The following is a 68,728-nucleotide window of genomic DNA, read 5'->3' as shown; positions in this document are numbered from 1 at the left end:
AGTTTACAATGAAGGGTTTGAGTTAATTTTGTAACTGATATCAGATTGAATTTGAGGCTTAGCAGAAATAAAACATCAGTCAAAACAAAACTGGATGAAAGATGAATTGTGCCAGAAATGGTGTCTGACACTAAGATTCCATTGGGCAGGGATACTTTGATAGGTGGTATGTTCTTGTATGCAGTAAAGTAACTGAGGGAATTTGAGATGTGGTCCGTGGCACCAGTGTCCAGGATCCATCTAGAGATTAGTACATTACCATTTCTTGTTGGATTTGAATTAGTAAAAGCATTCACATGAGCAGTATGCTGTGTGGAGTCCCTCTGATCTTGTTGTGGCAGTAAAGCTAATAAATTCTGATATTGGTTTGCAGTAAAACCAAACCGCACACTTTCTTGTGTGTCTTTTCCTGATGAATCTTCTGGACAGTTGGTCTCATTTTCTTCGGTCATCAACATATTTGCAGATCTTGGAACAATATTTTTGGAATTTTTGAACTTAAAACCAGCAGGGAAACCGTGTTTCCTGTAACAAACGTCAATTGTGTGACCCATTTTTCCGCACCATGAACATTTCTTGGAAGTGTATCTGTTATTCCAACCATTACCATTCCCTTGATTTCTCTTCGAGTGTGACGCATCATCACTGGCCACAATAAGAGCCTTTGGCACATAAGCATTCTCAGTGGCAAATTGTCGTTCTTGTTGAGCAACCAGCGCAAAAACTCGGTTCACATTGGGAAGATTATCTAAGAGCATCAATTGTGATCTAACACCTGAATATTGGTCATTCAGTCCTCGCAGGAATCTAACCACTTGATTTTTATTTCGCTCCTCTTCAATTTTCTTGATTGCACCACATGAACATTTAGGGTTGCATGTACAAACAGGAAGGGGGTTCAGAACATCTAATTCATCCCAAAGAGTTTTTAGTGCAGTGTAAAATTTTGAGACAGAGTCATCACCTTGCCTCTGGCTGAAGATTTCCTCTTGAATTTCTGAGATTCTGAACAGATCAGCATGGGAAAAGCGTTCACGGAGTTCCTTCCACACATCTGAAGCCTTCTCACGCCAAAGAATGGATTGCGCAATTTCCACGCTCATCGACTTTATTAGCCAGCTAAGAACAAGCATGTTGCCTCGTTCCCAGAAAGGAAAAACTGCATTTTCCTTTGGTGGTTCTGCAATCGTGCCGTCAACAAATCCCAACTTGTTCTTTGTCAACAAGCTCATCTTCATCGCACGAGACCAACTGTGATAATTCCCGTCTGTGAGCGGTGGTGAAACAAGGACGGTGGAGGGACTCTCGTTTGGATGTATATATAGCGAATTTGATGCATTCTGTGCATCTTGCACATAATAGGGGTATGTGGCTGTATCAGCCATTGATGCGCGCAGCAGAGCTCTCTCTAAGAGAGCTCTGATACCATAATAAATTGACAATTGAAATCTGAATGAATAGAAAATTAATCTTATTAATTGAGGAACCAGCCAAGGGTTACATATATACTTGAAACTTAAAAACAGAAAGGAAGCAACAGAGCTAAAAATAAGGAAACAAAATAAACAACAGCTAAAGATAAGTAAGTAGCTAGCACCGTAATAAATGTTAATTAGTTGGAAATTAATTTGACTAATTTGACCATGTGTATTACCAAAAAAATTTGGAAGGAAAATAAATTTTACGACTAACTATATATCAATATATGTATATGTATACATAACCACAAAAATCTTATTGATTTATATATTATAAAATGTATTTCAGTCTCGACGGATATATATTTTCGGAAACTGTTTCAAAGTTACAAGATTATCAGAAAATAAAAAAAATATTTAAAATAACTGTTTATATAAAAATAATATTAAAAAAATCAATACATTGTGTCGAAATTCAAAGCAATTAATTGACTTTTCTGAAAAAGAAGCAACAATTTATAAGAATAAATTGGATGAAAAACTGTTTCTATTTTCTAAATATGACATGTAATATACAGTTTCTATTTATTTATTATTTTTATTTTTCAAAAAATAAAAAATGAGTTATATGATAATTATATTAGAATTTTCTTTAACTAAAAAAATTATTGAACAAAACCTAAACCACGAAATAAAAAGAAAATTTAAAAATGTATTTCTTTATTTTAAGAGTTTAATTGACAATTTTATAGTTCATTACAAAACTACTTGTAACTCGGGTCCCTCTGGCTCCATATATATATTCTGTGTGTACCCTATTCCGTACGGGCTGGGTATAATGGTGTCAATAAAATTGGTTTCGTAAACCGTACAGGTGTAGTCCATGGCCCATAAATTTGTTTGAAGTGGGCTCGCAAATCGTTTGAACAATAATCACTCGTTCGTATATTGATCAAGTCGTTACCAACTTATGAGCTTGTCATCGTCATTGAATTTAGGAATATGGATAATTCTATTTGCATTTTCCTTTTTTCTCTTTTCTCTTTTTCTCTTTTTCTTTGGTATCTTAGAAAAAAATATCAGTTTTTATAATGCACAAAATAACTTCAGAAATTATCTTCTGAAAGAAAGAAAAGGGAATACGAAGAGAATAAAGGAGTAAAACTTCAGCAGTACTGCACCGGAGGGTCCATTTTGGGCTGTACAGGACATAACTTTTTAATTTTTTATTAATCAGTTTTTACTACAGAGTTTTTATTTATTTATTTATTTATTAGTAGGTGATAACTGGTTTAGTTCCTTCAACTCATTTCTCTGAAGAAAAATCAAGAGAAAAAGGAAGAATAAATTGATAACCCATAAAAAAATTAAGAAAAGAGAAAAAATATAATAAATTTACAACTTTCGATATCAAGAAAAATGATTTTATACTCTTGCTAAGCATCAATCAACTTAGGAGCACATTTAATTGTATTTTTTTGAGAGCACATTTCTTTTTGAATAAATAATAAATATAACGGTGTAACTGTCTTTTATACTTTTTTTCGATCACAAACTATTGTATAACTACCTTAATAAAATTCACACATAAATTTTTTTTATAATTGGTTGATCTAATAAAATATTTTCTATTGACAATTAAATTCCTTTAAACTTTTTTTTAATATAGAAATTCTAGATCACCTATATAGTGGAATAAAAGTTTTGTTTTTTTATATATAGTATATGTTTGACAAACACCTTTAGCTAGTTTCTAGCCTTTTTTTTTCTAGCTAAAAAACTTATTTGACCTTATTAATCGTGTTTGGCAAATAAACTTTTGTTCAAGTAGCTTGTAGTGCTATTTGAGTCTCTACTTTAAATAGCAATTTTTAAAATGTCATCTTCTAGCTTCTTATATCTAATTTCCTTGTTAACCTTAAAATGATTTTCAAAATTTCCTTTTTTATATCATTTGTTAAGGTAACATAGGGTTTTATTAATTTTTTTTGTTTAAATACTTATTTAATCCCTATAACTTTTTTGATTTTACTTTTTAATCTCTATAATTAAAATTATTTTATTTTAATCCTATACATATCATTCTTATTTTTGTTTAATACCTATAATGTCATAAACATTACTTTTATTCCCTATATATAACAAATATATGTTAGGGATTAAAATAAATTTTTTTGGCATGTATAGAAACTAAATTAAAATGCTTTTAACCATTAGAATTAAAAATAAAATTTATAAAACTATATGTACTAAATGAATATTTAAACTTTATTTTTTGTTTTATTGGATTTCATATTTGATACATACTATTAGTACATGATATGAATCTGTACTCAAAGGGATCTGACCTGGTGTAAACATACTAGGTATGCCAGATATGAAAATGTGTACCAAAATACTCCACAAAGAAATCCTTAATTAATAGATTCTTACATAAAACATTTCTTTGCGAGGGAATTTATTAATGTCATCCTAAACCATGATGTGTGGGAAGTTTTCTCTCCACAAGTTTTATGATAACCAAGATTATACAAATATGGAGAAATGTGATTTAAGAGAAAAAGAAGGTAATTCATCCAAAGGATTAGTGAGTTATTCCAATTTTTAGGAGCTTAATTACATGATCATAAATAAAGTCACGATAAAACTTTTGTTTGCATTTCATCTGCCCTTCCTCCCCTCCCACTAAATCAATTATATTAATTTCCTAAAATTAAATAGGTATGTTATGATAATCTAATTAACTATCATCATGATCGCATGTGCAATTATATATTATATGAATTGCGACCTTGAAACCACAAAGTCTGCCACATACATGGACGCCAGTCCCTTTCCTTTCCGATCTTTGCTTTGCTTTTTTATTTTAACCAAGATTTTCTCCACACCCATATGAGAAGTTATATTCTTTTAACATACAGATATTATTGAGGTGAGTTTTTTCTTTTTTAACATTTTTATTTTATTTTATTTCATTATTATTATTATTATTATTATTATTATTATTATTATTATTTTTTACATATACAATTCAAAAATCAAACTTGTGTCTTGAGAACTCAACTATCGATCTGCCTACTATGTTGGACTTTGTTTATGGTTTGCCTTTTGACGCCCCACTTGAGTCCTTAGGAGTGTGATGGATTTAGTCATGCAATGGAGCTAACCAGATCCCACTCTAATCTTCTTTTGTGATCTGTATTACTCATGCACGTGCATGGCTCCCTTTGTAGTTTCTATCACAATTTCTCTCTCCTTTATGCGTGGCCTCAACAAACTCACACACATCAGACAGAGAGAGAAGCTTTTTGACATGAAAATGAGCAAAAAAGCAGGAACCTGTCAAAACAGATAGGGAATTAGATTCCAACACCACCAAACTTTAACCTTTAAAAAGTTAGAATCATCCGCGTTTAAGATAGACATTATATATTTATGTACCAGTTTTTTTTTTTTTTTTTTTCATCTTAAGTGCATGTGTACAATATTAACACTGAGATCTAAACTTATAAAGCACAACGTATCAACATCGTTACGGCGTTACCTTTCATATATTTTTGTATGACATAAATCAAAATTATATGAATGAGTAAAATTTAATTATTACTACAAATACAAACTAATTATATTATTTACAAAAATTACTGTTGCATCAAAGCTATACCATGTTTGTGATGTCTATGTCTATCCCTTTGATCTGATGAAATTGCTACACTTAGATAAAGTTAAATTTTGGTTTTGGATTGGTCTTATTATTGTCTTGTTAGATGCATTAGGACTATTTATTAATTGTAGTTGCTATCTGTTCTCTTTACTGACATACCGCTTTGATTTAGTTGTTCGGTCCTTGGTTTAAAGTTATTTAGAGGACTGTATTTGATTTGTATATGTTGAATCTGTGTAATATTTTCACTACAAGAAATTTGTCATATAGTGTGATATACACTCTATAGTGATATTATATATGTTACTAAAAATTATTTTTACCTATATAATAATTATAATATATGTTAGTATATTATTAAAAAATGTGGGTATAGGCTATAGTGACACATAAAATATGTTATTAAATCTCATTCAAAATCAACACTAAAATCATATGTAACTATATGCAAAATATTTGTACCTACAGTGACATTTTTTGTATGTCACTATATGTAACATTTCTTGTAGTATTTTTTTATAGTATCTGTTAAGTCTCAATTTTACCTCTTTTTGGATGAGACTTATTGAACAAATTCCAATCATCCTTTGAACCATTGCAATATAATTGTTCTCTTTTTGGTTCATTTTGTGTGCAGATATAACTAACCCAAATTCATCTAACAATACCTTAATCCACCTCATTTTTTGTGCAGGTATTGAGGAAGAGTGGAAAGTTGAAGACTCTTAGGATTGGAAATCTAAGAAGCTAAGGAGCAGAGAAGAGGTTCTGCGCCGGGCGCAAGGTGATCCGCGCCAGGCGAGCAAAACAGAGTATCTCACCTCTGGGAGCCATTGCGCCGGGCGTAATGTGAATTGCGCCGGGCTTGTCCTAAGGCAGAGAGTATCTGGAAGGCCCCGCGCCGGGCGCGAAGACTTATGCGCCGGGCGCGAAACCCTAATCTGACTCCCCAAGCTCGTATTTGAAGCCATTTTCGGGGGAGAAACCCCCATTCTCACATTGGGCGCCTCCAGGAGCTGCGGAAGGGATTCCCAGGGCTTGGGATCGTCCGTGTGCGGATCTTTCCTTCGGTTCTTCACTTCCTCTTCCATCTCTATTTTGTATTTGCCCTCTTTGTTGAGTGGTTTCACCCATTTTGTGGGGTTAGATGTAACCAACGAATTCTATTGTAATCCTTACGGTTTTTATGATATATATACATGTTGTTTCATTCATTGTTGTTTATGTTTCTATTCTTAATGCTTGCTTTGGATTGATCACCCTTTGCATGATTTAAGGTTCCATTGAGTATTGGGAAATACCTTTGAAATTAGTTCTGGAACATATGCCTAGTGGAGATTGTATCTAGGGATAGAGCTTGACCCATTAGTAGTCTTAAACCCTAGCCCGTAATGCGGGTGTAGGTATTGGGTACTCAAGGGATTGATATTCAATATCCGCACCTAGGCTCTTGCTCTAAGGGATTAGGTTTGAGTAAACTATTGGGTTGACTAAGCAATGAATTTAACAAGAGATTAATGATACATTAGTGTTACGTTTGGTGAAATCTGACCCCCACAACCTCACAATACCACAATACCATTCCTTACCTTTTCCACTCACAAAACAATATTTATTTACAGCTTTCATTCCAATAGTCACAACTTTGAATTCACTGCACAAACTATGAAATTGGAATTATTCTTTAGTCACGAATAGTCAATAAATGCTTATATTACCTTCTAATCCCTGTGGATACGATATTTTTACTACTTGAACGGCCGGTATACTTGCCGTGTTTGAGACCGTTGATAGAATTAAACGAATTTACAAATATTAACAAAAGCACTTCAACGGAAATCTCAACAAGTTTTTGGCGCCGTTGCCGGGGATTAGAATGGCGATTTAGTATTTATAGTTATTTGTGACTTATTCTTTTACTTTTATTTTCATTTTATGGTAGCAGTGAATTGTTGAAGCTGACCTGGGCGCTCTAGTCCTCTACTTTCTCTTGTATGCTAGGTACTATGAATAAGATTGACCAATCCCTCTGAGCAATTGTTGAGCAATCATGAGATTGAGCACAAAGCAAGGAGGAACAAGAGCAACAGGAGGAGAAGGAGAGTAGAGCACTTCAAGTTGGTCATCGTCAGGCTCGGGACAGTAAACAAGCGCTTCCTGGGAGGCAACCTAGAGATCTGAACTGTGTTTTAGATTTTTGTTGCATGTTGTCCTGTGTTATAAGTGTTGTTTTGTATTATGTGTTGTGTTTTGTTTTATATTTTTTGTGTTATATGTTGTTTGTGTTAATTGTTAAGTGTTTGAATCATGTTTGAATGAGTAAATATAGGGTATATTTTGCTTAGAGTGTGAGAGATGAGGTAACTCTGTTTTCGGGTGGTTATAAGGCCTCCTTTCAAAGCAAATTTAGGCAAAAAAAAACTGACCATATCAGGGTTACGCGCCCGGCGCGCTTCACCTCGCGCCCAGCGCAAGACTCGAATTGTGGTCTCTGGAACCCACCACGCCGGGCGCGTTTAACGCACGCCCGGCGCGATATCAGATTTTGAAACCTCATTGATTTTTACTGATATTAAGCCCGGCGCATCTGTGTTAAGCCCGGCGCACCACATTCCTGACAGCCCATATTTATCTGTTTTCAATCATGTTTCTTTATGTTCTGTTGTATGTTGTATGTTTGTGTGCTTTATGTTGCATTGTTATAGTTCATTTCCGTGTGCATGCATGTTGTGCTTAATTTTGGTCTAAGGATATTCTCCATTTTTGCTATATTTGCTTGGTCATCACTGTGTATAAATTTTGTGCTCACCATGTTCTTTCATGAGTACACTCTGCAATCACTTCTGGTTACCAGGACTTTCAGGCGTATACTGGTTGGCCTGGGGACCAGGCTCCTAAGTTTGGGGGAGTGGAGCTGCTGAGGTTGATGGAGTTGATGATGGTGGAGCAGCTCTTGGAGATGATGATGACCAGACCCCATAAATGGAAGCAGATGGAGCCTACCTTAGTTTACCTTTGTCTATTGCAATTTATTCTTCTGTCTTTTATTTTCAGTATTTAACTATTTTTATATATAGTCTTTTTGATGATTACTTTGTTGGTTCTTTTGTGAATAGTCTGCCTTAGCATGGTTTTTAATCTTGTTGATACTTGTTTTGCTTGTGGTCGATTCTGGATTATAGTTTGCTTGATGTTTATGGTGTGTGTACCTTAGACATTTTCAAGTCACATTAGATCTTTAGTTCATGACTAGTTGCATACGGGTTTCAATGTTGATCATAGAACTGAGCTGAGTTTGATAGTTTGTGGATGCATAGCCGGGTGAGGTTTGAGCCTAAACACCAATGAGTAAACTACACTTAAGTTGCATGATAGACTTTGCTTGAGTTTCCCTGGTGGTTTGCTTATGTTGTGCATTTATATGATCAAGGCATTTATATTTCCATATTTTGTTAACCTTCTAAGCCAAAAAGCCATCCCCACTTTTCACTTGACCCATACCTTCATAAGCCTAAACACCACACCTTCCACTTATCCCAAACCATAGAAAAATTAACCATAACCCTTGCTTTGGTTAAGAGAGCAAACTGATGACATCAAATAAGTTTGGGGGAGTTGAAGAATGGGAAATTTTGGGAAGAAGAAAGTATGTGGTCAGCCATTACAAAACAAAATAAATAAAAAAAAAAAAGAGAAAAACAAAGCAAAACAAAAACAAAAATATTAAGATGCAAAAATGTAAATATGCATCTCATAAAGGCTAATGGCTTGGATCAGGTAAAGGGCATGTGCCAAATTGTTGTAATGGGGTATGGAGAGGGACATCATTGTAAAATCTTATTTGCTCTCTTAAGCTATAGCACCTTCAATCCTTGAAAAACCATAAAACTGCTACCGCTTGACCCTGCTTGACCCAGATTGCCCTAATAAAGACCTTGTGATAAGTGTCTGCATTTGTTTTACCACTGGTTTCATTTGGAAACGAAGAGCAAAGTTGAATTATGTGGCGTGAGTAGTAGACTAGAGAGAAACACTCACCCTGATACACTAGTGTGCATAGAGAGAAACATTTTCCTAGTGAGGATGCATACACAGATAGTCATTACTCTTCTCAGCTCTTTGATCTCTTTTGAAACCTTTGTTTGCACCTTGTCATGTTTTATTGCAATAATTGTGATTGGAAATTCATCTGAGGTTCATGCTTGCGAAAAAAAGATACAAGTAAACTAGGATGTAGAAATTGACTCACTTGCATTGCTTGTTATCTGCTAGATTAATTACCTTTTGCTTGAGGACAAGCAAGGTTCTAAGTTTGGGGGAGTTGTTAAGTCTCAATTTTACCTCTTTTTGGATGAGACTTATTGAACAAATTCCACTCATCCTTTGAACCATTGCAATATAATTGTTCTCTTTTTGGTTCATTTTGTGTGCAGATATAACTAACCCAAATTCATCTAACAATACCTTAATCCACCTCATTTTTTGTGCAGGTATTGAGGAAGAGTGGAAAGTTGAAGACTCTTAGGATTGGAAATCTAAGAAGCTAAGGAGCAGAGAAGAGGTTCTGCGCCGGGCGCAAGGTGATCCGCGCCAGGCGAGCAAAACAGAGTATCTCACCTCTGGGAGCCATTGCGCCGGGCGTAATGTGAATTGCGCCGGGCTTGTCCTAAGGCAGAGAGTATCTGGAAGGCCCCGCGCCGGGCGCGAAGACTTATGCGCCGGGCGCGAAACCCTAATCTGACTCCCCAAGCTCGTATTTGAAGCCATTTTCGGGGGAGAAACCCCCATTCTCACATTGGGCGCCTCCAGGAGCTGCGGAAGGGATTCCCAGGGCTTGGGATCGTCCGTGTGCGGATCTTTCCTTCGGTTCTTCACTTCCTCTTCCATCTCTATTTTGTATTTGCCCTCTTTGTTGAGTGGTTTCACCCATTTTGTGGGGTTAGATGTAACCAACGAATTCTATTGTAATCCTTACGGTTTTTATGATATATATACATGTTGTTTCATTCATTGTTGTTTATGTTTCTATTCTTAATGCTTGCTTTGGATTGATCACCCTTTGCATGATTTAAGGTTCCATTGAGTATTGGGAAATACCTTTGAAATTAGTTCTGGAACATATGCCTAGTGGAGATTGTATCTAGGGATAGAGCTTGACCCATTAGTAGTCTTAAACCCTAGCCCGTAATGCGGGTGTAGGTATTGGGTACTCAAGGGATTGATATTCAATATCCGCACCTAGGCTCTTGCTCTAAGGGATTAGGTTTGAGTAAACTATTGGGTTGACTAAGCAATGAATTTAACAAGAGATTAAGGATACATTAGTGTTACGTTTGGTGAAATCTGACCCCCACAACCTCACAATACCACAATACCATTCCTTACCTTTTCCACTCACAAAACAATATTTATTTACAGCTTTCATTCCAATAGTCACAACTTTGAATTCACTGCACAAACTATGAAATTGGAATTATTCTTTAGTCACGAATAGTCAATAAATGCTTATATTACCTTCTAATCCCTGTGGATACGATATTTTTACTACTTGAACGGCCGGTATACTTGCCGTGTTTGAGACCGTTGATAGAATTAAACGAATTTACAAATATTAACAAAAGCACTTCAACGGAAATCTCAACAGTATCTCTTGTACTCAACTTTTAATATATATATTCACTTTAATTTATCAAAAGAAAATGTAATATTTATAGTTTTTTTTAACAAAATCACAAGTGTCTTTTTATTTTATCTAAGTTGATTCACGCAATTCGGTGACCAATGTTCGTAAAATTTTGTAATTGCCTAAGATAATATGCTTTGCTATTTTTCTTTTTGAAAAACCAATATTATATATTTATTTTAAAAGAAAATACCAATCATTTAAATTTGTTTTTAATCAAGGAATTGAAGATTAGTATACTTACTTGGTTTGCCGTATAAATTTCCTTTTTTTTTTTTTTTCCGTGCATCTAACTTTAAAGAAATGCTTGCAAACTTAGCATGACATTTGACACTTAATTTTGTTTTTTCAAGCTCCTTTCCTAAACCCTATATAAGAGTGGATCCGTAAAGCACAACTCTAATGATCGTGTTTCCCTTATATCCACAACAAAATCCTGTTCAAAATAAATTTTTAATGTATTTGTGGCATAGATGGAGTTGAATCTTAAATTATATAAATAGATAGATATCAATGGTCAACATATATCGTTTTCATTCATTTTTTTTTTTATATATATAATGAGCTAAGTGATTGTTTTCACTCTAAAGTGATAATAAGTTCACCTTTACAAATTAAAGAAGGACAATTATTTAAATGCTTTACGTCTACTGGACATTTAAGAAGAAAATATTTAGTGGACGAAATTTTTAATCAATGAGCTGCGTCTAAGGAGTGTGTTTACTGTTTAGAACCAGCTAGTTGAAAATATATTTCACCAGTTCAAAAGTTCATTTAATAAAATAACTTTGTTTAATAAAATGTATTTTTGACTAGTTGACACACATACGCATATGTACAGTATAATCATATACTAATTTTCTTTTTAAAATTTGTCTTCCATGCATGGGAGCCACTACCCATTTTTGATGAACAAATTTATAGACCAACCCATTACAAAAAGAAGCTTATAGGCTAAGAAACTTCGTCCACTCAAAACCCTAAAATTAAATAAAACAAAAAGAGATGAGAATGAGGGAATAAGTGCAAAGTAAAGAAATTAAAGCTTCTTCATGCTTGCTTTCCTCCACCCTCCTCCTCTTTAATGCTTTTTTCCCCCTTTCTTTCCTCTCTGGTATTCCCTTGGTGTGATTCTCCACCATCTCCCTAAAGAGCCATCAAACTTTATAAAAGAAAAACATAAAAGCATTCGAACACCATGGTTTTCTCCTCTATTCCAGTCTTTGTAGATCCCCCCAATTGGCAGCAGGTAAGGTTTTCCTCAAATTTCAGCCACAGCTTCTGAACCCTAAAAAGAAAGTGAAAAAAATAATTGCAAAAGATAATTATTCCTATTCCCTGTAATATCTCCCTGAATATACCAGATTTTGTTTTCATCATATAATTAAGTTTTTTTTTTTCACCCTTGATCTGTTCTGCAGCAACCAAACCATCCTCAAGCAAATGGCAGTGATAACACTCAGCTTCTTCCACCTTTACCTCCACAACAGCATCATGTGGGAGGTTCTGTGGGTTCAATCAGGCCGGGGTCTATGGCAGATCGAGCTAGGTTAGCTAAGATACCACCTCCAGAAGCAGCTCTCAAGTGTCCACGTTGTGAATCCACCAACACCAAATTTTGCTATTTCAATAACTATAGCCTCTCTCAACCACGCCACTTCTGCAAGACTTGTAGGCGTTATTGGACAAGAGGGGGTGCTCTTAGAAACGTTCCTGTGGGTGGAGGGTGTCGTAGGAACAAGAAGAACAAAAGGAGTCGCTCTAAATCTCCTGCATCATCGGAGAAACAAACACTTTCTGGTTCCTCAAGTTCAATCCCTTCTGCTGGAACCACCACTCACGACCTAAGTGGCCAGTTGCCACAACCTCCTAACCTTCCCTTCATGTCTTCCCTTCACAACCTGAACCGTTATGCTGTTGGAAACATGGGTCTAGGGTTGCGTGATATTCACGAACAGAACAATCACATAGGGTTTCAAATCGGTGGTAATTCTGCAGCTGCTGGGGGAGGAATGGACCAGTGGCGCTTGCAGGAGGTTCCTTTCTTGAACGGTTTTGAATCAGCTTCGGGTGGCTCGTACCCTTTTCAAAATGAAAGTATTGAAGCAGCTTCTGCTTTGGTTGGAAATATCGCTACGAATTCTAGGGTTTCTCAGATGCCATCAGTTAAAATGGAAGAAAGTGGAGCTATGAATTTGTCAAGAGCACCACTGAGTGTCTCAGAAAATAACCAATACTATTCATGGATTGATATGTCAGGTCTTGCCTCTTCTTCTGCTAATCATCTCTTGTAACTTTGACCATATAACATGCATATGGTCAAATTCATAAACCCATCACTTCAATTGAACTTCTTTGCTTGAATTGTTACTTACTTCCAATCTCACCACCGTGCTTGATGGATCAGAGAAATTCTATCTCAAACGATTTGGATGTTCCACTGAACACCTAGCCTTGACTTCCAAGTTCCACTATCATCATCAGCTGACAGAAATTAACGCAGACATGGTAGAATTGATATCTTCTTGTAATTTCAATTCCGGTCATTGATTTGTGTTTATGTTTTGTTTTCATCCAGTTGAGTATTTTGTGTACTATACATATGGGCTTGCTTTAATTGTATAACTGTGTGTGCATGTAATTCCTCCTCTCCCTCTGAATCATAATTATATCTATTTCCTAAAATTAAATTGGTATGGTATGAGAATATAATTAAAGATCATGATCGCTTGTGCAATTATATAATTACACATTATGTGCATGATAATTGTATTGTATGCGATGGATTATGAAATTTCTGCATGGTTGAGGATGATGACTGGTGAGTGCAAATCAAGTCAAATGAATAATAAGCTAATGATGGTGCCGACTATTTCAGCATTACATAATTTAAATGATTGTGGCCCATGAGCCCACAAAATGTGGCACATACTTGGAAGTGGTACATAGTACCCTATCCTTTCCGGTTTTTGTGTGGGAAAACCACCTATGCTTGGCTTTTATATATATACCAAGAATAATTCATAATGGATAGTAAAAACAAATTTCTTTAGAAGTGTAAAAATCATTAAAATAAGTTTGTCTTTTTTAATAAAGTTTTTTCTATAAGCATGTTGGAAAATCAGTAATATATTAATTATGTTAGACTTGCTTAGCTTTTTGACGCCCACTTGACTCCTTATGACTGTGATGCATTTAGTCATGCAATGGGGCTAACCATGTCCTAATCTCGTCTTCTTTTGTGATATGTATTTCTCATGCACGTGCATGGCTACCTTTGTAGTTTCTACCATTATTTCTCTCTCCTTTATGGGTGGCCTCACACATTAGACAGAGAGACAGAGAGAAGAGTACACGCAGATTAAGGCTGCAAATAGTGCCTTTACAACTAAAATTTCGAAAAATTAAGTTGTAAGCTTTTGGCATGAAAATGAGCGCAAAAAAAGCAGGAACCTGTCAAAACAGATAGGGAATTAGATTCCAACATCACCAACCCATCTTGTACCTTTAACCGTTAAAAAGTTAGAATCATCCGCGTTAAGATAGACATTATTTACCAGTTTCTTTCTTCTTCTTCTTCTTCTTCATCTTTTTTTTTTTTTTTTTCCATCTTAAACGTATCATACATCATTAGCTTTCATATTTATTTATGACATAATCAAAATTATATGTACGATTAACACATTAATATAAATACGAACTAATTTTATTATTTACAAAATTTACTATTGTATGAAAGTTATAACATGTATATATGTAATGTTGAAACAGTAAGAATTAAGTAAGGTACCTAAAGTTAATATTATTTTTAAAACTTTCCTAAGGCCAAATTCATGTAGAAATATACAATGGTGTCTCCAGATAAAATTTGATACATTAAGAATTATTATTTTTTTGGATAAAAAAGAATACTTCATACTCATCAAGTTAAATCTTACAGAGATAAAGTATTATCTCTAATTGCGATTTCATGTTCCGGATGAGAATTGAGTCTCAATACATCCTTAATTAAAAAGCACACAAGTGATAAACTACTTGATACTTTAATTTAGTATAAAATTAAGACTAACCTACCTTGTTTCTGCAATAAATAAATAAATAAATAAATAAATAAATAAAAAAAAATATATATATATATATATATATATATATATATATATGTATATATATATATAAGATAAATGTAACTACCTTGTGTTTAAAATAAATTAAACTATAAAAACTAGAAAGTTCTAAAATAATTTTGATTGATTTCCTTACATGATCTCTTTTCTCTCATTTGTTTTCAACTGTGTTATGTTTTGACAACAATTTCTACAGAATAAAAAAAAAATGTGTAATGTACACTATCTTATAATTTAAGAAGATTAATTTATTGTTTTAATTTGGGGTTTTAAAGATAAATTACACTACACATAATTTTATCACATTAAAAAATCAAATATTTAATATAACATTTGATATTTGAACTTTCCAAAAATCTTTAATTAGGTCATTCATCTTTTTTATATTTTGTAATTTAATCTTTATAATTAAAAATTCATTTACAATATGTTATATTTCAAAAAAAAAAAATATTCTCGTACCTATACAATCACATGATATTATCATTTCATGTTATCATCCATGTGTATCGGGTTTAATTCTTACTTGTTAAAATTTCTTTAATCTTCCTAATCATAAATATTCTAGAATAGTAGGAAATTTTTACAAGTATAGATTAAAAGATGATATATATGGATGATGATATAAAATAAAAAATTGATATGTTTGTCTAGATATAATTATATAAAAAAAATGTTTTTTGTGAAATGTCACGAATTTTTGACTCAAGAGACTAAATTACAAAATATAAAAAAGATAAAAAAGTTAATTAAAAAAGTGGATTTTGAGACCTAACTAAATTCTTAAAAAATTTAGGAAAGAAATGATGCATTGAACCTAATTAAATTATTCCTTACTCGTGACTATCACAAACTCATAATATTGTAATGTTAATATCAAAACGTTTTTATAACTTAATCCTTGATAGAGAAAAAATAATAACAATAATAATGAAACGTAAGTTAACTACCTTACTGATATATTATATGAAAAAAAAAGGATATACCATTTACTTTAACAAATCATAGTTATGAGTAAACTATCAAGTTTTTCACGTATTACATGAGTATTTTTAAATTAATTAAAATTTGTGAATAAAAAAATTAAAGAGAATGATAGATATTTTCAATTTTCATTATTAATAGTAAATATTATATTTTATTAAATAATAATGAAACCATGAAGAAAAAAAAACTTGGAAATATATTGAGGAGAAATTAGAAAGTAAATTATTTGAATTAATAATTCACCATTGATAAGGCTCATATTTACTTATTTTTGGTTACATTTTCTTGAGTAATATCAACTCTTTCATTCAACTCTGCACATTCTTTATCCTTTTTTGATCTAATTTTTGTGCATACATAGCTAACTTGAAAATTATCTAACAATATCTTGATACATCTCCTTTTTGTATAGGTATATATTGATTATAGAAGTGGTTGGTATTGAGGATCCTTGGGATTAGAGCTGTCAAAGTGAGCTCATCCCGGTGAGACAACTCGGCCCACCACGGGTTCGAGCCAGGTTGGGCAAAAAAAAAAATTAAAAATTTCAGTACGAGCTAATTTTGAACCCGTGGTGAGCCGGACTGACCCACCAACCCGTAATAAAAAAATGAATAGTTATTGGGCCAATACAGCCCATTAGGGTTTCATTTGAACTTCAGAAATCACTTTAGAGTTTAGATCCTCTCACTCTCACACCCTCAAACAGACCTTCTCACTCTTACATCGCACCGCTCCGCACCAGCCACCATAGTTGCCACCACACCACACCATAAGCCACCGCACCACACCGCATAACTACCACCACATCGCACCGCGCGTATCACGAGTCGTCGCATGCACCGCGAGCCACCGCACGCATTGTGAGGCACCGCAAGCCACCGCGCCGCATTGTGAGTCGCTAGCCACTACGCGCACCGTGAGCCATCGCAAGCCACCATGAGCAAATCAGGTATATTCTGCATCATTTTTTAATTATAAATTAGGTGAGCCAACCCGTTTAACCCACCAACCCGTGGTGGGTCGGGCCGAGTTCAACTTTTTTGAGCTCACTAATAAATAAGCCGGGTTGGGTTGGCCCACCAAATGATCAACCTGTGGTGGGCCGGGTTACCCGTTTTGACAGCTCTACTTGGGATAGAGACTTGCCAAAGCTAGAATCAAAAGAATTAAGGAGTTGGAAATGCCATTTGTGCCAGGCTTGAAAACTCGTGTTGGACTTAATTGGTTCAAGGCAAAGAGCATTAGTTTCTAAAACACGTTAGCGTCCGATGTGAAACTAAATGACATCGGGCGCGAGTCCTCTAACTTGGCTGCCTAACTCGTTTTAGGGCAAAACTTTGAGATTTTCTCCTCATTCACACATAGGATGAAGCCTTGGAGCTGTAGAAGGGATCCCTAGTGCTTGGGATCGTGTTGTGTGTGGATCTTTCCTTTGATTCTTTCATCTTCTCTTCCATCTCTATTTTATTTTTGACTTCATAGATTTGAGCAACTAGACCCGATTTTTGTGAGATTAGATGTAACCAACTAAACTCTTGTGTAATCTTTATCTTATTAATGATAAATGCATTTCATTCATTATTGTATTATGTTTTTATTCTTAAGGCTTGTTTTGGATTGATCTCTCATTGCTTGATATAAGGTCCATTGGGTATTGAGAAATAACCCTTGAAACTAGCTCCAAAACAAAATACCTAGTGGAAAATGTATCTAAGAATGGAGCTTAGCCCATTAGTAATCTTAAACCTCAGTCATTAATGTATGTTCATATGTTGGATACTCTAGGAATTGATGTTCAACATATGTTCCTCGACTCTTTCTCTAAGAGATTAAGTTTGAATATACTTGTGGATTGACTAAATAATGTATATATGCAACAAGAGAATAATTAATTACATGACTGTAAGGTTCGGTGAAGTATAACCCTCACAAATCCACAACATCATTCCTTATCTTTTCCATACACAAAATTGTTCGATAAAATTTCCCTTAAAGTAGTTTATGTTATTTGCTTTCATACTTAACACATATTACAATATGAAATTATTCTTTAATCAATAATAGTCATTAAATATTTATTTTACTTTATATAGTCCCTATGAATACTATCTTTGATATATTACTTATACGATCGATATATACTTGTCGTATTTTGGACCATGATTAGAAACATATTTATATTTAACGAGGAGACAAAATAACCCGAAGCAAAAATATATTATTAATAGTAAATATTATATTTTATTAAATAATAATAAATCCATGAAGAAATAAAACTTGGAAAATCGAAGAGAAATTAGGAAGTGAATTATTTGAATTAATAATACACCATCTTTTAATTAAATTATCTAAAAGTATATATTTAATTTGATATAGTGTATTAAAATTTAAAAGTAATTTAATTAAAATTAAATAATTTAAATTGAAATTATATTTAAAAGATCATGTTTGAAAGGAGTAAAAGCTTATAAATAAATAAAAAATTAGACAGTTAATACAAGAGAAAACGAATGACTTAAATGAAATATATATATATATACTCCGATGTGAAAACTGAAATTTATAATTTAATTACCTGATAGATTTTTATCATTTTTAAAAAGAATTTACCTAATCACAGTTCTCTTAGCTTATAATTTCAGACCGTGTAAAATGCATATATCGCGAAATTAATCATATATAGATCGAGTTCATCATGTTCATGGTCAGCTAATTAAATTGACTCGAGCAATAATTTGCTTATTCTCAGAGTATCCTATGCTAATTAAACTTTCTTTCTGTCGCTATCCCTTAAAAACACTTTATGACGTTGGTTTAAAAGTTGAGTAATGATATTATTGGTCCACCTCCAAAATGAGATATATTGGGTGGAAAAAAAACTGGTAGAAAGAAAACTGAGTGAAGGTGAAACAGAAGAGAAAATGGATGGATGATAAGTATTTTTCCATAAAAGTGACTCGAAATTTAAGTGAAATTTCATGTAAGAAAAATCAACTAAAATATTATCTACAATTCCAAACCAAGCAAACTCTACGAATTGAATACCATGAACCTATACCCAAAACATAGTCTTCACTAACTAAAAGAGGAAAAGAACGGATTATTATTATTTTCTTGTTTGTAAATTGATTTACGAAACATGAAAATAGAAGTACGTACGTAAACGTAGCCATCTTTGTTTCTTATTTTTATTTTTTTCATCTTGATCACGTTCTTCCCCCTTTCCTTATTCCGAATGAAACCACAACATCCTTTACCTAATAATCAACATCAGAAAAGCTAAAAGAATTATATTTTGGGAGTAGAAAACGATAGAACAATGTTGTTGTATGGTTGTTGGGAATGGAATACTAAAAAAAAAATTATAAAAAAAAAAGAGGAAGAAGATTGAAGAGTATAACTATGTCCATATCGGGGAGGATGCATGGAAACTGGAAAGAAATAAGTAATGGGTTGGTTTGGGGTTTGGCGTTTTCCAATTTCCATTGTGCAGTGTCGACATCATATCCATTGCAATTTGAGGACGTAGAGTATATATTCCGATTCCGTAATAGAGAAATGTAAGGAAAGTAGTGTTATAATGGGATGGGACCCTCCAATGGAAGGATTCTGGTGCCGACCGTAAGCATCTCATGACAAAAATGATTGACGTTGATTCCATGCAATAGTGCATTGTGGTACATAACTTTGACCCCACACTCCACTCCCATGCATACCACAAACTATCTTTCTGGTTTTGCCCTTTGCCACTGTTTTCACTTTTTTTTTTTCTTCTTTCTTTTTAAGTCGCATGTATTTTTATAGTCGATTATCGTGTATATTAATTAAAATAGTATTTGGTCATTGGAAGTTATACCCGGTAATACATATCAGTCATTAGTAATGAATTTTGTAATATTATAGACGCATTTGATTAGGGGTTTTCACAGTGTAGTTTAATTTGATATTTGTTTTAAAATATTCATTTAAACCAAATAAAAAATTAAATGTAGTTTGATTTAATTTGGTTTGAATGAATTGTCAAATTAAACTAATCTTTTGTGGTTTGATTTAATTTAATTTTTGTAATTCTAAAAATGAATTAAAAATATATAATATTGCTGGGCACTGAGGGAGTTACCACACATATACACATGTCTCCATATTGATAAAATATTTTCTGTTTTGGGCTCAAGCCCTGACGGTTTTTGCTTTTGGACATCACCCAAAAGGTCTCTCAACCAATAGAGATAATTGTGTGTATATAAACTCATGTTCATCATCTTGTTTGAACGATGTGAGATTTTGCTTGCATCCCAACAATCCTCCCCTACAGCGGAAACTACGAGTATTATCCGATGGTGGCCCCACAGAGCTCACTCACGCTCAGAGTGCTTGCACCACCGCTCCATCATGACCTCCCTCATGACAGTAGGATACGCCTCCTAACCCCCGTGTTACCAGGAAGCCTCTCTTCCACAAATATTATATTATTTATCTAAAATTGTATATAAAAAATAAAGTTAAAAGTATACAAATATTAAAATATATCAATCATTTAATATATTTAACATCAATTTTATTTTATTATTATAGTAAAAATATTCCTTTAATAAAATTTTAGTTATCATATTAATTTTTTTCTCATATATATAGTTTGTCCCTTTAAGAAATTACTATTTTTGAACGTTATAAATAAATCATAATTTTTCTTTCTAAAATTTAATGTAGCGACTTATATAATTTTATAAAATACCTTTTAAATATTACAACGTATATTTGGGGAGAAAAATAACTTTTAATAGCTTACAATTTTATAAATTACTTTTATACTATGTGTCAATTTTGTGATTTTTTGATTGAGTTAGTTCAATTTTAAATACTATGTTTGATACATATAAAAAAGTTACTAGAGATAACTTTTTGTTTGATTTGTACATTGTTTAGTGAATAATAAACAACACAAATGAAATAATGTTAAATTTATTAAAATATCTTTTTAATATTAACTATTATTATTATTATTATTATTATTAGTATTAGTATTATTATTAATGGGACGATAATGATAATTAAGAATCATTGTAACGATGATCGTAACATTGGTGATAATGTTAGTGTGGTGACATCAACAATAATATTACATACTCTAATAGGGATAGGGTGGTGGTAGTGGCATGGGTGATGACAACGGTAGTAATGGTAGTTAGTGATAATGGTGGTTCTATTAGGTGATAATAATGATAAAGATTAAGGTAATATTAGTATAATATTATGGTAGTGAATATTTTGATACTTAAGATAAAAAATTGTTCCATGACTTATTAAATAACAAGAAAACAAACTTTTGTCATATTCTTCTTCATTTTTTATCCTATCTCATTACATTCTTGTAAATCAAACATAAAATAATTGTATTTATTTTGACTACATAAAATAATTGTATTTATTTTGACTAGTATCATAATTTTTAATCGATTAAATAAATCTTATGTAGATTATGTTCATAGACAAAAAAAATCATTTGAATGAGTTGATGTATAAATTTTTTTTCTTTCAAAATATTTAACACAATTACATATTTAAAATTCATTCTCATGAAAAATGCATAAAGGAAAACAGACAAATCCTAATTGAAAGTATAGGATGCGGGTCCAAAACAAAATTGTGAATGAGATCGAAAAAGTAGATTGTAAGATAAATGTTTATACTTTCAAAAAATGATTGTCGTGAATTGAATAGAGCCGTGTATATATGTGAGGAAAAGAGTTGCTCTTTAACAAAGATTTTTTTTTTTGAAGGATTAGTATTATGGTTTTCGGTTGTAGAGATAGCTTTCAACATTATTGGGGCATTATTTCATATGATAAAGTTTGATGGATTTATGAAGTGTTCATAGACCTATTATATACTCTAAAGAAACGGGAAAATTAACGAAATTGTACCTAAATATATACCAAAACTGAAACTTGCACAAAAAAGGTACAAATTCAAACGTCAATTGCTCTATCTCACCCATTTTAAATTTTACTCAATTTGATAATTAATGGAATAAAATTTTCATGCACTAAAAGGGAGAGAAATTCCATGTTTGTCTGAAAGGGAAATTGGATGTGAAGGGCTCAGGCGAATCATCGCAAGTCAACGTTTTTGTATTTATATAATTTAGATTCTCTCATATTTACAAGAATTTTGTTATAACAATGATTGGAAATTTCTCTCCAATTTCTCTTTGGTGTAACACATGCTATGGCTGACGACTTACTATTTCTAATACTTGATTATAATTAACCTTACACAGTAAAGTCAAGTCTCAACGTAGGAACAACACAGCATTTCTCGTCTCAAAAAGTAGGTCAAGTAAAGTAAAGTCAAGTCGCATATTTAATAACTTGGAATCTCAAACCTTGTTTTTAAGAAATGAGATATGTTTTTATTTTTTTTGTCTTTTATGGTGTCCTCCCACTAACAAAATTTTGTATTTTCAGTGATTCTTTTAAATAAATATCCCCCGTCATTACTTTAAAATTTTCATAAATATAATTATTTTATGTGAATTTAAATCAACAAAAAATTGCAATTTTTTTAAAAGATTTTCCTGTGAATTATCTTATAAATACATATCTGTAGGAAAATCTTGATGTTTCCCACAATTTTACCATGGAATTGTTTGCATGAAATTTTCAGCAGAAAATTCACATGAAAATTAAGTTAAATAAAGAGTTACAGTAAAATCTGTATAGGAATTTCGTGTAGATTTTTCTACATTTTCACTTGGAGAGGATTTATTTGGAATCTGCATGAAAATCTTCAGGATTATTTTTCTTCTATTTAATTATATTAAATATAAACCTTTATCCTTTTTTAAAAAATTTCTTTTATGAAAGAGTTTATAGAGATTTTTTAACTTATCTAATTCGATTTTTATTTATTATAATTATTTATTAATTAAATATTAATATTTTAAAATAAATTATCAATAAATGTAAATAATATTTTTTATTATAATAAAAATTATTTATCAAAAATATAAAATATGCTTTATATGTTTAAAAATACATATGTATACTAATTTTAAATATAATTTATATATTTAAATATAATATTTATTTATATATAATTTATTATAAATTTAATTATATATAATAAATTAATAAACATGCTAAAATACTAGTTAGATATAATTTTAATTTTAAATGTATTTTTTAAAAAATATTTTAAAACAAAATCTTATAAATTTTAATCTCATGTTTTCGCTACAAAATAATAATTTTGAAATAAATTTAAAAATAGCTATCAAAATAAAAATATTGAAATATAATTTAATTTAAAAGTGAGTTTTTACGTTTTTAACTATACAATTTAAACCAAATATAATTCGTTATTTAAATTCATTGTTTATTTTATTTTATTAAATATATAAAATAATTCAAAATAGTTAGTTTTAATTATTTTATATAGAATAAATTAAATTTGATATTTTGTTGCATTAAATTTTTTTTTGTTAATCACATTCAAAAAAATAAAAATTACAATTAAATTGTAAAATAAAATAATATTTTAATTAAATTAAATAATTAAAAAAATTTATGATATTTGAAAAAGGTTTAACATTCATTCACATTTTATTAAAGTTGTCAATTTGAGACTTCCAATGAATTGACCCAATCACCTTGCAAATAAAGTTAGATTGGATCTTAAAAAAGAATTACTTAAACAGAATCATAATATTTTGTCCTAGTCCACTAAGTTTGACAGATCAAATAAGCTCAGGTCAAGTTCATAAGCTTAAGAGTTGATGACCTGTTAAACTAATAATTTAAATTAACACCAAACTATAAATAGTAATAATTATAAAATAATAGAATAAAATATAATAATATTATAATAATAATAGCCTTTCACTTTTTTGTATTTGTTAACAGTTATAATTATACGCTTAGAGTTATAATTAGTTGCTGGCAAAGTTTCTTCACTCCCATATCTCATTACCCCTATGATGGTTTGATCCTATAACTCATCATCTTTGTTTTGTTTGTCAAAGAAAGTATAGTCACTTTCGTACTTGCATGAGATAACAACTCACCGTGCTTGTACATGAGATAACATCTCACCGACACTTCATTTGCTTTGTTGCCTTTGATTTATTTATCAATTTGTTATTTGAGCATTAAATTATGAACAATATAACATGATTTAAAAAATAATCAAGTTTGACTTTCAACTTTAAGAAAAGGAATAACAAACATAATCAATATAATTTATATACAAATATTGCTAGAATAACTTTTGTAATTAATTTCTAGTAACATGATGTTTTATGACTGCACAAAAATAACTAGATGTTTCATAACAATATATAATATTAATTAATTGTATTATAATTTTTTTTATTGTAAAAAAAATTGATTTAATTTTTTAAATGTATTATTTTTCTAATTTAGCTTGATGGTCGAACTTGGACCAAATTCAGCTAAAAAAATAGCATCCTAAAAAAATATAAATTACGTCAACCTAACTTAAAATAATATTTAACTTGTATTGTTTAGACTGATTAGGTCATTCTTACCCTTTTAACACCTTAAATTTAAACTCTATCAAAAGATCTAACTTAATTAGTTTAACATAGTGTTTAAGTATTATAAACCTCTGATACATATATTTAAACATATATTTAAACCACATGGGTTAATTAAAAAAGAAATTCACCCTCTTTTTACCCTTAACATTCAATCATCCATTTATTCCCTTATGTGGAATTGGATACCAAGAAGTCATTTAAACTTAAAAGTTTGTTCAAGTTTATTCAAAATTGAGCTCTTATCACAATAGTTGTTCATTTCATTTGACAGCATACAAATCAATAAGGTCTAATGCATAGTCTGGTTTGCCACTGTTTAGTCACTTTAATTAGCTGCATAGAAATAATGTCATTATATTATTTTTAAAAGTGAGAAACTTAGTCTTGAAATTAATAGTATTTGAATTGATCAAATTTAGATCATGGAGTTGGTTGCGTATTAGAATTAAAGACTTCTTCTTTTCACTTTATGAGTCGTCCATGAACCACATGATACGTTTGAAAGAAGTGTGTTGGTCTTAAGGTACATATGGTTGTAGACGTTTACTTTTGTTAGCATGTATGAATGATATGAAGTAAAATGTAGGGATATTTGGTAGGTTTGATCTGGTTGTAAGTTTGTAGGTTCTATTATTGATATATGTTGGTTTGATCAGCTTTGTTTCTAATTTATAAGTTTTTGTTTGTTTTTTAAAATGTTGGATACCCCTTGTAAAGCCCATGCCCATGCCCACCTCCTCCTCTCCCACCCTTCCACCAACACAGCCAAAACAAACAACCCCCTACTCCATAACTCCTAGTAGATTTTAAACAAGAAAAATCTAGGTGTCAAAATGATAGTCATGGTTTTCTATTTCATGTTTTTGAATTTTAAAATACATTCTACTTTGTTTCAAATATAAAACTATTTTTTCATTGGTTCTAATTTTAATCGATATAGAATGATGTTTTTAACTCAATTATTTAGAATGGATGTAAAATGGTTGTTTCAAATTAAAAGGGTAAAATAAGAAAATTAAAATTAAAAAAATATTGATATAAGAAAATATGTTTGTTTTAATATAATAAAGTGAACCACAAGATAGCTGGTAGACTCATTTTAATCTATCAATTCGTCTTCAACTCGATTTTTTATGGGTCAAAATAGAACGGGTCAAAACTAATTAATAAGAAAAAAATTTAACCCAGAATTTTAAAGCTTATTGATATATTGAAAATCTTCAATCCATCTGAATCACCCTGGGACAAAGAACCTTATAAGTACTGTGATAATTATAATCACAACTTAATAAAAATAATAATAATAATGACATTAATGATGTGACTCATTTGAGATGACATTTAAAATATGTATTATACTAATTAATAATAATGTGTGGCTTTTAATATTTTTTTTATTTTTTTTAATCTATTGCAAACTGTGGTATGGAAATCTAAAAAAAATAAAATAAAAAATTGTGGTTTTCTTTAAATTTTCAGTATTCTTAATTTTTATAATTTTTTCAAAAAAAAATAATAGGAATTTTACTTATACAGTACTTTTTCTACATCTTGTGAATTTAAAATTACCAACTAACAATATTGAAAAACAAAAGACTTGCAAAAGTTTGTATGAAATTATTTGAACTACATCCAAACAAAATCCTAGAACATTTACTTTAAAAAGTTGTTTTTGCGAATTCGTCAGCAAATAAACTTTTAGGGATTTAATTGCAGTCTTTCTCACGGCAATTTTTTTTAACTAATAGTAATATTTTAGAAAATTCAATACTTTACTATAAAAAGATATTAAGCTAAATAACATTTAATTTTCAATTCACGATTTTCGTTCTCGTTTTTATAATTATGCAATATATAATTTCGTTCTCTAATTTCGATTCAACTGTGAAATCTTCATGCATCGATTTATATCACATGCATGCAATAGCATGACGATAATACTGCTGAGTTAATTTCTAATATCTGCACGAACAATTTTTTAAAATTTAATTAACGGTCAGCATATATAAATTTGATGATTGAACTAAAGTTATCAATCTTTTTAAAATTGGAGAAGCAAAATTGCATATATTTTAAAATTGTAGACCGAAATTCCATATTTAAAGATAGGGAAATCACAATTACATTTTAAAAATTATATATGGAAATCAAAATTATAATTTAGCAAAAAAAAATACAAGAAAGTTTATTACGAGTTCTGAAATTCGTAACAAAAAAAATTATCTATGAAAGTTTTTCTTGAAAATCCACTGGGAAGTATGAACGTTTTTGTTAAAAATTTTCCATACTAATCCATTGAAAATTCCACAAGAAATGGGAAAATTTATTGTCATTGATAGACTCCCCCTTTTCTTAAATAATCATGAAAAACATAACAGTAGTCCTTTAACAGTGGATGCTAAAGTTATCCTCAAAGGGCATGAAGGCAAGATGATGCTTAACAACATATCAAAATTTCTTATCGACGAAGAAACGACATTGATCTCATCATCATCATCATCATCATGGTTGCATTTCATTCCCCATTCCCGACCCCATCTGAGTGCGACTCCGACCCACTTACAAAAAGAATATGTTGTTTTTCAGTCTACCACATTTTGGGGTCTTTGCACCGGAAAAAAAGCCCTCATCAAAGATAAAGCAAGGCAAAAATAGACAAAAGAAACACCTTAATTAATCAAGAGCCCTTAATTTTGAACTATTAATTATTGAAGCATTAAAGTTAAGAGGCAACTAGAAGATTTTGTCTAGCGACTTAAATCGATATTCATGATAAAGTTGGATAAACATAGCATTTCATGTATTCAAGTCGTAAGTGTTGGTGTTGTGCCCAAAAAGGATCTGACCACAACTTTAAACCTTGAATTGAATTTACTGGTTCTCACTATATAAAAAGGTAAAGCAATTAACGACTATCCCCAGTTATTTATTTATAATACAACACATTATATATGACAAATTTGCAAACTTTCTTTCCCCTTTCATGCTTTCTTTCTCAATTTACTTGTCTCATCTTTTCTTTAATTACTCCACTTGCCGCATCCTTTGCAAAATCGTGTTTTCAAAAAAAAAAAAAAAATCTGTCATATTAATTAGTGGGTGACTCGATGGGTGTGTTTCATTAGCAGACGCAAAACGATAAGAGTGATTATTCATATATATCTGAACGCAGTGCATATTTTTATTAATTTAACTATTATTTTTAAAATGAATCTTCAATTTTAAAAATTAACATTTAATAAAATATCAATAACTGATATCATAAAATTATTAAAAGTGACGAGTTTGCTTCAAAAAGATTATTTTATCCTTTAGTTTTATATTTTCTCTTATTTAATTCATTTTTTTATCTTGCAAACAATTGGATACAAAAAATGCAAAAGGATAAAAGAAATCATTTTCAGGAAATTAAACTTCAAAGTCTTTGGCCAACATTATTCAATGATTGAAAGATCTCCATTTTGTGGCATGCATTTGAAACTATAAATGCATTTTCATTTTGCCTGCCAGCCTATTAAATGAGTGAATGAATTATTTTACGTTCTTTCCATTTTTTTCTCATCTAGTACTCCCCAGTCATCCATAATTGTAGGGAATAGATGCACTTTTTCTCTTTGGTGTTAGCTAGTCTCCTTTACGGTGCACGGTTCGTTTTAGTTAACTTTATTACTTATTTCTGAATACTTTTGTTTTTCTAAACCTTGTATATGAATTAATAAATTGGAGTAGTACTCTTTATATTTTTTAAGCATAAAAAATCACATATGGTGGGATTAGAATAATATATCTGAATATCAGTATGACCATTTTACACCAGATAAAAATATTACATATACAGATGAATTGAAATCGTAGGGCTCTTGAAATAATTAGGTTTCAATTATAAGATCTACTCGAACGTGTGAAGTCCATAATTTTATTTTATTACATTTTGGTTGTTTTAGTATTTATTAAATAATGCTTTGGAGTATGTCAATCTGTCAGGTCGATGTTTATGCTTAAAATCTTTTGTTTGATTATGTAAGCTGATTCCACCATCAACCCATGAATAGACAGCGATTAGCAATGTTGCCACACACGCATATGTATAGTATAATCATAACTTTCTTTTTAAAATTTCCCTTCCATGCATGGTAGCCACTATCAACTTTTGATGCACAAATTTATAGACCAAACCAATAAAAAAAAGAAGCTTATAGGTTAAGAAACTTCGTCCACTCAAAACCCTAAAAATAAATAAAACAAAAAGATATGAGAATGAGGGAATAAGCGCAAAGTAAAGAAATTAAAGACTCTTCATGCTTGCTTTCCTCCACCCTCCTCCTCTTTAATGCTTTTTTCCCCTTTCTTTCTCCTCTCTGGTATTCCCTTGGCGTGATTCTCCACCATCTCCCTAAAGAGCCATCAAACTTTATAAAAGAAAAACATAAAAGCATTCGAACACCATGGTTTTCTCCTCTATTCCAGTCTTTGTAGATCCTCCCAATTGGCAGCAGGTAAGGTTTTCCTCCAATTTCAGCCACAACTTTTGAACCCTAAAAAGAAAGTGAAAAAAATTATTGCAAAAGATAATTATTCCTATTCCTTGTAATATCTCTCTGAATATACCAGATTATGTTTTCATCATATAATTATTTTTTGTTTTTCACCCTTGATCTGTTCTGCAGCAACCAAACAATCCTCAAGCAAATGGCAGTGATAACTCTCAGCTTCTTCCACCTTTGCCTCCACAGCAACCTCATGTGGGAGGTTTTGTGGGTTCAATTAGGCCAGGATCTATGACTATGGCAGATCGAGCTAGGTTAGCTAAGATACCACCTCCTGAAGCAGCTCTTAAGTGTCCACGTTGTGAATCCACCAACACCAAATTTTGCTATTTCAATAACTATAGCCTCTCTCAACCACGCCACTTCTGCAAGACTTGTAGGCGCTATTGGACAAGAGAGGGTGCTCTAAGAAACGTTCCTGTGGGTGGAGGGTGCCGCAAGAACAAGAAGAACAAAAGGAGTCACTCTAATAAATCTCCTGCATCATCAGAGAAACAAACACTTTCCGGTTCCAGTCACGAGCTAATAGGCCAGTTGCCTCAATCTCCTAGCCTTCCCTTCATGGCTTCCCTTCACAACCTGAACCGTTATGCTGTTGGAAACATGGGTCTAGGGATGCCTGACATTCATGGACAGAACGATCACACGGGGTTTCAAATTGGTGATGGTGCTGGTAATTCTTCAACTGCTGGTGGAGGAATCAATCAGTGGCGCTTGCAGCAGGTTCCTTTCTTCAACGGTTTTGAATCAACTTCGGTTGCTTCATACCCATTTCAAAATGAAAGTATTGAAGCAGTTTCTGGTTTGGTTGGAGATATGGCTACGAATTCTAGGGTTTCTCAGATGCCATCAGTTAAAATGGAAGAAACTGGAGCTATGAATTTGTCAAGAACACCACTGACTGCCTCAGAAAATAACCAATACTATTCATGGACTGATATTTCAGGTCTTGCCTCTTCTTCCGCTCGTCATGTCTTGTAACTTTGACCATGTAACATGCATATGGTCAACATTAGTAACCCCGTTACCTCAATTGAACTTCTTTGCTTGAATTGTTACTTCCTTTCAGTCTCACCACCGTCCTAGATGGATCAGAGAAATTCGATCTCAAACGATTTGGTTGTTCCACTGAATACCTTATCTTGACTTCCAAGTTCCACTATCATCATCGTTTGACAGAAATTAACGTAGATACAAAGAGTCTGTTTGGATTCAAGTTAAAAGTGTGTTTGAGAGTTTTTTTATTACAAAAAAAAAAAAAAACTATTTATTTTTAATAAAAAAAATTCTCAAAAATACTTATAAGCTTCTATCCAAACTTGCTCATAGTAGAATTGATATCTTCTTATTGTAATTTCAATTCCAGTCATTGATTTGTGTTTACGTTTTTTTTGTTTTTTTTTTGTTTTATTCAGTGAGTATTTTATGTACTATATATGGGCTTGCTTTAATTGTATAACTGTGTGTGCATGTAATGTTTTGTGTGTCTGCTATCTGACGTTGTGATCTCATTTCGGTACAAAACTTTAGTTTACTTAACACCTACTATCAGCTACATCACCCTAGTTAGCTACTATCGCACTAGATTTTGCCCATATTCAATTATCAGATTATGCTTATACCATCTAACACAAATACCTTGGAATACAAATAAAAGTTTCACATAATTGAATTATGAGAAGAAAAAAAATTTATAAAACATAATTTTTATTGATAAAAAAACTTTTGTAAGATAATCAAAAATAAAATTATAAAAATTTAAACTAATATAGACATATGTATAAATTGCGGTGTCTAACAAGATATCATAAAAGAAGAAAAGTGATGTTATTGTTTACGTACTTAAGAATGTGCTACTCCACGTTAGCTTTAGCCGAGGTTGTATTTCTCGGAACAAGTTTGTTTAAATTTCATGCTCGAGCTAGCACTTTATTTTCTTGGCAAACTTTATACAATTTTTTTTTCTCAATTTGTGAAACATTCTTGATGCAAAGCATAGTAGCATGCATATATATCCCATGCTGCATTCTATTGCTTTTTGTGATACGAATGTTTGTCATGCATCTTGGAATGGACATAATAGCAATAGCATACACAAGTTGTATAATTCAAGGTAAAGACCTAAGCGTCTGACACCATATGCAGACGATTTATTGTAAGTAAGTCTTTCCACTTTACTCATAGTTTTTTTATTTTCCTTTTCTTTTCTCTTTAGTCACTTTGAGTACTTTAGCCAGCCTTTGCCGGTGCCCAGAAGCTGGAGTTAAGTACTACTCACCTTCACTCTTAATAATGAGAAGTTCTTGGAAACTTGAGTGCGACAGTTATTTAATGTCCTAGAGCTACTCTTTACTTTTCCTCAATCGTGGTAAATTTTGTTTCCGACAAAGCTCTAGCTTCATATCGTACTTTTAGCATAATAGAATTGGGTAGTTTTTGTTCATTAAGATACTTGCTGTGCTAATAATTAACATGATCATACATGCCATGTGAGAGAAAGATACAAAATAATTACAATATAACTTTTCATGCTTTATTTATGTAGGTTTCATTAATTTAATTTTGTCTTTCTTTCTTTAATTATCATGATATTGTTATGTTAATTACTGACGTGAAAGTATTTAAAAAAATCACATACAATTTCTATAACAAGGATAGAAATCATATCTATTTCTGTCTTCAGATTAAAACGTGACACTCTTAATTTTCTTTCTCTCATGTCAATTTTAAATTACCAGACAAGAAAAGTACATAAGAAATGAACTCAGTAGTAATTTGGTTACATATAATTAACAAAGAAGAACGTGTGTGAAGTGTAGGGGAAAGGCGGAGAGGGAGAGATTGTGAAGAATTTTTATATACATTAGATTAGACATATCAGTCAAGGGTCAAACATAAGATATTGTAATTATCATATAAGATTCATAAGACGAGACGTGCGTGTTTGTCGATTTGAAGTTGAAAGTGGAAGACAAATGCCCAAATGTAACCATTGTAAGAAGACGCCAAAATCTCACTCAAAATCATGCAATTCTATATTCGTCCAAACTGAGCTTGGTGACTGTTCTAGAACTTCTTCAGCAGAATGATGCAAGATACAAACATTGATTGTTAATTATGAAATTCCTTTTGTGGCATGTTAATTACGCACTTGAATACGAAAGGAAAAGAAAAGAGATTCTACGGTCAAAATAAGTGTGACCTTTTTCTGCATGTTGGGGTCATTTCTCATCATATTATCCCTCTCTCAATATATATGCCTCTAATTTGGAGTGATCGATGGTGCCATTCGAAGATGAACAAACACAGTCAACAAAGATCTTCCACGCTAATAATTACAAACTTTATTATTCTAAAAAATCCCACCAGGAATTAATGAATTATCTAATAAAAAGAGGTACTATCATTGAGGTGATGATAACTTTTGTAAGAACCAATGCTACCTTTCAAGAACAAAAAAAAAAAAGCAACAAAAGACTAACACAGACAAAAGCTCTCTCCGTGTCTTTGGACGTAGGCAGTAAAAGGTCACCCCAGATTCCAAAAATGTCGGTGTGTGTTGGTCTCAAAGAAGAAGCATTGCGAGAGTTAAAGGAAAAGAAGTAAGGAGCAGTGTGGGTTAAATTGCGGAGTTTCTCTGCTATGGTGCGAATGATGGCTCAGAAATTCATGCATGCTTCATGGAATGGTCTTTGAACAATGTTTACAAACTTTCAATATTCATCCTTTCTAAACATGTGTTATATATATATATATATGGGCGGTATTGCATTATGTTAAAAAGTCTTTGCATTATTTAGATATCAAAATAAAGATAATTTATAAACACTTTTTTTTTCTTAATTCAAAGAAATATAGCTTAGATCATAAGGATATCAGTTAACTTAAATCGGAATATGTGACAAACCTCAAATTAAAAAGTTCCTAATACATGCTTCCTTTGTCTTACTTTATTTTCCCATCTTCATTATTACCTTCTATCATTTGCATCTTATTATTCTTTTTCTCCTTCACCTTCTTCTCTTTCCATGTTTCTTTCCCTTCTTTTTTCTTTTTACAGATGCGTGGGGACCTCTCCACCCTTCAATGCCAGAGACCGTTACCAACTTTTGTTAGAAAAGAAAAAGAAGAAAAAAAATCACCTTCTTAGTGAGAGTGAATTTAAAACTGAAACGAAAGTATACACTATGTCACGATCAATCTTGCAAACTTACCTAAATACCATTTATAGTACGTATGTATGTCATACTTAAAAATATCTTGATGCATGCATTATTGAAATGTCGGCGTGAGAGGGAGCAATGGAAGTAAATGTTAGAATAAATTATTTGTAATAGCTTTCGGGTAGAATATATATATGCTAGAAACACTATTGTTGATTCGAAAATTACTTTTGTAGGGGTGAAATTTGTTTGTGAACATTGTTAACCAAAACTGTTTTTGAGCATGGAATTACTAAAATAACATCGAAAATAATGACATGTGATATGAATGAAATATCGGAGAGCATCAAATTTAAATCTTGAAGACGAATCCCTCAAAAACCGAAAGGTGCACCAAATTAATCTCAGAGAAAAACGACACGAATTGGCAAAGTAGGAAAAAATCTAACTAGATTTTTTGCTAGAAATCGCCAAAATAAAGCGTGACATCTTTTAGATCAATTAGAGAAATTGTATGCGAGTGAAATATCTATTAAAGCACTAAGTAAATCTAATTAAGGGCGTAAATTGTGGAACCAGCCAGAACTAAGTATACATATTTTTTTTCATTAACATAATTCACGTCGCGTTCTAAAATTAACAATTAAGAATTAAAGTATATATGATACCGTAAAAACACTCACATTTGATTATATAGGAACGTTTAATTTTAATACAACTGAATGTTTCTATACAAACTAGAGATCTTTACAAAAAATAATAATAATAATAATAATAATAATAATAATAATAATACAAACTAGAGATCGTTAAAAATGTTAGGATTATATGGAAAATATGGTTTGATTTGGCCTTGAAAAAGATTCTTAGAAAATTAATTAAAGGTTTTTTATTTAAATAACTGTTGTGACATTATGTGTCAGTTTCTTGTTATGAGAGGTCATTCATTTAACGTTTTTATTTTCTTAAAATAAAATGATGAAGCAATTATGTTTGATAGGTAAATGACATTTTAGCTAGCTAATATGTAAACGCGCGCAGATCCTAATCTTGTGTCAAGTATGCCAAAGTAATTAATGTATAGAAATATTTTTTTTCTTCTATATTTTATATTTCTTCCAACAAAGTAATGAATCGAAACTGATTATAAATAATGATTTGTTTTATCTTTTGTTGACATTTAAGCCTTAAATTTTGAAGAAGACGTATGAAAGATAAGAAGCAAATTAAGAAAGCTTATGAAAGAAAAACAAAATTAATTAAAGTCATCATTGAAAAGAATAACATTAAGAAGAAAAAAAGTTTTACACCATGACATTAAGATTAGCCCATGGTTGTTGGTATACTGCGACTATATATATATATATAATAAAAAATGAAATAAAAATAAAACATTTTCAAAGGTTATGTTATGAAGTAATTAAGTTAACTATGGAGAGATCTATATTACCAAATTATAGAGATAAAAGGTAACAGTTGTTAGAAAAGATTAAGCATTAATACGGAGTTAACTATGAACAATTGTCCTGGTTGGTCATATTGAGACAACTTTTCAACTTATTTTTTTAGTGACAACAAATGTGAAAGATGTTCACTTGAAGAATCAATTAGAGAAGATATCGTACAACTTAAAAGCAAATACCAGTAATAGGGTACAGTCATTTTCGCATGCATCCAAGATTAATATTTGATAGCAGTCATATTTATCATATTTATCCTTATATATATGAATAATCATATATCTAATAATATGATAATCCAAATTTATTCGATTAAGACTTTCAAGAAGGTCATATCTTATAAAATTGATATGATTAACATAAGGTATGTCCTATTATATAATTGGGATTAAAGCAAATGAATGACAATATTTTTATTTCACAAAAAGAATGTTTAAAGAAAGTGATAAAGAATTCAAATTGTAATCTTTTGAACACACATATGGAAAGATTGGATGTATTTGTCAAAACAAGACGATGGAGAAAAGAAAGATGTTACACTTTTCAAGAGTCATGCATGTGGAAGCCTGACTGATATTTTGTATGCAAGCGAGTTGTTTTATGGATTCATATTTCCACTCACATCAAAACTACCATAAGGATTATTCATCAACTAAAAGGTATAATTAACTTAATTTGTGTTATTATGTTCTTCTAGTCAATTCAAAATATATTATTGTAGAATTTTGTGATATTTATTTTGCAAGAAATATTTATGATAGAAAAAAAAAATAGTGATTATGTATTTTACGGGTGTGTATACTTTTATACGGGATTTTAAGAAATGAACTATTGGTATGTTTTGATACAAGTAAAATATTGAGGATACCTTCAATATACATTAAGCTACAACATAGGATAAATGTTTAAGTTACAACATAGTTTTTCATTATGTGCATTATTTGATAGACAATGAATAACACAATTAAAATAATATAAAATTTATTACATTATTGTTCTTAATTATAATTTAAATGTGAGACCTATACAACAATTTGTACATTTTTTTTTTTTTGTTTATTTCTTTTTAATCACATCATTTCAAATTTATATATCCCATTCCTAGTTGCATAAATTGTTATATAAGTATCATTTCTCATATTAATTTTCTTAATATATTTTATATTATTTATTTTAATGTGACAATAATGACAAAGGTTACCATAATGATAATCATGATAATGTTTGCAATTGTGATATGTAGTGATAATATTACTAATGACAATAATGATGATTGAGGTGGTGACATCAACAATAATAATAATAATAATAATAATAATAATAATAATAATAATAATAATAGTGTCAATATATAATCAATAGTAATTGTAACAATAATAACAATAGGAACAACAATATAGCACGATAGTATTAGTGGTAGCAATGATGGAAAAAAAAAACAAAAAATATATATATAATTATTAGATAAAAAATAATTATAGATATTTTTATCCTTTAGAATATATTACACTTTAAATAAAACGTTGTCCAGTGATTTATCAAGTAACAAAAATTGAGTTTTTATGATGTTCATATTCTCTTGTTTTTTTTGTTGCCCCTTGGTTTTTTCTTAAATTAAACATTAAGCAATTATATTCTATGTTGTTTAATACCATTTTTTTTTAAGCAAATCAAACGAATTTGAATCTGATGGTAACCTCTTACAAATGCATGCCATTGACTTGGAAAATTATTGAGGGAACTTCACATGAAGATTTTCATTGATCATAAATCCACACAGCTCGCCAAAAATCCAGTGTTTCACGAATGAAGCCCGTGTATAGTAAAAGGTAGAAAGCCTATAACTAGAGCAAAAATTCAAGGTACTTGACTATTTGAGTGACTAATTTTTCCCAAACAAAAGAAAACTAATTTACTAGTTCTTCTAACCTTTGGGGCATGCTTCATGGTCTCAAATTAGCTCAGACACCACTAGTTTTGCTCAAAATAAAAAACATAAAAAATACACTTCTTGTGTCCTTCAGGCTTCACCTTATGGACGAGACATGTGCACGGTGTCTCCCCCTCAAGCACAGACTGCAAGAGCTGTTATTGCTGGGTTGGCTCACGTTCAAGTTAGACTCAGCCCTGTCACCCTCCCTAAATATATGGAAACTGGAAGGGGAACTTGCCACTGCCTGTTCATTAGAATCAAAGCACTCCTCTCTGAACCCTTTCCAGAGGGGCCTCGACAGAATTCTGATGCTCAACCTCTCAATCCCAGTAAGTGAAAAAATAAAATAAATTAAAAAAAAAATCAGTATTTAGGTTTTTTCTTAGCCGTTAAGTTGCATTTATTATGGCAATAATTCAATTTCAAATCACCTGATTATAATAACTCTAATATAACGCCATGAATTAACATTTTCGAAAGCTTACATTTCTAGATAAAGATACATTTCTAGATAAAGACACATGAATGGCTTTATATATACTTTCATACACCATGTGCTGCGGTACGAAACAAAACATCTCTTCATTAAAATCTGAGGATGATTATAATATAGTACATGTTACAATTATACATTTTCCACGGCAGGCACACCTTGCTCATTTGCTTCGATTTCTTCTTGCCCATTTTCATAAGCTTTTTGCATTACATCTCTATATCACACAAACAAATAACTTACGGAGTAGGAAGGTGATCTTCCACCCTTTTCCTCCAAACAGATGCTTCTTTCAACACTTTAAAAAGAACATAAAGACAAAATGAACGACGTATAACAAGACATCTTAGGAATCATCAGGGTTAGTAATCAACGGTGGTCGGGTATCCTCGTTGTGAGCTTGAGTTTCAGTTTGTGTTGGAACTTCCTGCTGTTGCTCATGGAGCCTGCTCATACGTTCTAGCAATTGGGCAGCCTTTCTTTTGCCTCTGTCTGTACCATTTTGAGCCATTTCCAATAGTGGACCCATCACGCCCAGCTCTTGGGCCTGGGCTAGATATTGTTGATCTCCAGAACAGAGGTGAACTAAAACAGCAGCTGCATTCTCTTTGTTTCTTGGGGAACCATTCCCAATAAACTCTACTAAAACTGGCACCGCCTCTGCTGCTCTAATGGTAGCCTTCCCTTCAGGATGGCTAGCCAATATTGCCAAAATAGCTAATGCTTCATCCACCATTCCCCCACTAGGTTCAGTCAGCAGTCGCATCAGTGTGGGAATAACACCGGCCCTCACTGCCTTTCCCTTGTTGCCTTGGTAAATGCACAAATTGAAGAGTGCTGTTGCAGCATCTTTCTTACCCCTTTGGGTACCCTCACTCAGCAGTGTCACTAGTGGTGGTATGGCTCCTGAAGATCCAATTGTAACCTTATTTTCATCTATAACTGAAAGGCTGAAGAGTGTTGCTGCAGCATTTTCCCGAGCTTCCATGCTTCCCTTCTTCAGCACATGAACTATACCTGGAACTGCCCCCGAAGAAACGATGCTTCCTTTGTTATTTTCATATATGGAAAGATTCAGAAGTGCTGTCACGGCATGTTCTTGAGTGCGGGAGTCAGGCACGGACAGGAGGCCGACAAGGAGAGGTATTGCACCAGCTTCAGCAATGGCTACGCGGTTATCTGCATTGCGCTTTGCAAGAAGACGGATCTCACCAGCAGCTGATCTCTGGTCTTCAGGACTGCCAGATGTGAGCTTTTGGAGAAGACCTTCAATCTTACTTCGCTCTGCAGGTGAGTAGGCTGATGATGATTTACTAGGTTGTGAACTGCTGGGTCGTTTTGGTGGCTCTACGCCATTGGCTTCACACCATTGTGCTATGAGGCTTCGTAAAACGTAGTTGGGTGTGAGAACAGTACTAGTGAGAGTCTGCTGTGTTTTGGGGCATGTCCCGTGCCCTGCTTGCAACCACTTCTCAATACAAGCACGCTCGTAAGTCTGCAAAATGAGAACGGCATATGTTTGAGTTGGTAATGTGACATTATAAGCAAACAACTCAAAAGCAGAGGTAAAATGTCAATAGTGTGAACAGGAATCAGCATGTGGAAAATATATTATATAGGTCAATTAAAAAGGTGTAATTTAGAAAAGTCTTCAGTTTCTGTACCAAGTTTCTAAATTCAACCAAGATTTATGTTTCACAAAAATCCATGAATATACAAAGCAATTGTACATGTTGCAATCCATCCAAGTAATGTGAAGCTTAAAAGCCTCAGAATTTTAAAATAATGTAGGGACCATTTATTTTGCTTTCACATCATTCGTTCCCATACGATGATGTTAATGCATAAAATTAGGCAATCCCCATCCAAAATTAAATTAGATATCTTAACAAAATTGGGCAAGAACGCTGGTTCCTTTTGCAGCATTTTTACATTCAAGCACACATAAGGGATCATCAGATATTTCAGTGTGCCATGTCGAGAAGGATAATGGCCAACTGCACGTTATTTGCAACTTAGCTGTCAAGGAGCATCATATAATGCACGTACCTGTCCTGTTGAAACAATGACAGGATCCCTCATTAATTCCAGGGAAATTGGACATCGAAAATCATCAGGGATAACAGGAGCCTGATGACTCTTTTCATTTGTCCCGAGTCCATAGACATTCGAAAAAATGCCTTTTCCTACTAAATTATCATCCTTGGCTAGATTTTCTGTTTGCACATAATCCTTTATCTTCTTCAATAGCATTGAAATTTTCTCAATGCGTGCCCCTGGATCCCCACCACTTGCTGCCACCATCTCATGCAAAGCAATTGATTCTTGTGTAAGATCAGCTATTCCTATCAGTTGCAATTTTTCAGCTAATCGACTTAGAACAGATGGATCTGCTTTAGCTGCATCACTGCTGTTGTTGTAAAGGGACAACATATCCTCATACAACCTGACATCTGGTTCATCAACCCTCCCTTTAGCTCTTCTAAACTGGGCAAGAACCAGCTCAACCTGAAATTATTGGGAGAATTAAACAAGATTATGAAAATAGCAACAAAACAAAAATTAGAAATAAAGAAGCTCCACAGTGGTGCAGTATCCATTCTAATCTCAGCAGTTAACTAGAAGAAGGAAGGTTCAACAGATCGAATTTTGCCACTTGAAAAATATGTTAGCTAAGTAAGATCACTTTGTTGCATTCATACAATAGTTTATATATATAGTTGAATTATTTATACCTGCTCTTTAACTTCATCTGATATGTCAAGTTTATCATAGGAAATACCACCCAACGACTGTTCCAACCGAGCTGTCACCTCATAGAATTTATTCATAATTCTGTCCCGCTCAAGGACCTGAAAACAGGAGAAAACCAACTGAATCAACATTTAGGACAGCAGAAGTCATTTTATTAGAAGCATGTTTCAATAATGTTTCCTCCAAACATATTATTCAACCCATAATTCTAAAAGGTCTATTTACAACAAGCATACAAGAATGCCTCCCAAGAAACTGCAAGTAAATTAAGGTACTTGTGTAGAAATAAAATTAATACAAAACTAACAAATATGAACATTATTATATAGATTTTTAAATATCACTAATATCGTAAAACTGCATTAAATTTAGTATTGTTGCACATACCCAGATTAGTTTGACTGTTTCAAAGACCCACAATAGATAATAAATTTAGTTAGTGGCACGGACAGTGTTGTTATGATAATTGATGTAAGAAGCTTACTAAAGAAGTATAAAAATACCCTTGGCCTACCTCTGCGTTTCACTACCTTTTAACTTTTTCTGCAAAGCTCTCCCAACAGATATAGGTTATACAAATCACAATGGTCCAAATCATTTGGACCATGTGGCAGAATTACCAAAATGCAAGAAATATTCCAAAGTAAAACAAATCCATCTTTGAAACTCCATGGTAACTTCAATAAAGAGGTTTCAATCAAAGTAAAAGTTCTGTTCATAATCCATAGTATATATAAGCTTCTTGTCAACCATAGTAATCAAACGTCACAGGTAAAATGTTTGACACACTAGATCAACGAGTGCCACTGGCTCAAAAACGGAATGTCCAAAGTTAGCTTTTAACTGTAACAAATACACTGCATTTAGACATCTCCCTTCCTCTCATATATTTGAGTGTATGCAAGCCTACATTTATCTTCAAATTTCCCTTGTTAAATTGAGCAAAAACATAAAAAATCTTTTATTCAAGTTTCTATCAAAAAAAAATTTTATCATACAAACGAAATGGAGAGGACTTTTTTGTTGACGTCCTTCCACATCCAGTGCAGCTAAGCACACATCATGAAACCAGAGCTACAAATTGTCCAAGCTCTTAACAGTTGTAGACTTAGCCTATTTGAGTAAATTTCTCCGGAAGCACTTCTAAGAGAGCAAAGTAAAAAGGATAAATGAAATAAGATTCTCCATAAGCTAATTTGTAAAAGTTCTCTCTTATTAACTTCTCCAAAATCTTATTTTTAACCCATGCATAAGTTAATTTTAACTTTTAAAGAAGCTTATATTGATTTTGCTTCTTACTTTTCTCTCTTAGAAGTACTTTTGAAAAAACTTATCCAATCCTGTTCAGATAAACTTCTCTAGTAACACTTATATGAGATAAAAATAAGGAAGAAAATGAGATGAGATTTTTATTAACTTATGCATAAACTAATTTGTAAAAAGTTATGTGGTACTAACTTCTTTAAAAACTTATTTTTAACCTATGTATAAGCTAATTTAAACTTATAAAGAAGCATATTATATTTTTCCTTCTTATTTTTCTCCTAAAAGCGATTTTGGATAAGTTTATCCGAACATAGCCTTACAATTTGAGCAAATACGATCCAAAACACGAACACTACACCAGCACAGAGCTTTCTTTTCTTTACAATTTCCAAATACCGAAAACCTATGCTCACTGCTCAATGCTCAATTTGTACTCAACCACCACACATAATGCGATCAACAATCAGCAGCACAGGAAATCGACGCGAATTAGGAAAAGGAAAACGAGCAAAAAATTCCACTGACTTAAAATTAATTGAGTGTAGCTTGGAAAGTATCGGTGCTAAAAGAAAACAAATTCGAGCTGCGCGTGAGAAACAAACCAAGTAAAGCTTGCTGCCTTCACTTCCGAATCTGAGGAGTTCCGTGGCGGATTCGAGAGCTTCCTTGAAGGCGAGCACGGCCTTGGAGGTGTCGTCGGGAATCGGGTCCTTCATGTCGCGAATCTCCTCGAACATGGGGATCAGAAGCTTGAGCCTCCGCGCGAGGTTGCAGTAGTGCTTCTTGACCGTAGGCCTGTAATCGGAGATGCTAGCTATCTCGTTCACCAACTCAATCACCTTGCTCGCGTTGTCGCCCTCCATCGCAGTCGCAGATCCCGCTTTACGGCGCCGTTTAGCAGACCAACCTGGCGGATTGCCGGAGATCCAAGTCGCTGCTCATAGCCGCTCGTCAACGACACGGAATTCTCAGACACTGCGGTTTTAACTTTTAAGAGAGAGAGAGAGAGAGAGAGAGAGAGAAACTTGCTACGCAATCACGCTCTTCTACTTGTCTTTTCCCCTGTTTGGCTCGGCTCGGCTTAGGGTGCAGCGGCGCTGAACGTGAGGTTCTGTTAATTCAGTTTACGGTAACTCTCTCTCTCTCGTATAAATATAATAGTGATAGTAATAAAATACTACTACTAGTGCCAGAACAAGTCTTCGATGGCGACGGACCAAACCTTGTTGGTGACTCTTGTCTGTCAATTCTATAATTGGAATTCTAAATAACTCTTCACTTCTTCTATTTTTTTACACCATCTAATATATTATATCGTAAGACTGAATTCTAAAAGGGGACAAAAAATTAAATTTACTCGGCTAATATTATTTTAACCATTAACTATTGTATTTAAATAAATGGACAATTATAATATATATAAAAATAATAATTCAATCTAATTTTTTTATTTATTTATTTCAATAATATATCTAACGCTTAGAAGATTGAATAAGGACACGCATTGGTTATTACAATGAAACTAATCTAATGATTAACATGTCATTTTTAAAGTAGGCTCCCATCTCTTAAATAAGAGGTTAGACTTAAGTCTTTTAAATGAAAAAATATATATATATAACTAAAAAAATCATTAAATATAATTAATAAGACGAATATTAATTAACAAAATTTGTGAGTATTATATATATATATAACATGGTGATTCAAAAGAATTAATGATTTTAATTTATTGATAACAAAAGTATATAAAAAGTGCTAGAACATATACATTTAAAATTTTGATTTTCAAATATATTAAAATTGTTCAATTAATAAAATGAACTTAAAGATTATTTACAAATGTTTTATTATATTATTAATTAAACAACTTTATGTATCAATTAAAATGAGAAAATAATTAAAATTTTCTATATATCGTTGGATAATATTTTCAAAAGGATAACAAAATTCTATGAATTCAAAATGTATTTAATAAATTTATTATTGTAATTAAAAGTTCAAAAATTTAGCTGAAAATTTAAAAATATTGTTGTAATAACTAATTCAAAAACTTAACTAAAATTTTTTTTTTTAAATATAGGAAATATAAATTAAATTTTAAGAATAAAATGGAATTTTTTTTTTTGAAAATTTCATAATTTTATTTGACTATATTATTACTCATCATTTTAGTAACTTCTTTTATTTCATGTAATGAGAAATTAAAAAAAATAGAGAATAATGTTTTTATTTTTTTCAAAATAAACGATTTAAAAACAATGATAAAAGTAAACATAATTTAAAATAAACTAGAATCTATGAGAATTGTTTAATGGGGAAACTAACGATGCATTACAATTGGAAAATTAGTGAAAAATAAATAATGGCATTTTAATTAGGTCGACTTGAGATTCAAAGAAGATACTAGCTGCTTGAATAAACTTTCTGTAAGCTATAAAAAGGTTCTTCCTCCTTACTAAATTATAAGCTACTTTTTCAAATAAATTTTGTTTTATAGAAAAGTTTCTTCTTCTTTTTTAATAGTTTTTGCGAAAGTGTATGGTTGAGTTTTTTTTATTATTTTTTTAAGAGAAAGGTGAACTAAATAAATAAAGTGAGGGCAAGCACACTCTTAGCTTGCAGATGTACCATATTGCATGTTCCATTATTGAAAAAAAAATTATAATTTTGAAAGAAAAAAAAAAAACCGAAGATATTATAAGGTGTGTATACCTTGGTTGCAATTTTAGATATTTTTTTATTACACGCGTGTATTTTTCTAGAAACAATATTACTTAAATAAAATAAGAATATTATAAATATAAAAAAAAAGACGATTTAAATCTGAGATTACGGATGAAATTAGAAATATCTTATTTTAATTCATTCATTCACTTGGTGATAACTTTGCTATGATTTAAATGGTTATGTTTGTTCTTTTTTCTTTCTAAGTTTTATTTTGAAGAAATATATTTGTCTTGTGTAATAATTAAAATTTTCTATCGTGTTGGCTTAATGATGAAATGCACATATATAATCACGTAGCGGTAGCACCAGGGTATTTACGACAAGCCAATGTCAATGTCATCAACCCCTCAGCTTAATTACATATTTAGATGTTATTTGTTGTACTTATTCTAAAAATAATATGATACTCTTTTTTGAATGAGTATATTTTTTTTATAGAAATTTCGTATCTTTGTTACAAAATCTGTAACTTTCAAAAGGACCTTTTTTCTTGTAATTTTTTCCTTGTCCATATTTCCCATCATACATATTTTTTCTTTCTATCTCTCTTTCATCATTTTTATCCCTGTAGAGATCGTAGATTCATTCATCAACAAAAGTTACGAACTTCTTATCAATGTTTTAATATATAATACCACACTCATTCAAAGAGAGAGAGAGAATATCGAGATCGATCCTTCGAAAGTTTACCTACAATATGATTAATACTAAACCCTACAAATAATATATTGCATAGTTTATAATTTTGTACTAGTGTTGCTAAGTCAAATCGTACAAAAAGTCAAAAAAAAAAAAAAAAGACACGCAAAAGGAAGTTGTTTTTGGCATATAAAAAATCATGTGGTTCCATGTTAAATTCAAATCACATCCCAAGTCATTAACAATAGTTTAATTTAATTAGTAGCCTTATAAATCAATTGGTAAAAACTATAACCTAAACGAGGAGAAAAGTCTTTCAAAAATTAAAAAGAAAATACGCCGGTACCAGTACCACGTTTGTCTTAATAGTTTTATTATATAAAGAAATTAACTTTGCTAATAAATAAATATAAATATTATTGTTATTATACTAAGAAAATAACAATAAAATTCATATTTACAAATAAAATATGCAATAGATAATAAATTGATACTAAATGATTATTCATAAATAATTTAATTAAATATATTTGTATCATATAATAAATAAAAGTGATGATAAACTATTTTAACAATATAATTAAGAATATTAATATAGTAGAACAAATATAGATAGTAGATTTGGCTGCTCAACTCATCGGATAGAAACAAATATAAATAGATAGTTGAGTAACGAAAATCTATTATTCATATTTGTCTTGTTATATTGATATTTTTAATTTTGTGATTAAAATTAAAATAAATTTAGATTAAATTAGTATTATTTTATTTGATAATAAAAAAAGATGCCTATAAGTAGTGTATATCATTCCATTCAACATGAAACTAAATGTTAAATGTTAAAAAAGAAATGTGTATATTGCTAGTTGGTATGATTTTCCTTTTATAAAAACTAGTATAGATAAATTTGGAATTCTAAGTTGGTTATAATTAATGTAGCATAGCATATGCGGTCCTAATGTTTGAATAGATGTAACATGGAAGCAAATTGGGTAAGGCGGCCAAAGTGTGTGGGACCCTATAAGAAAGCATAGAAGGACACGGTGTCCTTATATTATCCCTGAGTTAGGAATAAAAAGTCAAAGCAGTTAGATGAAGGGTGGCCACACATTACATATACAGTGGACCCACCTCAAGTAAACTAAACTTGGTACAGTCTGTATGGATTATGGAACCAAATCATATTTCCAAAAGAACATGGCTTTTATCTATGTTGATGTTAGAAGGTGTACTCTCTCATCTACTTTTCTTTTTTTAAGAGACCATGATTGAGAATATTTAAAACAAATTTTAATTATTAATAATTATGATTTTGTACTAAAATATATTTTAAAAATGAATAATTTTTTACAAAATCTTAAAATTCTCTTTACTTATGAGAACATAATAATTAAATATAAAATTATCATCTTAAGATAAAAGCAGATAAACTACATTTTTGAATATCCTCACTTTAAAACAAGTGGTTAAATTATTTCTAGTTTATTTTTCGGACTAAATTTGTAAGTAATTTGTAAATATCTGTGTTTATAAAATTTTAATATTTATCATATTTCTTACTTGGTGAACTTTCGAAATCTAACTTACCAATTTTATTTTATTTTTTTAAGAAAAACAGTGGAGCCAGGTAAGGCTGGACCCAGTTAAGCAGCGACGGCGGATCGATGTGGACAACCAAACACGGCAGACACCAATCGAGAAGGGATCAAATTCACAAATCACAAGTAAGTACTCAAGTACAATATACCAATGAATTAAATAATAAGGCCAAATACACTTTTTAAACAACAACAAAAATAAAATACTAAAATGATTATATACAGTATAGAGAAGACATGATCAAACAGCTTACCTACCAAACTTTCAAAATGACATTTATATGAAAAGACTATTCATGTAAATCAAAAGTGATGTATGGAACGTGTTTGTTTCGAGTGAAATATGAAGAAAGAAAAGCGGGAAAAAACGGGAGAATTATACGGAGGGTTCTTCGATAAATCATGGAGAAAAACGGAGAAAGTCACGTTGGCAAGGATAGAAAGACGTGGTTGCTCTTCTAAAATGCAATTGTCCATCACGTGTATAATTGATTATGCATTGCATATAATCGATTATGTGTCATACATAATCGATTATGGTAGCATTTTTTACTTTCAGTCGTGGCCCAGAACAGGTCGTTCCAAAATTGGAACAGACCGTTCCAAACTACTAAAATAAGGGTAATTTAGTAGTTTAGAACGGGTATAACGAGTCGTTCCAAAACTAGAACGGGTCATTCTAAACTACTAAATTGACTTAAAAACCCTAGTTGAGTATGAGCCGTTCCAAATTGGTTGTTATGGGTAAAAATGAAAATTAGAAAATATAATTATCATAATATATTTTGTTATTATTATTTATTATTATAAATATTATTATTATTATCATTATTATTAATATTTAAATAAAATTTATCTTATATTATATATATATATATAATATTTAAATCATAGAAAAAATATTTTTTCAATATTTTAAATATAGTCAAAATATCAATTAAATTATTAAAATAATAATATTATTTATTTGTATTATAAAACTGCTAATAATAAAATTAAAAAAGAATCTTAAATTAATTTTATCATTAAATTTAAAAGCAAATATTTAAATTAAATTATTTTTAAATTAAGATTTTATATTTATTTTTTTAGTTAAAATTTTTATATTTATCTTTTAATTATAATAATTACAAACTTTTTTTAACCTAAGGACAAAATAGTAATCTTACAAAATTATCAATTAAAAAATTTATTTTTATCTATCACATCAATCAATTCACAAATTTTCTCTACACTTTCCACTAACTTTCCCTTAATTCAAACAACCTCACTTTCAACTCATTTTCCTTTCAAATCCCTCCTTTTCCACTCCTCATTTTCCATCTTCAAATCCAAACAAAGCCTTAATACCTTTTTTATTTAAAGTGAAAGTAGAATGTAAATATAACTTATTCAGATCATTCAATCAAAATATTTCATGTTCTTATTAATAAGATAAAATGTGCAAAAATTCATATAATTTAATAAAATACAAATCATATATCGTATCACTTTATTTTAATATATGTTATGATGTTTAAAATATACATAAATATATATTGTAACGACCCGGCTGGTCACTACACACTACACAGTACACCTAAAAAATCGGACAGAAAGGAACAAGTGCATACATATAGTGTCTAAAATATATATATATATATATATATATATATATATATATATATATATATACATGATCCAAGTCTGACTAGATTCAAAATGTACAACAATACAACCAAGCTACTACACCAAGTAACTGAACAACAAAACATCAACTAGGATCAGCTCCGCCTGCCAGCTGCAGACTCACCACTAGCCACCCACCTATCCCTGCTCTGCTCCCATACATAGTATGATCATCACAGTCCAAATCACATGGAAACAACAAAGGGTAAGCAAGTATAAAAAGAACAACGTATAGCAAGATTTAAGTAATATGAACAACTACAACTATCAACACATCGTCAGCCTACATCTCATCGATTGTACAACAACCCGTAAATGGAAAATAATGCATCGTCACGCATATCATCTCGGAGATCTCCTACAACAACTCAGCCTTTCGGCCTACAACTCAGCCATTATGGCCTACAACAACTCAGCCATTATGGCTTACAACAACTCAGCCATTATGGCCTACAACAACTCAGCCATTATAACCTACAATAACTCAGTCATTATGGCCTACAACAGCTCATATCATCATACAACACAACACAACTTTACAGCACAACATATCATCTTACAGCACATCGAGACATCTTACAACAATATTCATCTGATACAACTCAACATCATCAAACAGCTTTATCTACTAGTCATCACTTCATGTTCATCAACTTCGACTTAGCTCCGCATAAAACAACATTAGACAGCATATAGTGAATTATCATCTTTGCGCCCAGCGCACTCGTGGTTGCACCCAGCGCAGTGCAACCAGAGAGCACCAGGGGGCCAACGCGCCAAACGCAAGCATGCCCGCGCCTGGCGGGACCCAGCCAGAGAGCCCAAGGCTCACTCGCGCCTGGCGCAATACCAATTGCGCCCAGCGCATGCCAAGCAGAGACTCCATGGAGTCTCACGCGCCCAGTGTGCCTAGACCCGCGCCCAGCGCGGGGAAGGCAGAGACCTCCCTTGGTCTCACGCCCAGCGCAATTCAAATTGCGCCCAACGCCCTCAAGGCAGAGACTCCCAAGGAGTCTCACGCCCAGCGCGAAAAGGGTCGCGCTTAGCGCAGAATTAAAAAGCCCAAATCAGGGTACAACTGATATCGCGCCCAGCGCGATCCAAGTCACGCCCAGCGAGGACTAGCCAGAGACCCACATTCGCAAGCGCGCTTGGCGCACCCATCATTGCGCCCGACGGGCTTGCCTAAATGGAGTGCCCTGGTAGCCACGCGCCCGGCGCGAAGAACTGCGCTCAGCGCGAAGCTCAGCAGCAACACCAGCAAGTTCGAAAATTTCACCCAACCCTGCAAAACAATCAGAAATCCAGCATGCAAATGGTTCAAAGTACCACATTTTCATCCAAGAGTCCAAAAACACCACCTTTTTACACATGCAACAACAAAACAAGAAAAACCCCAAATTTTTCTCAAAACCCCAAAGACCCCAAAAACTCAAATTTCCACCCGATCAGTAAAGAATCAGCAATCATAAACAACCAAATGAGTTCTTAGACCCATTTTCAGCCAAAACACAACAAGAAAACTAGCTTCCCTTACCTCGGGCAAAGATTCCGAGCTTCCGGGAAGAAGAACAACAAGAAGGAGAAGTGAAGAGGAGAGAGTTTGAGAAAGGAAGAGTTCCACACAGATCAGCTAGCTCTTCTAAACTTGGTCAGCACCTACACACCCAGAGAGTCCAGAGAATTTGAGACCAAAAGCCAACAAAAGAAAATAGAGAATTGAGAGTGATGGTTCTGATGTTTGGAGAAGGAAAAGAAGAGGGAAGGGGTCTCACATATATATTATTATATATATATATATAATATGTAAAATTTGATACACGAATAATATCACATAATTTAATAATACATATTTGATTAAATTTGTAATATATATAAAAAAAAAATTAAATACGATAATTTTATTATTTTAACACTTTTTTAAAAGAGATTAATTAGTATGTCTTTTGTTTGGAAGTTAAGGTTAATCTTTTGATTTATTAAGATTTATTTAAGGGATTAATTTTGATCAATGTATGTTTTTAATTTCTCTCTTTCTCTCTCACATACATATATATATATATATAATATTAACTCTTATATTATTATAAGTTTATATACAATTAATTTTATTAATTTAATTGTTAAACTATAATTTTATATTATTTTTAATTAGTTACGGCAATTGTTTTAAAATTTAATAATATACTATGTTTTTCAAAAGAAAATTGAGCACATTTGTATTACTAGCTTGTAAAAAGTGGCTAAAATAATCTCAACCATCTACTCGCACAGTGGTGGATGGATTGTTGAAGGTGGCGGTCTCTTGCAAATACACTAACTAAAGTCTGTAAGAAATCTGGCAAAATTTCAGTGTGTTAAAGTGTATAAAGCATATCTTGAGGGGTGTTTGAATGAATATATAAGAAAATGAGAGTGAGATATGGAAAAGGATGATGGATGTTATAAAGCAATTTCACAACTCCAAGCTTTGGAAAAAAAAATTGAACTAGTCATTCTATGCATTGGAACAATGAGAAAATTAAAATTACATACTTCTTTCAATATGTTATGATTTTGTTAATTTTACTATTTTTATTTTAAAATTTTATGATTTGAAAGATGTCACAACTCATACATGTTAAAGGTGAAATTAACAAGAGTGATACAACAAGTCAAATCCTTAATTTTCCTTTTTTTTTTCAAACCATTTTGATTTTAGAGACACGTTTTAAAATCATAAAATTATCGTAACTTACCTGTGATTCAAAATTATGAGATTAAGAAAATGTTACATATAATTCATTTTAATGTATTTTTAAAATAACACTAAAGTGATAATCTATATTAATATATAAAGGAGATACATCTTTTAATAACTACTTTAATTCTCATATTTTGTTGACTATTATACCCTTTCATTTTAAAAAATTAAAAAAATAATATTTTTTTTTAAATCAAGATCTTAAAATTAATTGACTAATTATAATATTAGATTAATTTATATTTATTACTTAATTTTTATTTTATTTTATTTTTAATAAAAGCACGAAATACCTCGATCATACTAGTAATAATAGTTATTTTAACAAAACAAAACTTATGAATAGAAAATCGTGAAAACTTCTATATCCTAAAAAAAATGAAATTAACAATGGTTTCTCGCTTAAGTTAATCCCTAAAAATAAATAAATTTTCTTAAAAAATAATATTTTACTTCTAAAAGGATTTTAAGACCGGTTACAATTTCTCAAAATGAAACTAATATAGCATTATATCAAATGATTTTTTTTGGTCGTCAATAATAATGATAATAATCATGTTTAATAAGCAGAAATTATATTATGTGTATATAGATTAGCTTTTATTATAGATTTTAACATAATGCGTGAATTGTGTAAATAATAATAATAATAATAAAACCTTTGTACAGTTGCACATATAGTTTCACTCTTCAAGAGTGATAGGAAGGAAAAAATCAAACTAAGTCATAGGCCTTTTTCTTTTTACTAGGACCATATGATTAAAAAATATATATCATTTATGATTTAATTGTTTAGTAGTCTCATTTTTATTCAAGCGAATAGGTGAATGGAAGATAATGATTTGCTCAAGGCAAAACTTCTTATAAGTGAGGTTAACATAAAGTATTTACAATGATTATATAATGTATTTCTAAACTATTTTTCATAGCAATCAATTTTGGTTTAATGGTCGGAAATATAAGTTGTAAATATGTCTTTAAACTTTCAATCAGATAAAGAACATTTCATTTGAATAAATATAACTCAATATATGACTCTTTTTTTATATAAAATCTCGGCATAAAAAAATTAGTTCGTTAACCTCATTTATCTTTTAAGATTTCTCCCTTATTTTATTCATTTCATTTTTAAGATTTCTCCCTTATTTTATTCATTTCATATAAATAGGAGTTCACCACATAATAATAAGAGATACTTATGAATATTTTTAGTTCAAAGAAAGAGAAGAAACTTTTTTCTTATGTAATTCATAAAAGAGAGAGAACTTTTAAAAATTATTTTACTTATACACTTTTATAATTTTGAATTTAACAACACAAATAAAAATATCTTAGTTATTATATTAAAAATATTTTAAATATGTTTCTCTTTCCTTTTAAGTCCCTAAACCCTAATATTAAAGGAGAGCTAATATGAGAGGATTTTCACTTTCTCCTTTTAAAAGTTGAGTCAAATAAATCAAGTTTTTAAAAATTCCTTCACTCCTTCAATTCCTTCTCTCCACAAAATTTATAAAAATTCTTTTTCTCTTTTCATTTCTTTTCAATAAAACATTACGTTAAAGTCTTAACTCAATGCGTTGTTGTAGGAAAAAATAGTTAAACATGCAAAATCTAATAATCCTATATTTATGATTGTGTAAATGTTTATGAAAGGTTTTGAAAATGTTATGCATTTATAAGACCATAAGACATTTATATGTACATTGCTGTATGTTTTAATACTCACTAACACATTGTCTCATTAATTTAGATTCTATGTTTCGGGCCAAACAAGTTTACAGGTGCTGAAGAATTGGTCAAGGATATATCAATATTATTATTATATGTATATTCTTAGGTGAGCTTCTAAAAGACTTCGTTTTGTTCTTTTGAACAAGGTGTGTTATGTATGGGCCATAAATATCCTATTCACACATATATGGCATTATAATTAATTACTTAGGGATGATGTATAACCTTATTCACTAAAAAATTTAGTAATGTAATCATAAATGCATTTATTATCCATGTCATTAATTATAACGTAGAGCTTAATTTATAATACCCCTTAGGTATTACGTACACAAGAGTTGCATTTTGGTAACTGTGAATAAAAAAATTGTAAATGATGGGGTAATTTTCACTTCAACGGTTCAACCCCATTATAATGATCCACAAAGTCACACAATAAGAGAGAAGTGAATTTCATCGTAAAATTTGACAATATATTTAGAATCTAATACTTCTATTATTATTATTACTATAAGCAGGAAAAAGGTATTTCGAGTTTATGTAAAAATAAATTTAATTAATTAATTTTTTTAAAAAAAATTGATAGTTATTATTTTTAAACATGTAATTATTTTTATATACATATTTTCTTATTTTATTTTAAAATATAAATTAATAAATAATAATAATAATAATATAAAAATATGATTATCTTTAGAAAAGTAAACACCAAAAAAGATTATTTCTTTTTATATATTGTTATATTATTATTATTATTATATATGAGTCTAAAGATATTTTCAATCTTTTGAATATGAGATAAATTTATTTTAATTTTTTAAAATTAAGACTATGTTGTGTCTCTATAATTTAAAATAAAAAAATATTTTTAATAAATTTATGGAAAAAAAATCAATACTAATAAATTTGTTACTAAAAGCATTATATTAAATTTAGTTTATGATACATAATTGATAATTTAATATAATTTATTTCTTCTAGTAATATTACATGTGACATTGATGGATTGAAATAATTTATAAAATTATAAATTTAAAGAATTTAAATTAAAAAAAAAAAGATTAAAAATATACATATAAGTGTCAAGTGTGTAAAATGAAGGATTTTCCAAGTTGCATGTAAGTTGTAGGTACTAGGTGGGACCGAAAGGGGAGCGAATAGCGGCATATGTAAAAGCAATAATATACGATTTGGAAGAGCAATGAATCGATGCTGTGATTTAGGATGGTGACAGTTGGAAGAGCAATGAATCAAGGCCATCCATTCATATAGGATCATGAATCGTGACCGTCCAATGTGGTCCCACCAGGGTGGCCAATGCATGTAACTGCAAGTGTAAGTCACACTTTTCTTCTTTTCAGAAAAAATAACAATACACAAATACTCTGCTCTACAACTAAACAATCCCTTCTCCCTAGGAACCTACTTCGTTTCTTTTCTTTGTTTTGTTTTTTTTTCTTCCATTCATCGACCAAGGCACACATACATATGTGCAAAAGTAAAATAATTTTATAAAAAAATATATAAAAAAGTATTATCGTATAAATGATTCATTCAATCACATTTTACATCAATTAATAATAAAACTATAATATATATATATATATATATATATATATATATATATATAATTTTACAAATCAATTTTATAAAAATCAAATTTTATTTCACTTTCTAAGAAATAAGTATATTGATTTTTTTAGTAACTATTTTGCAAATTTTATTAATTATGATTTTTTATTAGTTGATATTACGTTGATAATATATAACTTTTTTAAAATAATATCCTATATTATGATAAAAGAATCTTATAAATTAAAATATATATATATATAAGACTTTTATTTATCTCATTAAAGAAAATGAGTAAAAATGTAAAATATGGTATTTTTGACTTATTAAACATAAGATTTTACATTGTTTAATTCAATGAACATCCTTTAAGTTTACTTAATGTTAAATCTTCAAAATAATATTATATATTTTATTAATTATTGTTATTTTTATCAATAATTATATATTGTGGTAGTTTTGTGGTTTGTTATTGAAAAATTCTAAAAATTAAGAAATTTTTATGAGTTTTAAGCGTTTAAAAGATTTTTTTAGACAGAGATTTAGTTTGACTCTAAGTGAAAGGTACATAAGATGTATTTTAAGACCTAAATTTCATAAGTTTATTCTTAATAAATTTTGAGAGATAATCTAAAGAGAAGTGTTCTAAAGTTAGTGAGATTTTTCTTCTTTTCTAAATCTTCTGTAAAGAGAGTGATTTTTTCCTTGGAAGTTTGAGTAGTTGTGGTTGTTGATTCAAGTTGATAAAGTCGTGAATCAGAGCTTGTTGAGTCTTGTAGACTTTTTTCGAAAAAGCTCATTTTGTTCTTTCTTTTCCCTTTTCTTCCTTGTTTCTCCTTGATTCTTGGGTAAGAGAAGCTAAAACTAATTTTTTGTTGAATGATCGATTTGTTGTGCATGAAATGGTTTGGTGGATGATTGCAATTTTGTTGTTTAATTACATTAATTTTATGGTGTGTTTGGATGAGAAATTTATATAGGGTAATTCATTTATTTGAAGAATTTTAAATTCTTTGGTGAAATGCTTTGTTTGGATGGGAAATTTACAAAGAATTTGAAATTCAAGTATTTGTGAAATTCCTTAAAATAATAGAGTTTTAAATTCTTCTAAAAAAGTAATAATTTGAAATTCCTCATATTTTTTCTTCTTATTTCACCTATATATATATATATATATTTTATCTTATCTCTTCATTCTTTTAATTATTAAATATTTAAAAATATTTTTAAAATTATTCAATATTATCTAATATTAATTTTTAAAATTATTAAATATTTAAAAATGGATTAATATTTTTTTATAAAATTTAATATAAAAATCTCAACATAAAAATATTTTTAAAATCAATTTTACTATGTGGAATCAAATTATGATATTCAACTTAACAATTTAAAGTTTAAAAAATTTGAATTGACTTATCTAAACAAAATATTTTAAGAATAATATAAATTAAAATAAAAGTAATTCAAATACCAATAATTTTAAATTTCTTGAATTTGTAAAATTTCTCATCCAAACACACCATTAAGTTTGTTGTTGAGCTTTAGTGTCCTTGGTTTTACAAGAGAGGGATTTGGTGAATTTGAATGACCCTTGCTTGCATGTTGTTATTTTGATGAGAATTGAGTTGAGCATGATGATTAGATGTATATTGTTATATTGCATGTTTGAAATCTTTTGAGTTTTAGGTGGATTGAGCAAAATCATGATCCTTCCAAGTGCAGAAATCACCATCGCGTCGGACACGCTTTCATGGCACTGAGCATGACTCAAATTAAGGATTCTCTACTATGATCACGCAGGATGCAAGATTGGTGACGCTATGCGTGATGAGATAAATGTCTCTAGCTTAATCACATTAGGCGTGGGTTGAATGGCATCAAGCTTGAGGAGAGAAAACCATCTCTAACTTGGTGACGTCAGCCCCCTAGTTGAGAGGTGTCGAGCATGATCTAGATAAAAGCTTTCTGCCTAGATGATATCGAACACCAGTTTGATGACACCAAACATGAGTTAAGTAGAGACTTTTTACTTGAAATGAGGTCGGACATAGAGTTTAGTCACGTCAAACGTGAAAGTAATAAAGACTCTCAATCTCATCCATGTAAGGCGGAGGTTGAGTGGTGTCGGGCTTGGGGTGACCCTGAGAGCTCTCTGCCTCAATGACACCGAGCGTGGGAGAATAGTGTCGGACGTCAGTTGCCTTATGAAAATGTGCTATTTTCTTGAGAAAATGGTGAACATGTATATGTTAGTTAAATCTATTACATGTTGTATGTTGATATACATTGTTAGTTTCTTATACATTGATACGAGATTATGTATATTAATGATTAAACTGTTGATAGTTGAATGTTGTTGAATGAAGTTGATTCTATATACATTAATTGACCATGATAATGTATATCGATAATTAATTGTTGACTTGTTAAGGTGATGGTGCTAATAATGCTTGAGGCATCAAGGTGTATTGTGTTAATTAACTTAGGACTAGAGGATCGGATGTTTTTGAAAGTTGAATATACAATTGTGGGGATATTAGTGTGGTGCTCTATGTAGCCTAGTTGTTGAAAATTCTTCTTAAGTAATTGACTCTTGAAGTGAATAATTGAGTCTTTTTTAAAACCTTAATTGGTGCAATATGTGGGCACGATCGTGACATACTAGTTATAGGTGATCACAGTATAAGGGTCAGGTCAAACTATACTAATTAAAAGTGACAAATGTTAATCCACATGAAAGTAAGGTCGAGACATACATGTATAAAGTGATCAAAATCAAATAATGTACAAGGTTGGGGGTCAAAATTTCTAACTAAGTATTGGAAGGGATGCAGTATTTGAAAGATAATTGATAGACTAATTTCATAGGGAGTTTAGTTATGCATACTAATATTATGACTTAGTTATAAAACTTAAATTAATACTTTTGTTGGTTTAATAATAAAAAGTTGGAATAGTATGTAATTGTATATGATCTTAAATTCAAATTTTGATATTGTTATTGTAATTTTAAAAATAAAAATTACAGTTATATGATTGATAAAAAAGTATATATAAGACTTCAACTATATAAATGAATTATTCAATCGGAGTTTGTCTTGATAGTCAAGTTGCTAAATGAGGAGTGTAATTGAGAACACTCTTATTATATACTACTAAATAAAGTGGTTAATATGATAAATCAAGATCATATATTAGAGTGCAATTACATTTTATGGGAAACAAATAAAGTGATAGATTTATTAAGCGTAAGTTTCAACTTTCTATAGGCATGCATATTTTTCACCATACTTATAACTGGATTCATTTTCCTTTATTTGTAGATGATTTTGCTGTTCTTTTTTTTTAGTTTTTAGTCTAGGCTCTTAATCCCCTATTGTAAAAAAAATATAAAAAATAAAAATCAATAGGCTACACGATCTTAGGCCTGTATGACCAAGTAAGAGTCCAATTCAAATTTATTTAATTTTAAAATGTTACATATTTAAACTTGGGCCTTTCTCATCATCATGTTTATACAAGGTATTAAGATTGTTTTCCTATGCACCACCAACGTATCTTTTTTTATTTTTTATATTTTTTTATGCGTTATGCACCCATTGCACCAAGTTAGAGTTTTTTGTGGCCAATAAGTAGGTTTTTTTTATTTATGTAGCAGAGTTTAACTATTATTAAAGTGATAATAATTTATCTAATAAAGTCATTTCGAGTAAGAATTAAATCTTGATTAGCAGTATATTTAAGAGACTGATTTGTCTATTATTTATACAAACTGTATTTTAAAAAAATAAATAAAAAAGAGCCCAGGTTTCTATTATGGGCTGGCTTCTTGGGCTGATCATGGACGCCATAAAACATTTGCCAATCACATCACATGGCAATAATAAGGTTCATGATATATGCACTTCCTTTTTTTTTTTATTTATAAGTACACCTCCTTTTTTTAAAAAAAATAATTAAAATTTTAAAATATTCTTTTTTTTTTAATTTTTAATTTTACATACACAATATTTAATTTAGTACTTTTTTTTCACATATCTTTCTATCTTTTTTCAATTTTTACATGCACCTCCTTACCTTTCTTTCACTACACCTATTTTGGTAGCATGTGAAAATTAAAAGAAAAAAAAAGTATGTGAAAAAGAAGAAAAAAGTAATAAATTAAAAGTTGGAGGTTAAAATTAAAAAATTAAAAAAAAGTTTACAAAATTTAATAATTTTTAAAATAAAAATAAAGGAGGTGTACTTATAAAAGAAAGGAGGTGTATATATCATGAGCCCAATAATAACGGCAATTAATGGTATTTTCCGATTCATTGGACCTAAAAAAAAAGTGTAAGGCAGTGTTTGGGAAAATAGAAGGGAGAGATGGCCAAGAAAAATTGAAAAATGGAATGTGGTTGGTATAAGAAAAGAGGAGAGGAGTGTAAGTATTTTAAGGTACTCTGTAAAAAATTTCGTCTAAAATGAGGTGAAGTGTGAGAGTTTTCACTTTTTTAAAAAATAAGGCCAAATTATATATGTATATATAACAAAATAATTTTTATTTATTATTTTAAAAATTAAACTTTCATAACAATAACAATAAATAAATAAATAAATATAATAATAATAATAAAGGTAATTTTATTTATTATTTTTAATACAGTTATTTATATAAAAAAATTGAACTTCTAATAATAATAATAACAAATAATAATAATATATTTTTTATTCATAAATTTTTATTATTAATTTTTAATCCCTATATTTTGAAGAAGGAAAAATTGGTTTAGTTCTTATGATCAAATGTTGTTAATAAATTTGTAAGGATCTAACAAATCATTATAATTACTATAGTTCATTTCAACGCAAGAAAAAGAATAAACAAACATCAATTAGCTTAGGATTATCATGCAACAAATACTTGGTCATTTATCCATATAGATATATGCATAAGATGGAAAACTTAAAATAATTCCTGCACATATATACAATTTACACTAAATACCACAGTACACAAAATAAATCATACTCGCCAGTCAAGAATCTATACATGGTCAAAATTGCATAAGAGCAGTATCACTACAAAAGTTGATCATTTCTAGCATGACCCTCCAACCTCCAGATAAGTTAATCTTGTTAATTTTGTTCTACTCTCATATCAAGTATGATTATCGCAATTCCAATCACAAGAAAAAAATGGTAAATTTGTAAAAAGAATCAACATAATAATCATAATTAAACAACTTGTGACAATACAACATAAACAACTAAATCAGTACTCAAGGCAACTTAACACCACAACCTTTAGCTTATCAATAATACAACACATACAACTTACAGCATAAAACAACTTAACAACTTCATCTTAACAATATCCAACAAATGTGTCATCTCGCATATAAATTAAGGATATTTTCTATAATAGAGGTAAACAATTTAAGTAGTTAGATCCTGTTGAATCACAATGTTTAAATTATCGTAATCAGGTTAGGTATAAACAACTTCAGATCTCTTAAAGATATTGTTTAACAACTTAATTTAATTTCTTATATGTCGCCACTCCAACTAAGAAGTCTAGTGCTCTATAAGGGTATAACAATTTAGGTGTGAGCTTACTATGACATTAACTTGTAATATCGAGTCACTTATAGGATTAGCCAACCGACTGCCCTCAAAATATTATGCCCTTTCAATATTCAGTTAGAGATTAAGTCTCTGACCTTGTACTTTACTTGCTTGATCGCTTTATACACATATGCATTGACCTTACCCACACACAGATACCACATAAAATTTAAATAAGACAACTTAAAAATAACTACCCATTTAAAAGTCAACTTACTTACTAAAGGCTTTTAAGTGCACTCTTGAAGCACCACAACTTATATCCACATAATGAAATATTTTAATTTCTAAAACATATTTTTACTCTCATTTAATTTTTATGTATCTCAACAATGACATGTATCAACGCTACATGTCTCACAGTTGAACAATTAAGTCGAGTGATTAAAATAATTTTTTTTAAATTAAATTAAAGAGACTAAAAATATAATTTTAAATTTGAGAGAGTAAAATAATAATTTTTGATATTTTGAAGATTAAAATTACAAATTTTAAATTTTGAGGACTAAATAAATAAATATTCCAAATTTAGAAAATTAAAAACATAATGCATAAAATAAAAATTCTAAATTACTGTACAAATTTAGATATTAGCATAAAAGTAATGTGAAAAAGTATTTTCGTTGAAGAGGCTGCTTCTTGTTCATGTGGAAACGAAACACCGCTCCCTTCTTTGGAAGTTCGATTTTGCTGCCTTTTTTGACTTTGCCACCAGTAAACTAAGTGTGTTATAGAAAAGTTATTTATTTATTTATTTATTTTTTCTTTTTCAAATAGAAGGGAAAATTTTAAAGTAAGATTTTCTTTAGTTATCTGATATATTCAAAATTGATTCTCAAAGTATAAAACAACTTGACTTCCTTGACGGGAGAGTGGATAATTGACTAATCAAAGTTTCACTCACGACGATAATTCGTTTCAAAGGTATCTGTTTCTTTAAGCAATGTCGTTGTTATTAAGTTAAATCTCAGTTCAAAATCATTCTTAGTAATTTGATCGGAATAGATTTCATCTTAACGCTTTAATTTTTTTTAAGAAATATGTTATAATAAGTAAATCATTATAACATTTATGACAAAAATAATATATAACTTGATGTGAATGTAACGTGGTATATGGTGCGAAACCTAAGTAGAAATGTAGAATTTATTCAAAAAAAGAAAGGTAGAAATGTTAAATGCTAAATATATATATCACGAGACACATTCAGAGAACGAATAAAATAAAATTATTTTTTTTAGAGTTATAATTTTTTACGTCTATTTTTTTTACACTCTCTTTACATTTCAAAATATATAATTGGAATATATTGATACTTTTTTTTTATTATTTTTTTTACTTTACCATTCAATTATAGATTATTGTATATATAATAAGATTGATGATTTTTATAATAATCTCGTTAAAATTATATTTAAAATATATTTAATTAATTAATAATATAATAACTTTTATATCAATAATACGTTAAAATTTAAAATTATTTTCCTTTTTTTTTTCTTCATAACATCACTAGTTTTATTTATTTATTTTTATTGTGATTTCTATTTTTCTCTTCACTTATATTTTTAATTATTTAAATATGAGATAATTTTGAGTTTAATTCTTCAAATTTAAAATAAATATTTTTAGTCTTTGTAGTTTAAAAAATAAAGTTTATTCCAATTTCTCTAACAAAATATTATTAGTGATTTTACTATGTAAATTTACCTAATGATGAAAATATTATTTCAAATTTAATTAATGCTACACAATTCAATTTGCTCTTTTCAATGATGTCGTAGATGATCTTGAAAGAATAAAACAATATTTTTTAAAATTACAGAATTAAAAATATTAATTTTAAATTACTGGAAAAAACTAATTTATCTCAATTTTAAAAGACTAAAAATATATATTTTTTAAATTCTTCTTAGAAAATCCATGTATTTTCCTGTTATTTGTAGCACGAAACAGTTGGAAATAATTAGATCTTTATATAGATGTTAAATATAAAAATAGTAATAATAACAAAAATTATTGACATATATATAAAATGTGTATCACTTGTCTTACACAAGCTAAACATATCTTAAATATATGCTTATATCTCTCCACCAAGTTACAATTAAAAAAACAAAATTTCCCGAACATTTTTATAACATAATTTGGACACCTCTTTATGACATACATATATGAGTAAAGAAAAATTGACTAAATACTTATCTAACACTTATTTTATAAATATATATTTTCGTAAGATTTATTTTCATAAAAATTGTAACAACCTGGCTGATTACTACACTCACAACCACAGCGCACTTAAAACACTAGACAGAATAGAAAGAGTATATAAATATAGGATCTAGAATATAAATATATACAAATGTTTCAATCCGACTAGAGTTAGGGTGTACAATATAAAAATACATCCAAAGCCACTATACCAAGTAACTGAAACAAACAAAACATCAAAAGGAGTCAGTTCCGCCTGCCAGCTGCAGACTCACCACTAGCCACCACCTATCACTGCTCTGCTCCCATACATAGTATGATCATCGCAGTCCAACCACATGGAAACAACAAAAGGGTAAGCTAGTATAAAAAAAATAACATATAGGAAGATTTAAGTAATATGAACAACTACAACTATCAACTCTTCATTAACATACATGTTGTCGATTTTACAGCATAATCATCAATAAGCATACAATGCGTCGTCACGCATATCATCTCGGAGATCTCCTACAACAACTCAGCCTTGCGGCCTACATCAACTCAGCCTTGCGGCCTACAACAACTCAGCCTTGCGGCCTACAACAACTCAGCCTTGCGGCCTACATCAACTCAGCCTTGCGGCCTACAACAACTCAGCCTTGCGGCCTACATCAACTCAGCCTTACGACCTACATCATCAAATATCAACATACAACACAACACAACTTTACAGCTCAACATATCAACTTACAACAATATACAACTCAACATATCAACTTACAACAATATACAACTGATACAATTCAACATATCAAATTACAACAATATACAACTGATATAGCTCAACATCAACAAGCAGCGTTAACCACAAGTCATCACATTATAATCAACAACTTCGACTTAAACTCAACATAAACAACCTCTAACATCTATTAGTGAAATCACATCTCCGCGCCCGGCGCACTCGTGGTTGTGCCCAGCGTGGTGCAACCAGAGAGCACCAGGGCTAGCGCGCCCAGCGCAAACATGCCCGCGCCCGGCGGGACTTATCCAGAGAGCCCAAGGCTCACACGCCTGGAGCAATACCAAATTGCGCCCAGCGCATGCCAGGCAGAGACTCCAAGGAGTCTCACGCGCCCAACGTACCCAAACCCGCGCCCAGCGCGGGGAACGCAGAGACCCCCCTTGGTCTCGCACCCAGCGCAATTCAAATTGCGCCTAGCGCCCTCAAGGCAGAGACCCCCAAGGAGTCTCACGCCCAGCGCGACGAGGGTCGCGCTCAACGCACACCCAAAAACCCCAAAGTCTGCCACAACTGATATTGCACCCAGCGCGGTCCAAGTCACGCCCAGCGCGGATCATCCAGAGACCCACATTCTCAAGCACGCCCGGTGCATCCAACCTCGTGCTCGGCGGCTTGCCTAAATAGAGTCCCCTGGTGGCCACGTGCCCGGCACGAAGAACTGCGCTCAGCGCGAAGCCAAGCAACAACGCACCAAGTTCAAAAATTCAGTCCAAAACCTGCAAGAAACCTCAGAAACTCCACATGCAACTCAATCAAAGTACCACATTTTCATCAAACATCTCAAAAACACCATCTTTTTCAACATGAAATCAAAAATTAAAGAAGACCCCAAATTTTCATCAAAAACCTCAAGACTTCAAGAAAACCAAATTCTACCAAAACTCAACCAAAATCAACCAACATCAATAGCTAATGAGTTTGCAAAAACTCATTCTCAACCTATTTCAACAACAAAACTAGCTTCCCTTACCTCGGGCAAAGATTCCGAGCTTCCAGGAAGAGATGAATGAGGAACGGAGAAGAAACTAGAAGAAGACCTTGAAGAAACTCGAACGGGGAGAAGAGAATGCTCTCAACACTCAGCTAGGAAAAAAATCCGAAGGCTACTCCGCACTTCCACCTTTTGTCAGCAAGAAAGAGAAGAAATGGTGAAAATGAGAAATGAATATGAGAGTTTAGAGAAGAAGAAGTTGGGGAAAAAGGAAAATCTGTACGGGAGTCTCACAAAAATTATTAGTTTTCAACTTTCAAAAAAATATGATTTATTTTCTTATTTTGGTTTTTATTTTATAAATATTGTTTTATGAAATAATTTATCTTACATAGTACTTGGTTGAGAGGGAATGAAAGAAAAGGGAGAGGAGGGGATGGATTTTTAAAATATTTTCTTATTCAGTTCAAATTTTAGGAGGGAAGCAAAGTGAAACAAAATCGCTCCTAATCCAATTTTAATTCCCTCCAAATAGGAAGATTTAGGGTTTATAAGTGATTTAGAGAGGAGAGGAAAGATCTTAAAATATTTTTAATGTAATATCTAAAATATTTTTATTTATATCATTAAATTTAAAGTTATGAAAATATAAATGTTCATTAATTTTTAAAATCCTCTTCCCCTTATTAACTAAATAAGAAAATAGTCATTTTACATCCTTTCAATTAAACAAATTTTTTTATTCTTCCCCTCCTTTCCATTCTCTTCGATCAAACAAACCCTTAATATTTATCTACAAGGATCATTATCATATGGAAACTATAAAACATAACAATTTTACTTATATAAGATGAATTAATATATATAAATTTTAATTCTTAATTTTAATTTTTGTCATTAGACACTGTTCGCATTATGTAAACTTTTTATAAACAAATAGGATTGTTTTTATTTTACAAAATTCTCATATTGGGTATTTCTGTCTATAATTTTTTTATTTTATGTTTTAGTAATTTTTTTCAATATGTTTTTTTATATTTTATACATTTTAAGTAATATTAATTAACCTTTACTCATACACTTCTATTTAACAACTGTTATTCCTACTTCATAATTATTCTGGTTAATATGTCAAAAAAATTTGCTCTTGTTAAAGATATTAATTATATTATTTTAAACATAATATATTAATATTAAACATTTTTTTAATAAATGTATAAAAACATTAAATATAAACAAGTATGGTGCAGAAAGAAAGAGTATATTCTAAAAGAAATTTAAAAAGACGTAAATCTTGTTTGGAGTAAACGTTATTTAAAAGAAAGTCGCGTGATGTGATTTATTATTGTTTAAATATAAACTAATAAAAGTTGTGTTTTTTTTTAAAATAAATTAAAATTTGATTTTAAAATTTTATCTTATTTTAAATAAAAGGCATGATTTGAATATAGGAAACTTATTTACTTTTATTTTTTAAGTTTCAAGTCGTGTAATTATTCACTACTTTTAACCCTCGAGTTAAATTTTTTTTCTTCAAGTCGAGATGGAGAGAGGGTCTCTCTCAGCAATCAGCATATCTGCATATGGTATGTGATTTGAGAAAATTATATAAAAGTATCGATTAAAAAACACTAAAACAAAATTTAAAAACATCGTGGTTTGTAAACACAAGTTCTATTTAAAATAAAATAAAATAAAAAACTAAATGTTTTAAAACATAATTTGCCAGTGTCAGAATTTTAAAAAAATTAATCGATTCGAAAAATTGTGGTCGGGACTGGATGATGATTGAAAGAGTAAGAAAAAGAAATAGAATGGTTTACCGCAGACATGGTAATGAAGAACGTAAAAGGTGAGTGTTTTGACGAGAAAGGAGTTGCAGTCAAATTGGGGAAATTGGAAAGGCGAAGGTTGAAGGTCTCATTTTTTGACATTCAAATGATGCGTGACACGAGCAGGACTGATTAACGAGTTGGATTTGGTGGAACAAAAGGTGGATGTTAAGTTTAGAGAATGGGGATGCTGGAGCCTACCCTTTTGTGGGAATATGTCTGAGTCAGTCTCAGTAACTGCTCATCACTGACACATTCAGCTAGCTAGCTACCCCTTATCTCTCTCTCAACCTCCAACTCGATAAATGTGAATTCAAAACGTGGAGGAATCAAGGTGGCGCAGTCAAGAGAGAAGAGGTGTTAGAGAAAGTGATGGGTCAGGGGCTTAGTTGCAGAGGGAGCCATGAACATGGCCTATTCCGTGCTGTGCAACATGGGGACCTTCAAACTGTTGCAGATTTGTTGCAAACACACCCTTCTCTTATGAATCACACCACTGTCTATGATCACCACTCTCCTCTTCATATTGCTGCTGCCAATGGCCAGATCCAGGTACCCTTTTGCCCTTTTTTCCATTTCACCCAAACCTCCCTGATTGCTTACTCACCTTCATTGCTGCTTTTTTTTTTTTTTTTTTTTCTTTTCTTTCTTTTTTCTGCCAATTGCTCTAGGTTTTATCGTGGCTTTTAGACGGATCTGTGAATCCAGATGTGTTGAATCGCCAAAAGCAGGTAACTTGCCGTGAATTCAATGTGGGTTTTTCCCTTTTGTTACACTGAAAAAATGTTGCTTTACTAATTGAACGATTCAGACACCGCTTATGTTGGCTGCAATGCACGGGAAGATCGCCTGTGTGGAGAAGCTACTTGAAGCCGATGCTAATGTATGAAAATTTTGATTTTTTTTGTTTTTCAAATGATGTTTATTCCAATGATTCCTCATTTCACTGGAATAAAAATTTCTTCAAAAAATTTTCAGGTATTGATGTTTGATGCGTGTTATGGGAGAACCTGCTTGCACTATGCTGCTTACTATGGCCATTCTTCTTGCCTTAAGGCAATTCTTTCTGCTGCTCAATCTAGTCCAGTGGCTGCTTCTTGGTTGGTACTTTTTCTGTTCTAGCATAATTGATTCATGTGGGTGGTTTCTGAAAGTTTAAAGAGGAAAACGATTGAATTGATTGCAGGGGGTTTGCTCGGTTTGTGAATATTAGAGATGGTAGGGGTGCAACACCATTGCACTTGGCTGCCCGTCAAAGACGGTCTGAATGTGTACATATTCTATTGTGCAGTGGAGCTCTTGTTTCTGCTTCAACCGGAAGATACGGGTAATGATCTTTCAAGAGTAAATTACACCGACACCTTTGAGGTTTTCTGAGATTACATAGATCCTCTTACTTTTTTAACTTTTAGAGGGGTTACTTTAATGTCTAAGCCTCTAAGGAAAGGAGTATAGTTTAATGTTTTTTGAACAATTAAAAGAAGTTAGTATTCAGATAAAAAAATAGGTGTTCAAATCTTACGAAACCTCCAGAAGTATCTATGTAATTTACTCATCTTTCAAAGTTGTGGTTGTGACAAGCTTGAATTTGATGTAGTATTCATTTGTTTTGTGGAATAATGAACTGGTGTATGCAGTTGTCCTGGGAGCACTCCTCTTCATCTTGCAGCCAAAGGGGGTTCCTTGGATTGCATCCGCGAACTGTTGGCATGGGGTGCAGATCGGCTTCAACGTGATGCCTCTGGGTACAGTATAGCTTTTAATTACAATACAAACAAATTGATCTTTGATCTTATTCTTAATTTGACATTTGTTTTACTGGGCCCTCCCTCCTCTTGTATTCCCATTTGTCGTTTGAGTTTAATTTTGATGCTAACTCTCAACCACCAATATATGACTTTTAAAAGCAATTATCATATAAGTAAATTATTTCTAATGAGATGGCAATTCTAGATTTGTTGATAGTGTGAAAGCTTTTTATGTTATGTGGTATTTGATTAAATTTTTATCAAATGGTCTTAAATCAGTTAGTTGAGTAAGATGACTGTGCTGTAAACACTCATAGTATTTGATTAAATTTTACGAAAACTAAAAATTAGAATTTGACTTGCAATGTTTTAGATTCTCATGGATTTCTGAATTGACATTCATACTGTATGTTTTGTTTATGCAGGCGGATACCATACATAGTTGCTCTGAAACATAGGCACGGCGCATGTGCAGCATTGCTGAATCTTTCATCTGCTGAGCCTCTTGTATGGCCATCATCTTTGAAAGTGATTAGTGAGCTTAATTCAGACGCCAAAGAATTATTAGAGAGAGCCTTGATGGACGCAAATAGGGAAAGGGAGAAAAATATATTGAAAGGGAGTGATTACTCTCTTTCATCTCCATCACACTCTGATGGGGTAGTAGAGGAAAATATCTCTGAGGTAACTTCACACCCTTTAAAAATTTACACCAACTTTTTGAGTTGGCTCTTTTCTTACATATTCAAATGCAATTGGATTGAATTATGGAAATTGGATAGATTTTTTTTTGTAAAATGCTGCAGCACTCTAATTTAATTTTGATAATTCAGGTTAGTGAGACTGAATTATGCTGCATCTGCTTTGAGCAAGTGTGTACAATTGAAGTTCAAGAGTGTGGTCACCAGATGTGTGCACAATGCACACTAGCCCTGTGTTGTCACAACAAGCCTAACCCTTCTACTTCTCGTGTTATCCCACCAGTTTGTCCGTTCTGCCGAAGCATCATAGCCAGATTGGTGGTTGTCAAAAAAGAAAGCCCTGATGAAATTGATCAAGATGGTGTTGATATCTCTTGTTCCAAGCCAAGCAAGTCAAGAAAAACTAGAAACATGAACGAGGGTGATAGCAGCAGCATCAAGGGACTATCAAGTGTGAACTCATTTGGAAAGATAGGTGGACGCAGCTCTGGAAAAATTGCTGCTGAAAATGAGTGGGAAGATGATAAACAGTAGTGATACGAATATGATGCTGTTATTGGTGTGGTGCTTATCAATAATTATTGCATATTGGTAAGATAAGGTAACGAGTTTTGCTTGATCGGCAAGGCAAAATGAAAATATAAAGAGTAAAGGGGAAATGTTCATTTTATTTTTGGAAACTAAGCAAAGTGAGTAAGGTTGGTGGGAAAGAGGTGCATCTCATGTAAATTGTAACATTATTATTACTTGGGAGAGAAGCATCGCCTGCATCGATGGTTTTGGGCGTCGTGGTTGGAATGAGAAATTCTTTTTCTCATAAATAGGCGTGAGTCTAAGATCATATGAAAATGTATTGTGTATTTGCTTCTGATTTGTTTCTTTATACCAAAATGAGCAATAAAATCATGAGGAAAGTCCTGTAGTTGCTGTTAATTGGTTGCCATGGGATTATGTCTGCGTCGGTTGAGTAATTTGTGCACTCATTGTACAAGAGGAACCTTACAAAGATACAATTAATATAACACAATCAGGACAAGTTCATGTGTCAGGATCACCTGCACCTGACTGGGCTCCAGATAACAAGTTGATGTGCAGAATTAGCATCATTGGTGCAATAACTGTAAATACTGATTAGCATCAACTCCTTTTCTGTTCTAATAATT

General features: G+C 31.0%; 4 protein-coding genes across 4 annotated transcripts; 3 read left to right on the top strand and 1 right to left on the bottom strand.

The window, feature by feature from the left end:
* The first annotated feature begins 11,749 nt into the window (after nucleotides 1-11,749).
* Nucleotides 11,750-13,406, top strand: LOC109798892 (dof zinc finger protein DOF3.6). The gene is made up of 2 exons (XM_020359322.3): nucleotides 11,750-12,014; nucleotides 12,187-13,406. Exons 1-2 carry the CDS (start codon nucleotides 11,964-11,966, stop codon nucleotides 13,057-13,059), a joined length of 924 nt encoding a protein of 307 aa, XP_020214911.1. The 5' UTR covers nucleotides 11,750-11,963; the 3' UTR covers nucleotides 13,060-13,406.
* Nucleotides 13,407-28,690: 15,284 nt separating this feature from the next.
* LOC109798843 (dof zinc finger protein DOF2.2) lies at nucleotides 28,691-30,497 on the top strand. Its single transcript, XM_020359247.3, has 2 exons — nucleotides 28,691-28,935; nucleotides 29,107-30,497. Exons 1-2 carry the CDS (start codon nucleotides 28,885-28,887, stop codon nucleotides 29,965-29,967), a joined length of 912 nt encoding a protein of 303 aa, XP_020214836.1. The 5' UTR covers nucleotides 28,691-28,884; the 3' UTR covers nucleotides 29,968-30,497.
* A 6,603-nt stretch (nucleotides 30,498-37,100) lies between these two features.
* On the bottom strand, nucleotides 37,101-42,074 carry LOC109798455 (U-box domain-containing protein 13). Its single transcript, XM_020358761.3, has 4 exons — nucleotides 41,658-42,074; nucleotides 39,771-39,887; nucleotides 39,085-39,543; nucleotides 37,101-38,530 (listed from the first exon to the last, which is right to left on the bottom strand). The coding sequence occupies exons 1-4, from the start codon at nucleotides 41,916-41,918 to the stop codon at nucleotides 37,382-37,384; spliced, it is 1,986 nt and encodes a 661-aa protein (XP_020214350.1). The 5' UTR covers nucleotides 41,919-42,074; the 3' UTR covers nucleotides 37,101-37,381.
* A 22,971-nt stretch (nucleotides 42,075-65,045) lies between these two features.
* LOC109799143 (putative E3 ubiquitin-protein ligase XBAT31) lies at nucleotides 65,046-68,498 on the top strand. Its single transcript, XM_020359668.3, has 8 exons — nucleotides 65,046-65,668; nucleotides 65,788-65,847; nucleotides 65,928-65,999; nucleotides 66,095-66,216; nucleotides 66,303-66,443; nucleotides 66,754-66,861; nucleotides 67,290-67,548; nucleotides 67,698-68,498. Exons 1-8 carry the CDS (start codon nucleotides 65,489-65,491, stop codon nucleotides 68,097-68,099), a joined length of 1,344 nt encoding a protein of 447 aa, XP_020215257.1. The 5' UTR covers nucleotides 65,046-65,488; the 3' UTR covers nucleotides 68,100-68,498.
* Nucleotides 68,499-68,728: the final 230 nt, after the last annotated feature.

Source organism: Cajanus cajan, chromosome 8 (genome assembly GCF_000230855.2).
Source record: "Cajanus cajan strain Asha chromosome 8, NIPB_CcT2T_4, whole genome shotgun sequence".
Taxonomy (NCBI): domain Eukaryota; kingdom Viridiplantae; phylum Streptophyta; class Magnoliopsida; order Fabales; family Fabaceae; genus Cajanus; species Cajanus cajan.
This window is presented reverse-complemented; position numbering and strand designations above follow the sequence as displayed.

Excerpts from the sequence above, each read along its gene's own strand:
- LOC109798892 (XM_020359322.3), top strand. The coding sequence starts at position 11,964 with ATGGTTTTCTCCTCTATTCCAGTCTTTGTAGATCCCCCCAATTGGCAG. Across the intron at positions 12,015-12,186 it reads ATCCCCCCAATTGGCAGCAG|CAACCAAACCATCCTCAAGC; the intron begins GTAAGGTTTTCC and ends TCTGTTCTGCAG.
- LOC109798843 (XM_020359247.3), top strand. The coding sequence starts at position 28,885 with ATGGTTTTCTCCTCTATTCCAGTCTTTGTAGATCCTCCCAATTGGCAG. Across the intron at positions 28,936-29,106 it reads ATCCTCCCAATTGGCAGCAG|CAACCAAACAATCCTCAAGC; the intron begins GTAAGGTTTTCC and ends TCTGTTCTGCAG.
- LOC109798455 (XM_020358761.3), bottom strand. The coding sequence starts at position 41,918 with ATGGAGGGCGACAACGCGAGCAAGGTGATTGAGTTGGTGAACGAGATA. Across the intron at positions 39,888-41,657 it reads AAGGCAGCAAGCTTTACTTG|GTCCTTGAGCGGGACAGAAT; the intron begins GTTTGTTTCTCA and ends TCCTGTTTTCAG. Across the intron at positions 39,544-39,770 it reads CAGATGAAGTTAAAGAGCAG|GTTGAGCTGGTTCTTGCCCA; the intron begins GTATAAATAATT and ends CAATAATTTCAG.
- LOC109799143 (XM_020359668.3), top strand. The coding sequence starts at position 65,489 with ATGGGTCAGGGGCTTAGTTGCAGAGGGAGCCATGAACATGGCCTATTC. Across the intron at positions 66,000-66,094 it reads TACTTGAAGCCGATGCTAAT|GTATTGATGTTTGATGCGTG; the intron begins GTATGAAAATTT and ends AAAAATTTTCAG. Across the intron at positions 66,444-66,753 it reads GCTTCAACCGGAAGATACGG|TTGTCCTGGGAGCACTCCTC; the intron begins GTAATGATCTTT and ends TGGTGTATGCAG.